At 44.3% G+C, this 59,462-nt stretch overlaps 3 protein-coding genes across 5 annotated transcripts; 1 reads left to right on the top strand and 2 right to left on the bottom strand.

Moving 5' to 3' along the window:
- Positions 1–8,716: 8,716 nt before the first annotated feature.
- Positions 8,717–16,362, top strand: LOC142814213 (uncharacterized). Its single transcript, XM_075892473.1, has 4 exons — positions 8,717–11,202; positions 13,036–13,137; positions 15,344–15,452; positions 15,949–16,362. The coding sequence occupies exons 1-4, from the start codon at positions 11,019–11,021 to the stop codon at positions 16,025–16,027; spliced, it is 474 nt and encodes a 157-aa protein (XP_075748588.1). The 5' UTR covers positions 8,717–11,018; the 3' UTR covers positions 16,028–16,362.
- Positions 16,363–17,054: 692 nt separating this feature from the next.
- Positions 17,055–26,882, bottom strand: trsn (translin). Its single transcript, XM_037422695.2, has 6 exons — positions 26,685–26,882; positions 24,280–24,373; positions 22,696–22,792; positions 22,167–22,282; positions 19,164–19,243; positions 17,055–17,423 (listed from the first exon to the last, which is right to left on the bottom strand). The coding sequence occupies exons 1-6, from the start codon at positions 26,754–26,756 to the stop codon at positions 17,184–17,186; spliced, it is 699 nt and encodes a 232-aa protein (XP_037278592.2). The 5' UTR covers positions 26,757–26,882; the 3' UTR covers positions 17,055–17,183.
- A 5,084-nt stretch (positions 26,883–31,966) lies between these two features.
- On the bottom strand, positions 31,967–54,344 carry LOC119171836 (normal mucosa of esophagus-specific gene 1 protein). Of its 3 annotated transcripts, none has more exons than XM_037422694.2 (5): positions 54,192–54,344; positions 38,794–38,875; positions 37,768–37,853; positions 35,199–35,259; positions 31,967–32,879 (listed from the first exon to the last, which is right to left on the bottom strand). In XM_037422694.2, exons 2-5 carry the CDS (start codon positions 38,863–38,865, stop codon positions 32,793–32,795), a joined length of 306 nt encoding a protein of 101 aa, XP_037278591.2. In that variant the 5' UTR covers positions 38,866–38,875; positions 54,192–54,344; the 3' UTR covers positions 31,967–32,792. The 3 variants fall into 3 exon arrangements, with proteins under 3 accessions (XP_037278591.2, XP_075748589.1, XP_075748590.1); XM_075892474.1 differs by lacking the exon at positions 54,192–54,344 and adding an exon at positions 44,158–44,313; XM_075892475.1 differs by lacking the exon at positions 54,192–54,344 and adding an exon at positions 39,647–40,108.
- Between the last annotated feature and the right edge of the window lie 5,118 nt (positions 54,345–59,462).

Genomic DNA, 59,462 nt, shown 5'->3' with positions numbered 1-59,462 from the left:
AGCAATGATAATTGTTCGAGCAACAAGGCATACGTGAATGTGCCCTTCAAGCAAATAATAAATTCAGCTAAAATGATACTATTTAGATAATACAGGGATCCAAAATATCACTTTTACTTAGCACAAATTCTTTGTAGATCAAGTTAGTAACAGCGAAGTTTTCATTTATCATAGCTTATAATGCTCATGCTTTCCAACTGTCTGAGGGGTGTTGCAGGTGAAGCTGCCATCGCTACGTCTAGTGTGGCTGCTGTGTGTGCTGGCTGCCTGCAGTGCTGAGCGCCAAGAGACTTTATACTCAACCCCTCAGTGCCCACCTGAACCTCCCTATAATTTCTGAAATACATCTATTTCACTCCCACTCCCTTCCTCATAGTTTCCACATTAATCTTGAGTAGATTGGCCATGGTCAAGTCAGCTTCATTTTAATGCAATAGCATTACAGGTACACTAAAAGCAAATATTAAGTCGACGTTGATTGTAGAAAATAGCGGTCCGGAAACCTCGTAGCGCTACCTTTGTGCGAAGGAAAGAAGTGCTTATTTTGAAGTAAAACCACGTTTTAGCGGCCCGAATTGCGTTAGTGCACTTCAAAGCACCCGCTTGAAAACGGTCTTTCGACGGCACCGTTTCCGTGCCCAACTTTGCCCGCCTTGTTTCACTGCGCCGCCGCCGACTGGCTAGTATAGTGAACTAGGAGAAATGCGGCATGACCAGTGGGGCGAGCCCGGTTTCGCGGCGTTTCCTTGCGCTTTTGACGGCCGCTAGGGTAGGTGCCGGCGCTGCTGCTCCTTTTTGTGCCGGGACGCGTTGCATTGGGGGGGGGGGGTCCTATTCGTTCGCCTTTGTAAACTCGCTGCCGGGAGCCTTCATGTGCGGGCCGCCTCAACGCGCACATACAAACGCCGACTAACAACTGAACTTTATTAAATGCGAAGCATCTCTTAGCGAACTTCGGTGATTTTGAGCGTATCTATCTATCTATCTATCTATCTATCTATCTATCTATCTATCTATCTATCTATCTATCTATCTATCTATCTATCTATCTGTCTGTCTATATATCTATCTATCTATCTATCTATCTATCTATCTATCTATCTATCTATCTATCTATCTATCTATCTATCTATCTATCTATCTATCTATCTATCTAGCCGCCTACGACCTTTAGCTCTCCTGGCCGCTTGGATAATGGTATCGATACCAAACTTGGCATGACATAACAAGACTATATGACGGGCATATTCGACTAGTCATAACATGAATATCGGGACATGTATGACATGAATGTCACGGCTTACAATTTGTGGTGTTGCTGCTCTTGCGGTGGTTTCGTTCGCATGACATGTTGCAAAATTGGTATGGTATGACATGATTGCCTGGTGAACGCAAGCGACAGACCCTAACATGAAAATCATGACAAGCGTGTCATGTAACAACATGACTACATGCCACGCTCATGATGCGCTCTTGGTCGTTTCGCTAGCGTCACATGTACCAAATTTGGTATTACGGTACGTGAATGGATGACCGAGGTATCTGACTGGTGCAAATAAGATAATCATGAGATGCGTGTCATGTAACAACATGACTACATGCCACGCTCATAATGCGCTGGCGGCCGTTTTGCTAGCTTCGCTTATACAGGATTTGGTATTACGGGACGTGAATGGGTGACAAAGGTGTGAGACCGGTGCAAATATGAAAAACATGATTCGTGTCATGTAACAATATGACTGCATGCCACACTCATGATGCGCTCGCGGCCGTTTCGCTAGCTTCACAAATGCCAAATTTGGTATTACGTGACATCAATGGATGACGAAGGTATGTAACTAGTGCAAACATGATAATGAAGAGGTGCTTGTCATGTGAAAACATGACCACATGCCGCAGTCAAGACACCAATACACTTCGACGAGACCTGGCGCGTGTGCGCGCCGGCGTTGCCATAGCCATGGCAGGCGCACGCTGCGTTCCTTTGACGCATGCGCGTTTCAGTGCGTTCGGCGTCTCCTGAGTCTCGAAAAGAGGTAGACGCAGTGCTGTCTGGGTAACGCATTGGTGCAAAATGCAGCATGTCGCATTTGGCGCCGGTTGCCGTCGGGCCACGATGACGGACGCTGGTGGCGCCGGTCGCGCTTGGCGTTAGACTATAGAATGCTCGTGTTTTGCTAACGTAGCGTCGCTGTGCCCAGCGTTCGCGTGCGTCAACGTTACGCTGGAGTATATTGGGCCCTTCATGATGCACTGGAGGCCGTTTCGCTAGATCCACATATACCGAATTTTGTGTTACGTGACATTGTTGGATGACGGAATATATGACTGGTGCAAACGTGATAATCATGAGACGCGTGTCATTCAACAACATGACAACATATCACGCTTATAGCGTGCTTGCGGCCGTTTTACTATCTCCACATATGCTAACTTTGGCATCACGTGACGTGAATAGATGACGGAAGTAAAAGACACATCCAAACATGATAATCATGACACAGAAGTCGTGTACGGCACAATTTACCTCCACCTCTTAACATTGTGCTGATTTAAAAGTGGTGCATCAACCTTCCTCATTAGTGCTTCGCATATCGTCGATTCCCACTGTACGTGGGATCTGCCAATTTTTTTTTATTTCGAAGAAACATGAAGGTATAAATAGCAGAATCAGGTATAAATAACAGAAATCACATATTTGCATCAGATATCGGACCGCTTTAAGAAAATTAGAGAGAAATCATAGGTGACGGTTCTTTTTCCGCTCCCACTAAACTGTCGAAGCTATGCAAGTGAACTCGTCTTGTGAATAAGGATGAAAGCTGCAATATTAAACACAATAACCCAATCACTAGAGCGTGTTAAACACGTGATCAGCGTGCATGTGGTATATGACGTACCCCTTTCCTGTGGAGCGACGTACGGGGAACAAACGGGAAGATGTCTGAACGTGCATCTGCTAAAGCATTGTCCAAAAGCGGTAAAAGGTAGAGATTTGTTTTTGTGCAACATTGTTGATTGATTGATATGTGGAGTTTAACGTCCCAAAACCACTATATGATTATGAGTGCAACATTGTTCCGAGTGTATCCACTGCACTCATATCTTTTGTGACGCTATACTGTAAACGCCAAAACGTCATGCTAGAAAAAAAAAAGTTGATTATTGAAGCTGCGGCAGTTGAAGAAAAACAAAAGGGGATTAGCAAACATTTTATTGCGCTATCCACGAAGGAGTTATCATTTTTGCGGCGAGCGAACTCCCTTGCACGCTTTTCTTAACTTTGAAAATGATTACGTGTTACCATGATCAAAGGACGCTTTCGACTGCATGCACTCGCGCATGGGCAATTCTGCATATTAATACACGTTCCTTCGAAATGAAATTCAGTTCTTCGCACATCTCTTTGTGTCCCTTTTTCGCCCGCGTCTCGTGCGCTGCGAGCTATTGCGGATTATTCTGCGCACATGAAGGCTCCCTATTTTCATAGTGTGTGTGCGGCCGTATGGGGAAGATGACTGTGCCCAACTTGTTCTCTGGCCCGACGCGCTACAGTAACGTTGGCTGGGGTAGCGTGTCGTCAGTGTTGGGAGCACCTGTACCGTTTTAGTGCCTTCTCGTGTGGATCGAGAGCGCCGCGGGCAACATGGCGAAGAGGCGGACAGTCTCACACCAGTGCTTCGCTCCGCGTTGCCGCACGGGCAACCCGAATGGGCCAAAAGCGTCCTTATTCGCCGCACCGAATGATGACGGCCTCCGAAAGAAGTGGGAGCGGAACCTTCACAGGAAAGATAAAGCTTTCAGCATTTCTTCGGCAGTATGCGAGCACCACTTTAAACCGCACTTCGTTCTGTGTGTAACAACGAAGTACGGATTCCGAGAGAAATCCGCACTTCGTCTCTTTGTCGTCGTTCTGCTCTCGCGCTATAACTATCGTCATGCGTACCAACTACCCCAAGCAGCCACACTTCTAAGTCCCATGAAGCGGGGAGTTTGTACGTTGTCCGCTTTCGCCGGAAAGATTGCGTTTAGGTTTAGCGCGCACAAAGGTCATCTCGCTGGCTGCAGATCACCGTTCGCGAAAGGAGCGCGCTGTTCAAACACAGTGTAGTAACAACTGTGACACTTGTTAGTTCGCGCTCGATATGTGGGGTTTAACGTACCCAAACCCCCCATATGATTATGAAAGACGCCGTAATGGAAGGCTCCGGAAATTTCGACTACTTGGGGTTTTTTAACGTGCACCGAAATCTCAGCACACGGGCCTACATAATTTTCGCCTCCATCAAAAATGCAACCCTGCCGTAGCCGGGATTCGATCCCGCGACCTGCGGGTACTTCGCTCTCGTCCTCTGTATGCCTGTGTGTGTGTTTCGTGCCCAGAGTGCGTTAAGTGACGAGCTGTGCACGTTGCTAGTTTGCTTTGATCTATGTGTGCTCTTTTCGTGCGTCATTTGTTCTTGAGCAGCGCGCTGCAGGTTTCGATCTGCTTGCCGTTCTTCGCGTGGCATTCCAAATTGTTGCTATCGCATCCATTGCGTCGTCCTTGAGGCGTAACTGCCACTTTTTGATTGCGATAGCAATGATATGGCAGTCTCGGCTGGTTTTTTGCCACACACACACACACACACACACACACACACACACACACGCACACACACACACATATATATATATATATATATATATATATATATATATATATATATATATATATATATATATATATATATATATATATATATATAATGGAAGGATGCGCTAGCCCCTTTTCTGCGGAGCGAACATCGCCTTTCCCGCCGTGGTCGTTTGCACGCGCGCTTATCTCGTGAGCGAACAAGGGGAAGGGGTGGCGCTTGTGGTCGTCGTGCTAACGCGGCAATGATCAGCGCGTGCCTTGTACCCCCACAGCAGGCGGGAGCTTCTCAACACGAAAAAAATGGTGCCAAGAGGAGGGGCTGTGTTCTCTTACCCCAGGGTTTTGTGGAGTTGCGCGAGATCAGATCTGAATGAGTTGACTGCCAGCCTCACTTCGTATAACATTGGCGCCAAGAGGAGGGGCTGTGTTCTCTTACCCCAGCGTTATGTGGATTAGAAGTGTGGCAGCTTGGGCTAGTTGGTATGGCATGACGATAGTTATAGCGCGAGACCAAAACGACGACACACAGTGTCCTTCTTGTCTCTGTGTCGTCGTTTTGGTCTCGCGCTATAACTATCGTCATGTTATGTAGAGTTGCGCGAGATCAGATATGAATGAATTGACTGCCAGCCTCACTTCGTATAACATTGCAATTTGTCGCTATCACATTCATTGCTTCACCTTTTCAGTGAAACTGATTTTGTGCAATCATCCCTGCCACAGTCGCCAACTGCACTTGACAAAATGCGCACGAGTATATATAGCCACCGAGAAAGCTTCTTGAGGCACAACTAGGTATCCAGTGGCTATGCACTTTTTGTGGGTTCTGTACCTGTGATTACGTTTCGTGCTTCATTTGGGTGTGAGAAACGCGGGGCACGTTTCGATCTGCTTGCCATTCTTCGTGTGACCTTCCAGTTCGTTGCTATCGCGTTCATTGCTTCGCCTTTACGGCAAAGCTGTGACTTTTTAAAGAACATATACGATATACACATATCTTCCACGTAGCATCACCCAGTAGACGTCATGCCAAAGCATGCTGTCGCATTGCATTGTGCCTGCTTACTCATGCACAAAAATCGGGCTGCTATGTCTTTAGCGAGTGGGTTGTATCTGCGTGTGCACGAATCGCGTGATCAGTTATTTACTAGTCTGGCTTGTATATACGATATGGTTACTTTTATTTAAGCAAGCGGGATGAAATGAAACATAAACGCTGCCTTTTGTTCAGCCCTCTATATTTGTTTTCTGTGCAGGAAAAGGATTTTTTTTTCTGTGCAGGAAAAGATTACTTTGCATGCAATCATGCGGGAAATTGACGACTACATATGCGAACGCCCCGCCGCGGTGGTCTAGTGGCTAAGGTACTCGGCTGCTGACCCGCAGGTTGCTGGATCGAATCCCGGCTGCGGCGGCGGCATGTCCGATGGAGGCGGAAATGTTGTAGGCCCGTTTGTTCGGATTTGGGCGCACGTTAATGAACCCCAGGTGGTCGAAATTTCCGGAGCCCTCCACTACGGCGTCTCTCATAATCATATGGTGGTTTTGGGGAGTTTAAACCCCACATATCATCAACTACATATGCGAAATTTTATGAAATTTCAGGCGGGTGCGAGGTAGGCTTGAGCCAAGCTGGACCAACTGCAGCTAATTAAAGGGGCACGCAAGATATATTTTTCTCACAGTTATAGTTACTCGACCACAACACTGCAATCTTCACAAGCTTACCGTGAGAAGACACTCGGTGAGTGACACCGTAAGCCAAAAAATAGAAAAAAAATGCGGTTGCCGACGCGAGATTGAAGTTATAGATTTTGACATAATCGCTAAATATGGCGTACATTGTCCTCTGAGGAGGCCATAGACCTAACATACAAAGTTTGAGGCAATTTCGTTGGGCTATTGTGCCAAAATTTTGAAGCACACTTTGAACTACTTCACGCCACGTGCGGAGATCTCGGTGCGAAATTTAACGGACACTGACTTTGATTTTCTTCTCTAATTTCAAAGCTATGGTTATGAAAATAATGACGCTAAGAGTTCTCAGAGTACAATTTATCAGTATAATTCGATTTATTGTTTCCACTCCCGTTCATAATTTCTATTTAAGTAGGACCTAAACTAAATTCTGTCATTGTGATTGAATTTTGTGGCTACATGCATATTCAGAACAAAGTGCAGCCGCATTAGAGCCGTGCAAGGTGAGGTGGTGATTCGGAGCCCCTTCCGTAACTGTCGCCCCCACTTCGCTTTTCAGGCAGAAAATGTGATAGCAGGCACAGGAGCGGGTGAAAAACGTCCGGCGCCTGAGTTCATCGCGATGGTCAACGCACGTAAACACGTGCACGTGTGCTGCGAATGCCATTTGAAACAAACGAAGACAAGACGCATCATACCCTTCGTACCGTCCAGGTGCAATGCAGCTGTTTCAAGGGGAAACGGTTCTCGAAAAACTCAACGGCAAATTTTTGCAATTGCTTATTTTTGTTTTTACTTTCAATCCACAGGTCTAGTTTCTCTACTTTTATGTAGAGAAGAAAATTGAAGTTGAAATCAACTCGAAGTAGGCTAAGATTGTTTAAAGAGCACAATATAAAAAACTAAAAAAAAAGCCCATTGCCTTAGAGTCCCCTGGATTTTGCCGCCAGGCTGCTTTCCGCTGCATTTCACATGAAGAGTTCACCAAAGCCACATGCTCAAGATAACCATCATTCCCAAGCTCGTATTATGAAAGAAATCGTTTTGAAAAAAAAAAAAGAGCATATTGCACATAGATTACCATCATTGCTACGTTGAAAATGTGTTTGATCTTTACGTTGAAAATATACATCTAACCACGTGTGTTGGGTGTATACACACCAGGAACTACCAAGACGTTTCTGCCACTCGAAAGTGCACATTATGATCTCATAAAAAGAGCAGTGGTTCTCCTATGTTGTCATTCGGCTGTGGAAAAATACTGAAGGTCGAAGAAAGCATACGATGAACGCTTGAGCAATGCCTGCCACAGATCGTATGGTTTTTTAAGTCCCTGTGAATGGCTACTTCAGAGCATGAATGGTAATGGTAAATGTAGCCAGAATGTGACGAAAAGAAGACCAGTGCGTGTAATACCATGCATCCATCGCGTATCACACAGTGAAAAAAATGTTGCCAAGCGTTACGGGGTTGAAACATATTTATCGGCTCCGTGCAAGTTGCCGAAAGTTTGTAAAATGGTGCACAAAAGTAGGCGCATGCCCTGTGGTAATCGGCACGTTGATAATGATATCTGGGGTTTACCGTCCCAAAACCACGATTAAGAGAGACGCCGTATAGGGAAGGGCTCCGTAAATTTCGGCCACCTGGTTTTTTTTTTCTTTTTTTTAACGCCCACCTAAATCTTAAGTACACGAACCACGGGCCTCAAACATTTTCGCCTCCATCGAAAATCCAGCCGCTGCCGCCGGGATTCGATCCAGCGGGTGAGCAGAGTGCCGTAATCACTAGACCGCCGCTGTGGGGCTAAGCGGCACGTTGATCCCTTCACAAAGTTCCCCTGTACTGTGGCCATTGCTAGATAAGACAGATGGCAAGCTGCTTTAATGAGAGGGCGCAGGAGCACGACCGCAAGTGTGGCCACCGGAATTTTTCACTGTAGGCGTTGCGGATGTACGCGGAACCCAAGGGAGACGTTAATCGTGTACACTATTAGTTACAAAACGGAAAGGGAAATGATAAAGACCTTGGTCATTGCTGAAGGTGACAAATGCTGAAGCATGCCTTCGCTAACTATGCGTCCTGTGCGAGCTGCAGTTTTTAGATGGTTTTGTGTGATCAAACCAAGCGGTCCCGTTGGACAATGCGCTTTTGCAGCGCGCGTGCGAGACAGCGTTGAATGCATCTATCCTTCTCTCATTCCTTCCTCCTTCTTCTTTCACTCCCACTTCGCCCGCATGGAGCCGTGAAGGTGCCTTCGTATTGAAAGACAGTAACAGCTCCGTGCTTTTTTTTTTCTTCATTTTTCCCTCTCAAGAACCTCTACGATTCCAGTTTGTAGTCTGTGCGTAAGCCCTTACCGATCGTTACTATATCGCGTATCACTGTCGTCAACAGTTTGTTGTTTGCACTGTAGTCTTTTGATAGAGTATCTTATTTTGTTGTTCTTTTTATGAGCACGATTGATTGATTTTATTTGTGGGGTTTAACGTCCCAAAACCACTATTTGATTATGAGAGACGCCGTAGTGGAGGGCTCCGAAAATTTTGACCATCTGGGGTTCTTTAACGTGCACCCAAATCTGAGTACACGGGCCTACAACATTTCCGCCTCCATCGGAAATGCAGCCGCCACAGCCGGGATTTGATCCCGCGACCTGCGAGTCAGCAGCCGAGTACCTTAGCCACTAGACCACCGTGGCGGGGCTTTTTATGAGCACGTGTTAGATAGTTGTTCATTTATACTGAGCTGCACTGGCCGTCCGTTTTAGTTCAAGTAAGCGCCCGTACTCTCCTTCGTTCTGCAATATGTGTTCATGATCAGCGACACGGCTATAGTGCAGGTGTTTTAACGAGTTTTCTGCGACGGGCGAAATGCGCGGCTCGTGAGCATTCCGAAAACTGCCCGAACAATTGAACGGGATTAGCTGCCCTACTTCCAAACTTTAATATCGAGCGCCGAACGTGCAGATTGCTCCGTCACGTCCGGAGAAATCCGTGTTGACAATTGCTTTTGCGACAGAACGCAAACTTATGGGGCGAAGTTGTGCTCTCTTTGATGCTTCATCTGACTCGGTAGAGCGAGAGCGTAGCGTGTGTTACAAAATAATGTAGTTATTATAGCATCAGAGTTGTAGATCATTAAAACTACCACTGGTGACCGACTGCACGTGCTCAGTTGAGCAAGAAGTCGTAAAGAAATACATAACACCATATCCATGGACGTCGGCCTACAAAAGCCTCACAAGCTCCACGCTCCCCGCTTCTTCACTCAAAGGCAAAAATCTATGACGTTTTGCTGTGATTTTTTCCCGATTCAAGACATTTCCTCTGGCATAACCTTCTATCATGCACTAACTTGAATAAACATGCAAAACACTTAAGTTGCGTGCAACAATTTCGGAGGATAACAGTGCTTTGCGACAGGTTGCTAAGCACTGTAAGTGGTAAAGGAATACGTGTGCTTAGGACATGTAGTAACCGCGGAGCCAAACCACAACACTGCAATAACTAGAACAATAAGAAAGGATTTGGTAGACATTTTCAAGTCATAAATGGTACACTATCGGGAGGAAGGTATACGTAACAGCTGCGTCTTACCGGTACTTAGCCATGGAGCAGAAACTTGGACGCCTACAAAGATGGTCCAAATTAAATGCAGTGAATAATAAAAAAGGAAAATGGTAGTATATAGGGCGTTGGCAAGACAGCCGCTCGTCGTTAGAGGTAACACACTAGATTTCTAAAGAAGGCAGAACGCGTGAGCGGAAGACAGAAAGTTGCGTGGGCAGATGAGATTAAGAAGCTTGAGGTTAAAACGGGGCAGCAGCAAGCACTATAGGCCCGGGTCGGTTGACTGTGCATGGGAGAGGACATTCCCTTGCAGCTGGCGCAGTCATGACGGCCTTGAATTGGCTGTGTTATCTCACTTTACAATATTCGGAATGAGAATGTTAATACCGGCGGCGGTGCATACAAGATCTATTCCGTCGTTAAAAACGTGAGCTTATTCGTAGACACTTTTTTTTTCTGATATCTAAATATGTTGGCTCTGCATGAAAATTTATCCTGAATGCTGGAAGAACGCAAGAACTGGGAGGCGGAACCTGGCGCAAGAAAAAAAAAAGCAAAACAAACGTGTATTCCCTTCTGCTTGTTAAGAAACCACATTAACTTAAGGTTACTCTTCTGAAAAGCAAACTGGATCTGTTCTTTATGGGTGATCGTTTTCTTTTGATGCAACGATGAAGTCGCTCCAGTACTTCTTTAGTGTAGACATAAATGCATCAATGGCCTATGGAACCACGTGCTTCAACCTGTCAGGTCTACACTATTCTTCCATTTCGATTTTGCGCGGGCCGTGGGTTGTTCTGTCAGCACATATTTGGTCAAAAGGCTTCTCAGGCATTGTTGCTGGCAAGTGCAAGTGAGTTCCCACAAAAGGCGGCGCACTGAGCGAGTGGCCCCTTGCGGCCGTTTTTCATTGATAGACGTTTCGTTGTCCCTCATTCTGTATTACTGGAACGTCTGCCCAATTGTCGATCGGCAATCACTCGTTCTTTTGGCGATTGCGTTACGCCCCCCATTTTTACGCACTTTCACGGCGGGCTGTCATTGGACCGCGGCAGCACGATGACGTACGAGCTGCGTTTAACCATTGGACGGCACGGCCCGGAAATTGCATGCGGGCTTCGAGGCTCTACTACTGTAGCTCTACAAAGAGTGCGAGCGAGTCCGAAACTACACACTCGGTCGCGATGGCGGTTCTCCTCCTGCTCGGTTTGAACCTGCTGGTGGGAGCGCTTGGGTTTCCGCGACAAGCCATCTCCAGGACGGAACGGCGGGACATGGACTTAGTTCGCGCAGGTAAGCTTCAGACAGAGTTACTTGTCAACCACTTCCTTACCGCTTTTATACACATTTGGCTAACCCGAAGACAAAGCTTAAGACGTGCATCTCTCCGGTTCGCTCTAAAATGAAAGTTGCTTCATTGATTTGGAACACACGTAATTACTAAACCATAGGTGTTGCTGCCCGATTTACTGCAATTAATTACGTCGTTCCAGCAGCGTGCACTAATATCGAATACTTTCCATCGCTAGAGATAAAGAACATTGGTGACACCGATATCTCACTTTCTCGAGCTTTACCATGACAATTGTAATTTGTGATATCGCATACATTCTGCCCATCACATTCTCTTGCCATGGTTTTGTGCCATCCATCATTGGAATAATTACACATTTTTGTGGGCTGCATGATGAACCAATACGCATTGCTAAAAATGCTGAATAGTTCGCACAACATCAATGAATAATTGCGTTTGAATCTGTACCGTCTTCAACATTGTTATGAGTTTTGTATACGCGAGTTCTAATCCATAGTCTACTTCATCGAATGTGCTCGTATAATGACCGTATACATGCTTTACTCTAGTGACTGTGCGCCTCTATCCCTCTATGTACTGCCTGTTGATATGCCAGATTAAAAGCTGGACGGTTAGCTCGGCGAGACGCGTCACATTGCCAGCTGGAGCGATTCGCGAAGTACCGACCAGGCGCTTGTGAACTGAAGCGGGACGCACAGAAGAGGGATACCTTGCCATGAACATCACGCGCAAAATATTTCGTGCGACGCTGTAACCCACTTTAGCTTCATGAACTAAAATCGCAATCTCTACTTCACGATGCTGAACCTGTTGGAGGCTGTCACAGAATGAGAGACCGATTTACCTGCCCGACCCGGGTTCGTTTAGTGCAAAAAATGAGCAGATTAGCATAAGGACATTGTTTCCTGTTCGAACCTCCCTTTAATTTTTTTTTGTTTAAAGTCTGAAGTTTTAGTATAAAGCATAATATACGATTTCACCCGCGGTAGAGAAACGGCGTGAAAGTAATTATGCATGTAGTAGCTGGCGTACACGATTATGTAATTAGAATGTTTTTCTTTAGGCCAAAAAGTCATTATGATATAATATTGTCCAGCTGATTTGCAATACCGCAAAAGTGATTCTGGAATTTTTTTATCGAAAGAAAAGCAATTATCCTGGTAGTAAAAATATGGAGCTGAACATTTTTCATATCCTGATAATGAGAAATTGACGTAAGCTTGCGTTATATATGGTATAATAAAGCTAGACGTTTGTGCGAAACTACCCGGAGGTAAGCCTTTGCATATTTCGATAGAAGTCTTAAACTGTGCTTAAATTTCTTAAAGCCGCACGTATAAAAAAAGTTAAACAAGCCTTTGCAAATTAAGTGCCTCTGTATACAGGAGGTTTGTATGTCAGAGTAAACTCGCCCCCGAAAAAGAAAAAAAAAAGGTGTCGGTGTCCCTTTAAAGGTTCGTTATTATTTGTAACGACCGGTACAAGACGAAGGTCAATCAACTAGCGAAATTTTTACACCGGAGCTCGGGACGACGAATAGAGAAAACAAAGCAACATATACCTGTGCGCACATCAGGGCGTCTTAAAAAGTACGCGCGTTTAATCACATCGTAGGAGTGCACATATGCCTTTTCCCACAATCGACATGGATCATAAAGAGTGGATATGTCAGATAATCTTCTTTTTTTGAATTCTGAACGACCATGACCAGGACTATAAGACATGTCCACATTGACATGTCACCTTGTTTCGCATTTTTGTAGATATACTTTATTTTTAATATTTTTTTTTACAAACCGCCTCCCACGCAGATACCTTTCGCCGTTTTAGGAGGGATGTGGAAGAGAAGAGCGGAAACTTGGACCGCGTAGTCTGCGTCTTGCTCGAGCTGGGCTCCCCCTGGTGCGAAAAGAGTCAGTGACAATTTTTCATGATTCACAATAGGCCGTCGCATTAAAGAGGTTAAAGAAGTAGTAACAATACAGCCTATAATGTGGCAGAAGTTGTCATGGTCTATTAGTTCTTTATTTTCTAGCTGTGTTCGTTCCCACACGCGCGCGCGCTCATAGTGGAGTCCATCCATTCTCCTAACAATGGGACCTGTCCGAAAAAAGGCCGGGTGATTACGCGAGAAAGGAAAAAGCAACAGGCGCTACCCATGTCCTGATCAGGAGTGGTGAGCCAAACCACATCTTCAGGGGAAGGGACATTCAGAGAAAAAGACGTCGAATAAAATGACGGTAGGTTTGAAGCAACGTGTGCGTCTGGACGTAAGCTGGCTGTTGCTGGGACCCTTTTTCGAGTTTGCGCACTCGATGGAGGAATAAAAAGAAAGGAGTAAGTCACGCTGCGATCCTCCGTGCGCTGCGAGCCTGCAGCCTAACCGTTTTGAAATGTCCGCCAAACACGTGACCTTTTGCGCAACATCACGCCGGCAACGAGACTTAACAATACTTGCCCGCTCCTTGGTATCTAGCCACCATATCCTTGGGCGCCCGCACACTGTAGTTGTCGGTAGCTTATAATCGAAACGCGAATTGTTCGGCGCAGATAAAGTGAGCTAGGCGCAGACCAGCCGGCTCACGCTGGAGGTTTTAAAAATGGACCTCCACCGAGTACTAAAACCTACCGCACACTCTGACGTTTCGGTCACGTTTTGGGCTGACACGGTGGGCTTCACTCGTGGGGCGTAATGCATGCTCCATTTCTTTTTCTTTCTCCGTGGCGGACGCTGTGGGCCATAGGCGTAGCCATAGGCGCAGCCAGATTGGGCGTGTTTCATTCCTCTCGAAAATTTTTCATTTGATATTTGTTTACGCACCCCTTCTCCCACTATCTTCGAATACCTCACAGGGCCCATTTCGCACCCACCCTAAACTACTGGAAGGCGAAAGGCACCATTCTCTTTCCTCTCAGAAGTCCAGCCTGTCATCCTATTTCACTATACTATGAACGCCTTCTGCGCCTGACGTGGTTTTTGCCCCTAGAATTGAAGGCACCTTACCCAGTTTTGCGATGCCTCGGTGATTCGACTGAGCTACGATTTCACGTTATGACGTCTCACAATGTGGCAATCTGTGGCGTCACAGTGACGTCGTACGGCGACGTGATCCCGTGATAAGTTTTTGCATCGCCGCCGATGGGAGCCGCTGGTCAACTTTCGTGCTTGGTCTAAGCCCTAAGAAATATGTCTACACCACTATTCATTCAGATCACTTTACTCGCGCAGGGCACAGCACCTTGACGTGCGTAGACCGCACCTCACGTTGGTTCGATACTCCAAACTCATCGCTGATTGAAACTGTAGGGGAATTAGCCAATTATTACCAGTCAAGTGTGAAAGCCACATGGCACGTAGCCAGATGTTGTGGGGAGCTCAATCTTCCTCCTCTGCGCCTTCCATATCTTCAATATCACATGTCTGGTAATTCGAACACGCACATATAAACTCACTAACGAATATCAATAAAGTATGACTGAACACCGCTCCCTGAAAAAAAAAAAAAAAAACTTTTTTGTTCCTGGTGAAAGCCATACTCATTCTTCATCGCCTGATCTAGAGTTACGGTACAGGCCTCCTTTAGGGATCTCTAAGGGGAGCTCACTCTTGCCTGACCCATTGAGCAACTCTATCTCTCTCTGCCGCTCTTGTCTACAGTCTAGGGGTCGTGATAGTGGTTATAGTGCTTAGCTGCCGACCTTAAGGATGCGTGCTCGATCCTGGATGTTGATGTCAATTTTGATGGCGGCGAACTGCTAGATGCTCATGTACTTAGATTTAGGTGCACGTACGTTAAATGGAACCTGCTATTATTCACTCTCTATATATATAGCTATTACGCGACGTTACAGGTATTTGCACTGTTGTGCTGGGTGTCCTAAGATGGCGGCAACCATGACTTGTGCTACGATTCCTAGAATGTGTACCACACTTGTGCCTCTCCACTTTTTGCTGTTCATGAGCTGCGCCAAGAGGGAACATAAAGAAACGTGAGGGGCACCGACACTTATCTGATGTCTCAGTCTGAGCTGTCACAGCATAACAGCCAGCTGGGTGCCCTAAGATGGCCGCCATAGTGTCATCAATGCAAACATTATATATAACTTGAATTATTCCAGGAATGAGGGGTACCAGTGCAGGTGCTGCTACCGAAGACGGAACCGATAGGACAGAGGACGACCCTCAGGATGCTGCAGCTGTGCCTTGCAGGAGTCCCACTTGCAAGCTGTGAGTGCACAGTGAAATGCCACAATCTGTTCACATGATGCGCTTTGCAATGCACAATAACGAGCCATGGACATCGTGGCTGGCTGTTTCTTGCATCGACGCATAGGTGCGACTGGCAAGCTTTCCGCCAACAGAAATATTGGAAGATTGTTTCTGTAAAAGTAGCTCCCACATGCCTGTAAATTTTGGAATAAGTAGGCATGAATAATGATGCCATAGGAATGAGTGCTCAGCCACATGGGCATCCACACAGGAGGCGGGGGCCCAAAGTCTGGCATTATAGGCGCTGCAACGAACCTCCCTGAAGGAGAACTCTACTCTTGCTTATGGTTAGCAGTGAAATATAAAACGTCCTTTCAGCGAAACGTAACGTGATGCACGAAATGCTCTGTAAAATCACAATGCCTTTCAGACGGCTCAGTTGCATCTAATTTATGGTGTAATGTCTAACGCCGTTATATGGCCGGCTCAAATGAGTTCTTGCCATGTTTTCCAGGTTTACCAAACGAAAGAAACAAGAGAAAAGGAGGCCACAAGATCAGAATCCCGACTCCCAGTTTTATAGCGGCTGGTGATCTCGGGAGCCTTGGTGCGTTGCCGTCTTCGATTTGGGCACGCGGCGCGCAATGAATCAATAGGAATTGTGCTTACTGTTCTGATAATGAGCACCAAACGGCTACCGCTGACAAAGCCAGCAAAGTGGCTTGTCATTTTCGCCTGTGATCTTTGAGTGTAAAAAAGTAAGAGAAAGTAAGAGGTATCATTCGAACTGTGGCATTTCTTTTTAATGACCTATAATTTCAGTGTAGTTCGACATGTTACTTTGCATATTTCACTGCAAAATGCCTATTTCGTTTATGGAGAGTGTACTATCAATGATGCATAAAAAATAAATAACATAAAAGAAGCATCATTGACATATGCGCTTGAATTTATTTCAAATGTTAATAAGTGCACGCATCTACCCTGCACTTATGTACTGTTGAGGGAAACATAGACATCTGCTGCTAATGATAATATATGCATGCTTGACATTGCAAAATACATTCAATTGTATAACGCACAGACTTCTACATTCACTTTTAAGTATGCACTGAAACTTGGCCGAAATGTGGTGCTGCGGTGCGATGGGTCTGGCACTATTTTCGATGTTTTCATTCAACAGACGACCCATGCCTGCCACAGCGTTTACGTGGTGGGTGTTGTATGGTGTTTCCTGGCTTTCACGTCCTCGTGTATTGTAATCACTATACTTTGGCATTGAAAGTTTCATTTACTACTCAGTGCAGCATGTACACTTGTAAAAGTGTCCAGGCAGCAGCACATTGTTGCACGTTGAGTTGAGTCAAATGAATTTCAATCAACTGTGCGGATTACAGCTGCTCCAACTGCACGAGAAACAACTCAATGACAGCGTTCAATAGGTATGGACACTGACATAAAGTGTTAATGCGGTCTTGTCGGTACGTACCGAACTTGTTATAAACAGCACTACACTGGGACAAAGAAGGCACAATATACTGACTACAGACAGTCTGTTCTATGCGTTATGTGGCCAGCCCAGACCCATTTCTTCAAGAAAAAGACAGGCAGAACATGGTGTACTTAACAAAACTGAACACCCTTTTATTCAATGGCTTCCACTGCCAAATGAATGAACAAGAATGTGATGACAAACAGAACAGAACAAGATGAAACAGTTAATGGCCAGGTCTAATGAGACACCCACACTTAGCCACTCTTGGGCATCAAGTCGGCATCACCTGAAGGCTTGAGTCCTCGGATCGACAGATCATAAACAACTTCCTCCACTTTCTTGAGATCGTACTTCAGTGCATCAAATTTCTTGCGAAGGCTATCATTTTTTAAATTCAGCAGTCGGAATCCCAAATTCATCTCTGTCACAAATTTTGATATTTTCATTGGCCAGCTATAATTTCCAGCAGTCACACTGTTCACAGCAAAACGGCTCTGTGAAAAAAAAGAAAAAGAGGAGGGTATTAGAGGCTTACAGTGCATAATCGCACGAAAAATCGTGCACAGCAGGAACGTTATCCTTGCTAGCTAAACTTGCTAGCTAATGCAAAATTTCAAAAAAAAAAAAAGTTGAACCAATGTTGCCAAAAATAAAGATTTTGAAATTTGTTATGTCATGTAGTCATTCAAGCCTACAGAAAAATTAATTTGACCTGCATTTACTCTCTTGTTAATACACCGATGATATTAACATGAGTATAGTTTTCATCAGTCTACATTGTTTCATGTAACCATTCTTTAGAGCGACTCTCACACTGTTTTGATGATTTTGTACAAACACATTGGGTCGATACTGCAAGTCCTAAGGATCATTTACAGACTGACCTAAACTTTCTGGCTAGACTACCTATTTTATCACAGTGCTTTTGACTTTGTACAATCACACTGGGCTGTACTGAAAGTCCTAAGGATCATTTGATATGTGGGGTTTAACGTCCCAAAATCCTAAGGATCATTTACAGGCTGATCTAAGCTCTCTGCATAAGCTGCACAATTTATTCCACTTTAAAGCTGTGAATCGCTGCTGATCACAGTGTCTCAGCCAAACGAGCTTTTTTTCGCCCAGTTCCAGCACACGACATTCAGAAGCACGACGTCAGGCAGGCGGCTGACCTGATTAGACGTACAATGCAAGTGACAGACAGCCAATGTTTTCAACATAAGCGTAAACAAATCTTTGTAATCTCTTAAACTCTAAATTTGTCTAGGTTAAAAATTAGTCACAAATAAAGCAAACACAATTGCAATTTACAACTAGACTTCAAGACCTCTGGTGCACAGCGAACATGTTCAGTATATCTGTGTGCACTCTTGGGTGCGATACGCCAGCACTATCTAGTAAAACAGCCTGGAAATAATCCTTTTGCACACAATGAATTGCATAAATAGCCATGGTATATTTTGTAAAAGTATTTAAATAAACACAACATCCACAGGTTCTTAATTGTGCAAATGCTTTTTTAGAATTGATATGACAAGCAATGCGAGCATTGTATGGCGCTAATTGTGGTGCATGTCTAAGGTTTGTGATAGCAACAATGGCAACGTTCCAAGATGTCAGCGTTTTTGCCGTTAGTGGTCCCGTGGCCCTGTTTGAAACTACGATACCAGCTGAGCTGGCGGCTTAAGCGCCTAACCCACCAGTAGATACTGCGCTGGCTTTGGCTTGCCAGAAGCAGACGACATGCCATCAAGCAAGCGTCCTCTTATGCCACATTGTAATGCAGAGCCTCTAGAAGACTGAGCTCAGCCCCGAGAGTTTGAAGGAAAACTGAGTGTGAAAGACTGAGTGGAGAAGGAAAGTAGCTATTAAAAGCTTCTTTAATGAAAGGTGTTTAGATTGAATCACGATACAAATGATTTGCTCCAACAATGGTCCTCCTAGCAAAAACGAAATGTAAAAAGAAAGAAAAAAAAAACATTTCAGTGACCCTTGAACTGATACACTGTGCTAACAGAAACATACTGCATTAAATAACTGAGCTCTTCAATGCTATCGCGTTAGAGGTGGTGCTCATAAAAAATGTTTGCAGCTGCATCCGGTAACATGAAATTTAGGAAAAAATTGTGCCGATTTACTGTAATGGTGCCTTGAAGAATCGGACACATTTACAATGTTGAATGTGTTTGCTTCGGCACAGCCTGTACAGTAGTCTGATCAATGAAGCAACAAACCAGCTCATCAGCCAGCATGAGCAGCCCACTCAAGTAGTCATCCAGGTCCAAGTGGAAGCCCTTGTCTTGCTCTATGCACACTGCAAAGGGAAAAGGCACAGCTCAAATACAACACGGTGAAGCCTGCAGTAGACACTGTACACACTACCCAAGAGAATTTGCACAAATCATTTATATTTCTACATGTCCAAACGATACAAGTACTTAAGCATCCTACTAATGCTTTATCATGCAATTAACATATGAATAACATTTACTTCTCTGCATACTGCAAACAATACTCTTTAAGGCATAACCTTGAACATTTCATTTCATTTCACTTTATTTTCAATTCCAACATGATAGATCAAAAAACTGTTTGGACCCATAGCCAAAGGCTAGAATAGGGTCCAATGATGCGATACAAGATGACACAGTATCCAAACGATAGCACAAGGCAACAATAGCACATGTAGTAAAACAATAGAACAAGGCATTGAACCAGGGTACAACATGCTAAACATTGCGGATACAGTAAAGAAAGTTAGGCATTGTACAGACATATATTGTCAGATACTCGAACTTGGGTTAGATAACAGAAACATGTAGTTTTTATACACAAACAAAAAAAAGGCAATGAGTAATACCAATTACGCAGTGAACTTTCACTGGACGTAGCGATACTTATATACAAGAATTGAACGATTTTATTACTATTAAGGGGATTACAGAGACACATTAAGGATTGCAAGGAAGTGTTTTTTTTTATTTTCAGAGGAAAGTTAACAGACGATTTTATATACTGGGGCAATCTATTCCAGATTTTGGTACCGACGAACTGCAGACGTCGTTCTCCATAGACGTTGTTCGTGGGAGGAAGGTTGAAATTACCGGCAGCAGTATTCCTCGTAGGGCGGGATGAGGAGCAAAGAATGGACGAATGAACAGGACGGTTATACCTTATGATATTATTAATGGCGATGGCTGTTCTCTGTTGACGCAAACTGTCCATTGGTAAAATTTGTAGTTTACTAAACAGGGGTGCGCAGGGATGATCGTGGCTTGAGTGCGTTATTATTCTTAGTGAGCGCTTCTGTAGTTTTCGTAAAGGCTCCAGGTATGTAGTGTAAGTCCAACCCCATGAATCAATGCAGTAGGACAGATGACAGTGGATGAGAGAAAAGTACAAGATCCGTAATATTGCAAGGTCGAAATAATTTCTCGCTTGCAACAATGCATGACAGGTCGAAGATAACCTCTAGCACACTGATTTTATATTGGGTTGCCAGTGGAGATGGTTGTCGATAACTACATCTAGGTATTTAAATGAATTGATGCGTTCAAGTGCATAATTATTTATCTTTATTTGAATGCTGTCTAGATTTATTGGCATTTGTCGGGAATGGATTATCATGTACGTTGTTTTTTTCGCCTTGACGGTAACTTTATTTGCCTTGAACCAATGTGATATATTTGCTAGTTCAGCATTTGTTTTTGTTTCAATTTCTTGCATACTTTCCCTCGTAATAAAACTAAAGCTGCATCATCCGTGTACAATAGTAGCTCTGCAGAATTAATAACCAGTGGTAGGTCATTTACATATAATATAAAGAACAAAGAGCCCAGGACAGATCCCTGCGGGACCCCTGTGCTTATCGGTTTTTGCGAAGAAGTGATGCCACCTAGAGAAGCAATTTGACTACGATGAGTGAAGTAGCAGGAAAAAAATTCAAAGCTTTCGTTTCTAAAGCCATAGTTATTTAATTTTTTTTAAAGGATGCTATGGTCGATAGTGTCGAATGCCTTCTGTAGGTCAAGAAATACAATAAAAACTAGTTTATGGCTATTTAAAGCTGTGTTGGCATTTTGTGTCAATGTTTGAACTGAAGTAAAAGTAGAATATCACGGACGGAAACCATGCTGTTGCGGACATAAAATTTGATATTTTTCCAGAAATTTGTTGATTCGAGAAGAAAGTAGCTTTTTAAAGATGTTATTTATTATACTGAGAACTGATATCGGCCGGTAACACAAAGGGTCAGAGCGATCACCGTCTTTAAATACGGGTAATACTTTGGCGATTTTTAGAGGATGAGGGTAGGACGAGGTTGCTAGGGAATGATTGAAAATGCGGCACAAGATGGGGCCTAATATGTCTATGTTATTTTTGATCAGATGGACTGTGATTCCATCCAGCCCTGGGGTTTTGTTATTACACAATTTTTTCACGGTAGATAACAGCTCTCCTAATTCGATGTCATGAGTAAAGAAGGTATTGGATATGGAGCTGGCTAAACACATGTAATTAGAGTCAGGATGACTAGATACCAAGGACGGACCAATACTAGTGAAGTATGAATTGAATCTTTCAGCAGTTAGTTCATAAATTGTTAAAGGGAGAATACGATGCGCACTAGAATTTCCTACGACTCCTTGTATAATTTTCCATGTTGTTTTTGTATCCCCATTCGCACGTTGAATCAAGCTGGAGTAGTAGTTCTTGCGTACGCGGATTATTGCCACAGATTCATTCCGTAACCTTCTATACTGCCCTAAGTAATAATGATTATGTTTATGCTGTTTCCATTTGTTGTACCAGAACTGTTTTTCTTCAAGATAGCAAGAATGTCTTGGGTAATCCAAGGGCAGAGGCAGATCGGGACGTTATAAGAGCGAGAAGATACGGTACTACTAGCATTACTGATTGCAGTCCTTACAGTTTCGATTAGATTTGCAACCTCAGTATTTACATCATCATGGTACAGACCCTCTAGTGCAAAATTACTTGCGATCGATTGAATAACTAGACCTAAACGTGAACATTCCAGCACAGCTTGGGATCTGCTACATCACAGTACCAACTGCTTTGAAAGGTTACAAAGGACATCTCTAACGTTTATTCAAAACTTTCTCCGCTTGACTTACTCTCTGAAATAGTGTCGGCAAATGACACAAAAAAAAAACCTTATGCTTACTATTTCTTTTCTTGCTTTGGATTTGTATTTGGATCAAGTTTGAACTCACCGCCTAGCAAGTCGGCCACTTGCTCACGCTGCACAAGGCGCTCCTCCTCCAAATAGATGGTGAGGGCCGCAAGGAAGCACAGCCTTTGAGTGACAAACCTCCAGTGGTCATGGAACCTGCGTGAAATACAAACAAGGGCTGAACAGACTTGCGGTGCTACGAGTGCTAGACTAAATAAAAAAAAAAAAACACAATCACAAGAGTAGAAAGGAGCACATTTTTAGCAGCACCGACATACTGCCACAATGGCTGTCCTACAGAGTCAATGTCAAAAAGACAGGCACACTTCTGCATAATACTTTGCAGCCAGTGGGGGTGAGGGGAGATATGTAACATAGCCTTGTCTATATATATATATATATTTATATATAGATTGCAAGCTGTGTGTTTTCTTGGTCTTCGCGGCTCTCACATAACCAAAAAAAAAAAAACAAAAACAAACAAAACATTTTACATTTTCTCACAAAATGTAAAAGGATGGTCATACAACCTGTTTGTATGACAGAACCAAATAAATCTTAAGACTAACCTGTAGTACTGCCCTTCAGGCACTTTGGACTTGAGTTGCTGGTACTGGTCCTTTATAGTGGCAAACTGTACCTTGCTTTTCTGGCACACCTCGGGAACTGTGGTACGTGAAGGGATGCATTCAACACACAGTGTTAGACACGCAAAATTAACAGTGGGATGGAAGTGCTTTTAGGTGCGACAGCCTTGTCTCGATAAAGTGTAGGTAGACTTTTTAACAAGAAATTTGCCTGCTAACAAGAATTGCAAGCTTTCCTTGGCCTCGTGAAAATACTGAGCTTTATGCAACCTTGCAGTTTGCTGTCCTGATTTAAACGTTAAGGAAGACAAAAAGTTGAATTCTGGTATTTTGCAAGTGACAGCTACTGATATTATCATGAGATGATTGTATTTAGGGACTACCCAATAAAATTTAATCACCTGAGGCTTTTAATCCATTCAGATGTGAGTTATGATGTGTAAATGTGTAAAATGTACAAAGCCTTGTTCCAAAGCACTCAATGTTATTTTGAAACAAGGAGAAGGCAATAATGAGGGAATTTGTGCATGTTTTTTGTAACTAATTATAGTTAGGATTCAATTGAACACCTATATGTTCTGACATCATGTTTTAATTTTGCCTATACAAAATCTTATTTCGAGCTCGAAGTTCATGTGCACGTACATACATGTGTCGCTGGTCATATATTCATTCTGAGGAAACAAAAATTATGAATAGAACATATGATTAGTCAAAAGTGATAGTGCCTTCAGCAATGTATTCAATGGCAGAAATGTGCAGCATCAAGTTAAATGAAGAGACAATGAATACGCAGGAGCTTCAGTTCAAGCAAAGTTACTTTAGGTCCATTCATTTCACCTTCACTTAATGAACTTGCTCACGGAGGCGCTGCACTTTGGCATTTGTTTCACGAGTTCAAAATGGCGCGGCGGCACCACGGTATTCATTTGGAAGTGCAGCTGTCGTGCAAGACAAGTACACAAATCTCTGCACCTCCTAGTGACGCAGTGCTGAGTCCGTGCAGCGCAAGACGGCTGCAGCTGCAGCAGGCGACACTGCCGATTGCATTCGTGTCTGTTTCAGTGGCGCTGAACAAGTGCGACAGTGAACGTTTTCCGTAGTTGTACATGTCAGGCAATGTAAGCGGCACCGTATTTTACTAATCACAGCCTCCACAAACAGGGAGACTGCTGACAAGTAGCAAAGGGCTTGCACGACATCTGCACTCTCGTATTCATTTCCATTTCTGTGCTGCACTTGCTGACACATCCCTTGCACGACTATGGCACCGCCATGAAGCAGTTCAGGAAGCGCAAGTGAATCGAATGGACCTTTTATCTGGCTCCCTGTCGGCCATTAGCTGATGGAACTGTCAAAAACTGTTTGCATTCACAAACGTGAACACAGCAACTACAAGGGTTAATGCACACTGACATTTAAGTACATGAGAGTGTGTAGTCTGTACACCACACAAAGGGCTTTATTCAGAAAGCTTTTATGCAGTAGATTTCCAAACAAATGTAGCTCGTATCGTTTTCATTTTAGCTGGCATTATGCTGAAGCATTCAGAAATGATGGACTCACTGGTGTTGATGCCAGTCTGCTGATGGATGGCTTGTAGCAGAGTGAGAATGCCACGAGCCGTCTGCTCTATCTCACGCACTGCCAAGCGAATTTCCTGTAAAGATGATTTTACCTTAACACAAACTGCTTCGAAGATGCATGACTGAGGTTAAAAGCCCAGACAAACACGTCATACTAGGATACAACCTAAGAAAAAGAGCGCATTTTCGCCGTCAGAAGACCTCCCTCCAGCTAATGGCGTCACTGCGTCATTGTGAACCCATTGCAGATTGCCTTCTCTCTGCGATTACGTGAGGAATCGCAAAGCAGTGTGTCGAGGAGTGTCACAAAGCAGCTGCGACACCATTGGCCGGAGGGCAGTCTTTCGATGGTGAAAAGCCACTTTTTTTTGTCAGGTTTGCTATATATGACACTACTAAAGCACTGAGAAGTAAGGAAAAAGGCAAGGTTATTGCCATTATAACTGCCATCTTGACAGGAATTAATGCAGAAGGGCAGAAGGAAAAAGAACTATATGACACGTAAGGCAAGCAGTTAAGGCCTGAATGTGAGTCTAGAGAATACAAAAGCAATTTAGGTTTATTGGCAAAAAATGCTACAATGAAATTATATTTAAGACACTGAAAGAACATTTTCAGGAAAAAGTTGCAAAAAACAAACGAAAAAAGCATGAACGAAGAGAGAAAGCAACAGCACAAACGCATTGTTCCTTCCTCTCTTCGACCACGTTTTTCGCGAATTTTTCCTGAAAATATTTGAACTCATCCAAAAGTTCATTCTTCTGGCAGAATACTTTAGTGAAGCAACTGTCTGTGCAACTGTGGTGGGCGGTTTCTGTAAATCATATCGGTCTGAAGAACTCAGTAAATATGAAAAATGTGCATATTCCCACAAGCGCTAGTGTATTCAGGCACACGTATGGCAAGTTAGAAAATATTTGCTAAAAGAAAAGTGGAAATTGACAAAGCAGATTAGCACCAACACCACAGTAATTACACCCCAACAGTTTATACATGCCCTACGTGGTTCAGGAGTGAATTTTTACACCGTGCTTGCACGCCTTCTGTTCTTGTATGATGAACAGTTGCCCCAACACAACTATTTCGCCCGGTTGGAATCAGCGCATGATGAACACTTGCCCACAAGCTCAGTTTTCTGTCGTTTTACGAATGCAAAAACATAAAAACGTGCAAAACCATTACGCTGAGTAAAATTTATACATATCTAGGCAGTGTGTCGATTTATAACTTGTACCCCGCCACGGTGGTCTAGTGGCTGAGGTACTCGGCTGCTGACCCGCAGTTCGCGGGATCGAATCCCAGCTGCATTTCTGATGGAGGCGGAAATGTTGTAGGCCCGTGTGCTCAGATTTGGGTGCACGTTAAAGAACTTCAGGTGGTCGTGATTTCCGGAGCCCTCCTCTAAGGCGTCTCATAATCATATGGTGGTTTTCAGACGTTACAACCCCACAATCAATCAATCAATCATTTATAGCTTTTTTTATTTTAATGCGGAGCATTTCTTAGTCGGACGATGTCACGTGTCGTGCGTCGGCGATGCCCACTCCACACCTCCACTGCGCATGCTCGCGCCTCGTGCCAACTGTTTGCCCCCCCCCCCCCCCCTCCTCCTCTCTCTCTCGCCTCGCAAGGCCGACGCAGGCAGCGTCTTCAAGCGATACCCACCTTACTTACTCTGCGACAGTTCCCCCCCGTGGGGAGGTGCGGGTGGTATTTTTTTTTTTTAGAACGACAGAAGCGTCGCAACAGCAATCGAACAATTTCACCACTTCAGAATTTGCGTGGCATAGCAGTAGTTGTAGGAATCACACTTGTTTAGAGCGGTGGAGCGCGTCGCTGCGGACGCTGTAGTAGTCCACAGCTACCTCACGTTAGCTACAAAGTACAAGCATCCGTTCATGCTTGAATTATTGCACCTAGCATGCAGTATGCGATGCCAGTCCTTGCAAGTATCTTTAGAAAGCGGCAGTTGAAGCGGCCGCCTGGGCGCTCTAGTCAAGCGCGATTCCGTCTTTACAATCTGACATTAAAACGCACACACAATCGCTGGCAAACTTATTCGCTTGTTGGCGCTCACCTAAGCTATGACCCGAGACCGGTGGATGCAGCGAGTTTCAGCCAATCGCCGCTGCTTCACTAAACGTTGGCTACATGCGACGACGACGACGATTCGAATGTTCAGGATCGCTATTGCCATGTTCGCGAAACCACACACGTAACTACACGACAAAGTACATTTAAACGCACTGCTCCTGCACTCTGGAGGACTGAGAAAATAAAACTCCTGTGTCTGAATTAACGACACTATTATCACATTAACAAGTGGCAGGAAGACGAAAACGCGAGGTGCGTTTTGACAAGGCCGGCTGAGAAAGAATTACTCGCCTCGCGAATGTCTTGCTCGCCGTCCAAGTGTTCTTGAAATGAGAGGAACACATCGCTGACGGAGTTGGACATCTTGAAGTAATACCCTACGGTAGTTAACCGGGAAGACAGAGGATCCCTCAGGCAGAAACGCTAGGCTGCAGAACGAAACAAAACGACAAAACCGGCACGCGCTACAGAATGGGCAGAATATAAAAAACGCGCACACGCGCAGGTTGGCGCAGTGTTGCCAGAGGCCACAAAGATAAAAAAAGTTTATTTGCGGTACCATTTTTAGTACGGTTTATTGTTATTGAATATGCGCTTTATGAAATGTATATCTAGTTTTTTAACACAAACAAGTAGTTTATTAGCTTTTAGATGCTAAGTGCTTTTAAATATTTTTGGTTCATCAATACCGAAACCAAAGTGGTGGCCTTAGAGAGAGCGCGTTGTTTGAATGACCTTGTCACGAAGCAAAGTGGGCGTGCAAACACGAGCACATGAAAAGGGAACAATACTTCTTAAACTCTAACTGCCAAAAGAAAAGGTTCAGAGAAGAAAGTAGCCACAAAACTTGTCTACGTATGCTCAGGTATGCATTTTAAACATTTTTTTTTCTTGTCGATGCAACATACTGAAATGTGCTGCGCACAGCGTCTCCTGCTTTAAATCTTAATGCGACTACATTGATTGCTAGCTTACACATGCACACACACTCCTATTACTATGCTAAGCATAGATGAGCCTCAGCAATTACACGGATTTCTGCGTTCCTGTGACGGTATGATACGGCGCACTAATCGAATTTCGGCGGGCACCTACAATACTGACAATGAGCGGAATTAGTATATGATGATTTTTCGATTAACGACGACAGTAACAAGATAATTAAACGGTAGTCCCCCAATCAAAAACCTTTTACGCTCCATTAACAGGTATTTTATTACTACAGTGACCTGTTTGTCATACGTATAAATGGTCGCAGCTGAAAATAACTATATAAACCAGATCACCATGGCTCCCCGTAAATGTGTTAGTGTGTTTTACGACGCTGAAGTCTATAGGAGCTCATCTCATTTCTTACTTGCTGGAGTAGATTGAGCATTTGATGAGTGACCGAGTCACACATTTGTCGATGGCCAACTAATTCTGAAAATAAACTACTGTCCGAACGAGAACAGCCACACTAGTGTGGCGCATTAATAGGTTCCAAGCTGAATCAGGCGAAGTTGCGTCATGAGATGTTTCAGGTCGAATGCACCGAGTCGACTGCCAGAGCACCACGTCAACCTCTCACCCACGCCTGTGAGCATCTGCTGGAGTGCTACCAACCGCTTGGCCCCAAGACAAAATTACTAGCCGAAACAGCTGAAAATTCGTAATTTCCCGGAAAGCCAGTAGACCCATTAAAAAGCACCTTGATGACAAACATTTAACTAACTGAACTGGTACGCTTAATGCACTCACTTTTATGCATTTTAGTATTTAATACGGAGCTATTTGTTTGGCGCTTTTGTGCACAGAAAATGAAAGGTCGACTACGAGCAATTCAAGCTGTGCACTGATAGCGGCGACAACTGCGTGACACGTCGCGTAATCTGTGGTAAACCAGGTCAACATTTATACCGGTGGCATCGAAGCTTCTTACGAAAGCTCTCGAACAAAGTTGACTTACCACGACCACTGCGCAATCTTGACACAGACGTCGCGAACAATCTCGAAGCTTACCAAACATTCAAGTGCGGTCTGGGGCCGACACTGATAACAGCTTATGTGGGTGGCACCCGAGTATACACCTCAGTCAGACAAACGCGTGGGGCAATGCTGACACGCTTCTTAATGACCAGCGTAATTGCGGTCTCTATACCGCAATCAGTGCATGTGGTTGGATTTATTTAAAAATGGGTCAGTATACACAAGACAAAAATAGCCAAAGTCGTCATTCCATGTTATATTATCATCAAATGTTTAGCAAAAAAGGAAAGCAATAGTACCATGAATTGATCACAATGTTTGCCCTCTTATTACTCAGTACTGAAGTCACAGGTAACTGTAAATAAATAAATAAATTTTAATGAATTCAGTGCGCTTGCTTATAGTTTGTGGAGCATATAGTTCTTGTCGGAGCCCCGCCTTGGTGGTCTAGGGGCTAAGGTACTCGGCTGCTGACCCGCAGGTCGCGGGATCGTCGAATCCCGGCTGAGGCGACTCCAATTTCGATGGAGGCGAAAATGCTGTAGGCCGGTGTGCTCAGATTTGGGTGCCCGTGAAAGAACCCCAGGTGGTCGACTTTTCCGGAGCCCTCCAGTACGGCGTCTCTCAATCATATGCTAGTTTTGGGACATTAAACCCCGCATATCAATCAATTAGTTCTTGTCGGATAAAGAATAATTTTGGAACACCCCGCCAGGATGTCAACGGAGACATTAAAAGTTGAAACAGTTTTTCATTGAAGCTGCAGACAGAATTAGATTTCTAGACAAACATACAGACACGGAACTTTATTAAGGTCCCGACAAGCCATCTAGTGCAGTCCTGCAAAGCACCCTTGGCTTACTGTCGGCTTATCCCATGTTGAAGCCGGGAGGCCATGCCTATCTGCTCTCTCACGAGCCCTCTCGACTGCCTTGGACTGGTCTTCCAGTTTGGAGTTCGCGATGGCCTTCTCCTCTGTGTGGTTGAAGTCCTGCAACACAGGGCATTGCCAGAGCACGTGGGCTAAAGTACAGAAATCTTCCCCGCAATCTGCACTGAATGAAATTGTACTGAATGGAAGTGAGATTATCGGAAGAAATGGAAATATGAACTTACGGTCGATGCAAGGCACCTGCTTGTGTTGGTGATCCTTCAATTAGCCTGTATAGCGAAGAGAAGGGGTTTCTAGCTGCGCACTTGTTATTCCCGTATCTCATTCTTGATTTATGCACGTGTAATCTTGGTATTACTTTTCCCTGTTGATCTAGTTCTTCGGTCACGAATAAGTTGTGTGAGAGTGTGCTTGTCCACGTAACCCTCCATGCACATAAGCGTATATTTTTTTGCGCAACAATTTCATATCAAGTATACGTTCTAATACACTATAGGCCAAGAACGATGTCTGCTACATGATTGTCCCGTAGATGCGATAAGTATAGCGTAGCTAGCCATTCGCAATCATGAAGAAATATTCGTGACAACATTCTGCCATTACTTACTTGCCGTTTCTGCACCCAGCGCTTCAGCAATGTGCGGATCGAAAAGTAATTGTAAGCCACACATTTGAGGGCCCTGAAGTTGATAATCCCGCTCTTGATGGTCTGTCGTCGTATACACCGTCCGTCCCCGATGTGGGTACGTACTGGCAAATACTTTCTTGGCGAACGGTGGGAACCAGTCGCTTTAAAAGTGCGCATTATCCATCATGCCGGCTTAGTGACTATGGCGTAACGAGGCTTACGAGGGCACCGGTTCAATTTCATGCCAATACGGTGGCATTTGTTGTTGTTTTCCTCTGCACATGGCTCGTACCCAGAGGAGGGGATTGGCCGATTATAAGGTGAATTCGCCCGATACTTTCTGCATTGCTTATGCAAATATTTATGCGCGAAGAAGACGAAGATAAGGGACACTGTACGAGTGCTACAGTATTCTTCGTCTTCGCGCCTTGATATGGGTGCATAAGAGTGCATGGCCAGCTAGAGCTCAAACTAAATCTTCGGCGGCGTTAGATACAGGCTACAAAAAAAAAAGTGACGAAGCTGGCCCTGAGCCGCGCAAGCCTTGAAACAGTGAAGCTGGACGGTTCTTAAGACTAACGTGGCTGCTTCTATATGTCGTTGCTACAGGCTTTAGCTGAGTGATGCTGGGTTGTTTTTACGCCGATTCTCAGCACGGAGAGGTTAAACGACGGGCAGTCACGGACACGAGACAGGCACGTCGTTGTCGGCGCAGGTCTCCCATCGCTTCGGTGTCTCTCTTGCAGCCGCCGTCGCATTTTCCGTCTCTGGCTCACGCGCGCTCACTTCGTTGCCATTGGTTGGAATAAGTGCTGCCTTCTTTCATTTTAGTGGAAGTTGAGAGCAATGAGATTTACTCGATTTTTGTGGCACCTATCCGTTCGGGACGATGTTTTTCAGATAGGTCGCACAGTGGCACATACCAGTTTGTTGGACGAACTGCTGTTTTCTTTTTTCAGTAAAAGAGTGCTCAGTAGTAGTAGTTACTCAATGTGTGTACGGGGTGTAAAAAAAGCAATTTCCTAAATAATCGGCTCCTAAAAGAAAAGCAAGACATGGCTATTATTGTGTGCATACATGCGCAAAAAAAAGAAAAAAAAAACTGAGCTGGAATTATCCGCAGTCGCCCATTCCGGGTGTCTACAAATCCCGGAAATAGTTTTTTTTTATTATCCGTAGAAGCCATCTGTGACAGATTGAGAGTTTATCTTGGGAAAATGAATGAAGTTCATCTACATCGAAGCCTCCGGTTAAAATCGCTGACATCCTCTCACCAAATTGAAAAACGACAATCTTACTTCGTTTATTTGTAATACCTTACTTGTGAAACAGCGTTACGTTGGCACTCAGCCTGTCGTTTGGTCGGTGTAGCAAGGCTTCAAATATTACACGCGTTTCCTCATTTTTGAGCAACTCACCGAATCTTTAGTGTACATCCACACTGTCGACAATGCGAAGAATTATTAGATGACTTGTGTGATATGTGGGGTTCAACGTCTCAAAACCACCATATGATTATGAGAGAAGTCATAGTGGAGGGCTCCGGAAATTTTGATCACCGGGGGTTCTTTAACGTGCACCTAAATCTGAGCACACGGGCCTACAACATTTGCGCCTCCATAGGAAATGTAGCCGCCGCAGCCGGAATTTGATTCCGCGACCTGCGGGTCAGCAGCCAAGTACCTTAGCCACTAGACCACCGCGGTGGGGCGAATTATTAGGTGATGCACCTCATGTTGATAGCCGGCGTTCGTGTTTGAGGGCCTTACCTTCCTTTAAGGTGAAGTCTTACCGAACAGGTGAGCTTTTTGTCACTTTAGAATATCAGCTTTGTGGTCTAAACTGCTATTTTCTGGTCTCAGCTTTATGTGCCTGACATGTTTCGTTTGTGGCTCACTGCACAAACCACCAGTAATCACGGGACAACGGCCGTACAGCAGAGCATGAAAGTGGGCTTAGGTATCTGCCATGACTGCTAGTCATACTCGAAGTATTTTAGCACTGGTCAAGAAGTTGGCACTTGGCGGAACTCGTACACGAGGTAAGCATGCCATTGCAATGAAAACACTGCTGAGACATTGGGACTTGGTCCGTGAAATGACATCTTTAATATAACTCGCTTACGCGTAACATTCACAATAAACAGTGCATCACTGTCATAACCACAGCACCACATTGATGATTAAAGTACACGTGCAATATACTCCGTTAACATCGACAATAACTTATCATATTGACCCTCTGGTTCAAGTCACGTGATTCGGGGACGGAATTTTGGGGACGGAATTAAGTGCGCCTCAATGACGTTCTTTTAATTAATGTAACCATAAACTACCTTCTCATGTAGTTTGTATGCGACACATTTGTATGCGACACAATTACTAAACAACTCGATGTGCCATTGGTATTTTTTGAGGAATCGGAGATTCGTGTAAATCTCTTATCATGAAATGAGAGATGCAGGGCGTAGTAGACGCCCCTCGAAATCTGTGACGCCACAACAAGTTGGTGCAGGAATTTCAAGATTCCTTTTCCGCGTTTTCTCGTTTATCAAGATTATTTTCACGGCAAGGCTTGTGGTTTCATAATTTCGAAATTAAGAACACGGCAAAAATTTTTATACGGTGAAGCTGTATATGATTCCTTGCTGAGATTGCTTCGTGTCCGGACATGGAAACTTTCGAAAATAAATAGGCCAAAGTATGTTTCCTGGCTGGACTTGACTTAATTGAACAATTTTTAAATAGTGGTTAATGCGTTCGCCAGGGAACTGAAACTATAGGCTTCGGTTCCCTGAAATTCTCTGTTCACCCGACCACAGACTGGCTAAGTGCCTGAATTCACAGCCTACGCTACACATGAACGTTCCGATGGTGCCGGACTCGCGCTAAGCTGAGCGCCTGACAAAGGCTCAGTGCGTAGATCCGATCTCCTTGCGTAGTTTCTCCACCTCGATGGTCCGTTCGTCGAGCTTCCAGTTTTCGTTCGTTGTGTAAAGCTGCGAGAGAAGTAATGAGATAATTTTAAAAAATCACCAGCAGTCCTAACATGTGATGGCTAAAGCCTGCCTGCACATTTGGTGCCACATTAAAACCGAGGACCAGACATGTTTCAAGACATAACAAGTTTCACTGTTAGGAACCGACAACTGCCCAGAACGTGTGGCACAGTGATTGAACGTGTTTGTGAAAATGAAATGAACATGACATACAAGGACAGATTCAAGCATCCTTTTGATGATCCGAGTAGGACTTGTATATCTGCATCGCGTTTCACACACACACACACACACACACACACACACACACACACACACACACACACACACACACACACACACACACACACACACACACACACACACACACACACACACACACACACACACACACACACACACACACACACACACACACGCACACACGCACACACGCACACACGCACGCACGCACGCACGCACACACGCACGCACACACGCACGCACGCACACACACACACACACACACACGCACACACACACGCACGCACACACGAACGCACGCACACACGCACGCACGCACACACGCACACGCACACACGCACACACGCACACGCACGCGCACGCGCACGCACACGCGCACACGCACACGCGCACGCGCACACGCACACGCACACACACAGACACGCGCACACGCACACGCACACGCACACGCACACGCACACGCACACACACACACACACACACACACACACACACGCACGCACACACACACACACACACACACACAAGGCAAGTCGTGAAGCCTAGCGGGAGGACTTAAAATCTCGATTATGTCATTATGGGGTCGTTGACATCGCAAACTTTGCTGTACATAGCCTGACGGTTACATGCACACCACCGTTTGTGCTCCAAGTTAGAGCACGCATACTAGTATTTATCTCTGCTTTATTCTCTGCTACTTACGACTAAAAGTTGCTCGCTCGGAAGCGGCGCTGCTTCGCAGCAACTCGTTCAGTCGCGGCGCATGAGTGCGGAGTGCTCCGCTAAAAATAACAGGTGCCATCAAAATTGATTGTCGGTCCCTTTGAATTACTTCGGTGTTATGAGTCGATTGCATTACCAAAGAGGAAAAAAAAAAGCTTTTTACATCTCGTGTTGCGTTGCACTTGCGTCGGTATGTCGGCCCACCGATTATAAAGCGACGATGTCACCTTCTGCAGATTTCAGCACGTGACGTCATCTCAAGACGTCATTGCTTCTACATACCATTCTCATTCGGAGAAGGTCACGAAGGTTTTGGTGCCACTTCATTGACATGCCGTGTTTCCCTCAAGGCCATATCACGCAACGAAACACTTACGGCTTTCGCCTTAGAAGTATAACCTGCTCATTTGCAGCCAAATCTCGACGAGTAATGGACAGCCCGAATGACTCTGTAGCTATATATGCCATTTTGAGCACGAAGTCGTAATTTTTTGAATCCTATACGTTCCTGCCTTGATGAAGTGTTGATCTAAAGCCTCTACGACAGTTTGGTGCGGTGCAGTGCAGTGCAGTACAGTGCAGTACAGTACAGTAACGTTGGAGTGACGTTCCTTGTTTATCGATTTCCCGAACGATCCACTTGGCTCATCGCAGAGCAAAAGCAGCTCGCGTTTTATGAGTAAAGCATTGGTTGGGACAGCACGGCGAGAACACCATTTACAATCACGAAGCGCAGACACAACCTTTAAAAAAAAAAAAAAACTTCGTCCGTCTCGCATATAGATATGGAACACTAACAATATATAGTCGCATTCGTTTCGCATGCAAAACGCCTAAATATTTTCTCTTTCCTTCTTTTCTTTTCCTGAGAATTTGGTTCGAACATTGGAAAATGTTCCCACTTTTCGCAATAGTCAACTAAATGGTTGTCATATCCATTCTTCACATTATTGAAGTGTTGAAGAACATGATAACTGAAACGTAGTTTTGTTCTAGCATGGTCTTCTTGCGGTGAAATTTGTCCCCCCCCCCCCTCTTTTATAAGCGAACCCTGCGTGCATAAGGAAACTACGGGTATACAAGTATTGGGCAAGAAAACCACAGCTAAGGCATAGCTAAGGTTCGCAGAATCATCTTTTGTGTTTTTCAGGAGCCTTAGCAATTTCTGAAACTTCGGCACGGAAGAAACCAAGCGATTTGAGGGGATGGTGCCAGCGTAATACCAATGAACGAAAATTGAATCATTACTGCACGTGCACTATACACGCTTTCAACTTAATGACTCGGCTCTGAAATGTGTCGGTTATAGAAAAGTTCGAGTGAGAGGTGTTCTGTGTTACACCGTGTGTGTACCTTCTGCGTCTTGTCGGGGCTGTACCGCATCCATGACGGGATCTTGTCTTTCCTGCTGAACCTGAAAGGATTAAAAAAAAAGTAAAGATTTAGGCACTGCTTGAAAGGGTGACGCTGTCGTATTTCAAAGAAAACGCTCGGTGTTCCTCTAATAAATCTTCGCATTCAGTGCAGATTATCGCCATGCAATAGCGATCGCCTATTTGATACGCATTTCTTCCGCTCTGCGCTCGTTACATTCCCTTTCAAGATCACCGTGTCCCACAGATGAGGGCCCGCATGCCCTTCAGGAGCTGAGCATTGAAGCCCGAAGGACACCTAATAAGGTAAGCTTGAGGGTGTGAGTTTGATTCGCAGACAACAACAACAACAACAACAACAACAACAACAACAACAACAACAACAACAACAACAACAACAACAACAACAACAACAACAACAACAACAACAACAACAACAACAACAACAACAACAACAACAACAACAACAACAACAACAACAACAACAACAACAACAACAACAACAACAACAACAACAACAACAACAACAACAACAACAACAACAACAACAACAACAACAACAACAACAACAACAACAACAACAACAACAACAACAACAACAACAACAACAACAACAACAACAACAACAACAACAACAACAACAACAACAACAACAACAACAACAACAACAACAACAACAACAACAACAACCACAACAACCACAACAACAACAACAACCACCACAACAACCACCACAACAACAACAACAACAACAACCACCACAACAACAACCACAACAACAACCACAACAACAACCACAACAACCACCACAACAACCACCACAACAACCACCACAACAACAACCACAACAACCACCACAACAACCACCACAACAACCACCACAACAACAACCACCACAACAACAACAACCACCACAACAACAACGACGACGACGACGACGACGACGACGACGAGGAATAGGAGGAGGACGACGACGGTGACGATGATGATGATGATGATGATGATTATGATGATTATGATGATGATGAATAAGAATAACAGTGGTTGAACGCCCCCAAACCATCTATGATTATGAAGGACGCCGTAGTAAAGGGCTCCCGAAATTTCGACCACCTGAGGTTCTTTAATCGTGCACCTAAATCTAAGCACGCGAGCCTCGAGTGCTTTCGCCTCCATCGAGAATGCGGCCGTCGCGGACGGGACTCGATCCCGTCTATTTTTACCTGGCCCACGGGCTGCGATACTATGGGACGTGGCAGCCATGGTTACCCATGGTTACTACGGCTATACATGTTGCTACTTTACTGAAAAGAAGATTAGCTGCGAGCGACGCCTTTTTCTCTCTTGAATTCTTCCTTGATGAAACGCGTATTTTTTGTATTTCACTAAGTCTGTACTAACTAGCCCAAGAACAAATTTAGCTAATAGTATGTCACTGAAACGTAGCCATACTGAAACGGGATTTTCACCAAGAATGTGTCTGTGAAAGAGAGGCGCGTATACAATACATATGCATCAGGATTCACATTGAAAATAACGATTATTTAATGGTAACCTAAGCAAACGTAGTAGTTGATGCGTAGACTATATCTAAAGTTGGTTTGTTACAGTAGTGTTCACACATGCCTGTCTAAGCAAAAAAAAAAAAACTGTAATTATTATTGTGCACTGATAAAAGCTACGGAATTATCTTGCGCGTCTTGCCCTTGCTGCATATGACATGATTTTGCTTAATTTACACACTTAGTAACGTCATTAGAGAGCTTCCGTATAAGGGCCCCGCAAGCTTGGGACCCCAAAGACCTTTGCGTACGCTATAGCATTGGGTCAAGCAGGAAATTAAAGTTTTCGAACAGGGTTTCGCTCTTACCGATTGCGTCTTGCGTTTCTAGCGCCACTACAACGTCAAAGAGAAGCTACGATAAAAATAAAAGTTAGACATACCCTTTAATAATAATAAAGTAACGTGAAGCTGCATTCATTACATTTTTAAATGCAAAAAAAGTTTTTCTGTATCAAAAAGCAGCCTTTTTTTTTCTTAAAGTAATCACGCACGCTTTTATCAGCCAAAAGTATACGCTAAAAACGTCACTTTAGGGCATGTCGCCTTGGGTTTGACGCAAAGATTTTCGGGGCACTAAGTGGAAACGGCGCAAGAACTGGACGAGAATTGCATAACACACTACACGAGAGCTCGTGTAGTGTGTGTTATAGTCTCGGTCCTGTGCATTTTCCTTTTAGCATCGTGTACCAATTATCCCTTCAAGACACCCTTTTTGGGACTGACTTTGGGGATCCCGCTATATTTTAAAAATAGCATCCCCAACGCGAAACCAAAACGCTGTTAGGGTGTCGCGAATGCACACTTAACATGCATGTTCTCAACGGTTCTTTTTGAAGGACCCTATTCTAAAACTACTTGTTAGACTCACGTAACCTAACTCGAGCACACGTAGAAGAGCTCTCTGGTTTAGTTCCGCGTCCACCACAATGACCAGGAGGATCATACGTTTGCGACAGCTGCTAATACTTCCATGTTTCAAACTCACTGGACATCCGGCTTGGTCATCGTGTACATGCTGAAGCCGATGCAACCGATGGTGGCCACCGAGATGATCGCGACAAGAGGGATCACCTGCACGACCAAAATGAATGTCATGCAATTAGCGCATGTCGATTTCCTTATGGGATCTTTTCAATGAGAAAATACATGTTACTTTGTACGGGAAGGCATTTGAACAGACACGAACAGCAGTAAAAAGACGAGGACGCCACTTTCTCCACTGCCGTCTTGGTCGTTATGCTTGAAGTACGATGCATGACCGAGTACGAAATCAATCACCCAACCTTGATTAGCTGGAAGATTAAAGAAAAGCACGCTTGCTAGACACGTTTATTCAGTAACAGCGATCTTGCATGACCGAGGGATTATCAGAGTACTGAAAGCATTTGAAGGATGATAATGATATTTAACAGTTCTGAACAATCATGGTGACAACTCGTTAAGAAAACCACGAGGCTCTCTTTCTTTTCTTTCTCAACCCATTAATAATCATACATAAAATATATATTCAAACTTTTCTTTACGTTGGCATATCATCCTTCATCATAGTGGGAAAAAACACAAGACAATAAAAAAATTGTATGATCGCTAGCGTATTTCAATTCGTAGTCGATTCCTTCCCAAGAATTCGATGAGCGTATCTTTAAGCCTGCTATTCCTTAAGTTGTTGCGTTAGTCGCCAATTCGCCTGTGCTCCCAGCCTGAATTTTCGCCACTTTCGCACTGTAGTCGTGCACGCCTTTACCATATTGAGTTTGTGCCTTTAACATTGCTAATTTAACATACTCATAATAGTTTTGCTCATCACAACTGCACTTTGAAACATAGGCATGTACTACTTTTTAGCCCGTCGTCTGTTTAGTTTAATTAAGGTGGCTTTAGTTTTTTTAATAATGCAGTTGAACTTATCAACAGTGTTGCCCGCTATGCCCTTATCCATGAACGCATTGCATGAGTCATTACCAAGTGTGGCAAACATTAAGGGCGAGAACTGAACGCAGTCATTCCTTACCTCCTTGTGCCTTCTGAAGGCGTAAAGTCCGAAAACCTTCATTTTTTCGGGGTCCTTGATTTTCTGCATCATTTCGGCTGTCCTGTGGCACAAGAAAAAAAATCTGTTTTATTAGGCAAGAACAACGACAAAAATGCTCGTTTGCATAATACCGACGTTACATCGGGTACTGATAAGCCCGATGGGAACCGAATTTCTTTATCGGTGATCGGCTGCATTCGGCATATTTCACAAAAGAGCCAATCACGATCAAGAAATTTAATCTGCATCTGACCCGATCGGGATCAGAATCGGCCACGTGACACGGGTAAAACGATTAATGGTGCATTACATTAATTGGTTGATATGTCGGGTTCAACGTCCCAAAAAGACCATATGATTATGAGAGACGCCATAGCGGAGGGCTTCAGAAATTTCTACCACCTGGGGTTTTTTAACGTGCACCTAAATCTGAGCACACGGGCCTACAACATTTCAGCCTCCATTGGTAATGCAGCCGCCGTAGCCGGGATTCGATCCCGCGACCTGCGGGTCAGCAGCCGAGTACCTTAGCCACTAGACCACCGCGGCGGGGCAATGGCGCATAACAAAGTTCCGTTTAAGATTAATGAGGAGTTATTTGGAACCACGCCTCTTCTCACAGCTTGAGTGTTGCTTTGGACCACTGAGCTTAACTTAATGTAAGCAAAGCGCCTACTTGAAGAGTGATCACACTTTTGCGGAAAACAACAGCAAATGCACTACTTGCATTATAAAGCACAGTTATAGCTTAATGACAACATAATAGATATCGCCTAATACATAATATGAAACAAAGAAACAAGAAAAAAAACTCGATAAAAATATTAAATACCTCGCAAGCTTTGCGACCGGCCACGAAATCGGGAACTTCCAGAGCTTTGCGGCTGGCTCGTTTGCGAAAGAAAGCCGTGCTCGTCAAAGACAGATCTCAAAGCGCACGTCAAAGGGCAAGAAGAGAGCGTCAAAAGGAGAGTGAGGAGGAACAAGGCACCGAAATAGATTTTCTCGCTTGTATAAACGCCGTTGCCGAGCCCACACGGGCTTTCGCCATAACGTCATAGCCGGGAGAGGTCGGAGTGACGAGCGCATGTGGTTCGAAAAGCTATACCGGTCGCCCTTCTTCCGACAGCGCTGTCAACGCTCCAAAGTCAAGTTCAATGCTGTCGACGCCTCGACCTTTCTGCCCCGGTGCTCGACTTCCCCCAGCCACGCCCTTTTGAAAGACTTGGCTGTCAGCACGTAGTGTCCTGCCAGGAAGCATCCATCACCCTTGTGTGGGCCTACGTGACTGCAACAGAACAGCTTGACACTTTCCTTTCCTTCATGCCTACATGCCTCATCAAACTCGAAGGTTTACCATCGAAAGCGTCCACGTCGACGCGAGAGATACAAAGCAAGTCATGACGTCACCTTATGACAACGTCATCACGTCACAGATTGCCAAAATGAGTCCATGACTATGTAACGCTTGCGTGGGGAACGAAATTCCGGCTGCAGGTTTGCTTGGTATGACGATGGTGGGCGTGCCACGTGCATATGCTTCTGTGGATAAACGTCCAATATTCTTTGAAGATCAAGTTGAGAAACACGAGTGCTCGAACATTTGTCGGCACCGGTAGGATGTATTATGACCAGCAATGACACCGTACGTAACAGGCCTACTCTTTCAGTTTTTGAAATATTGTACAAATAAATTCTTCTAAATTAATATTCTTGCCCAGCATGACAGGCTTAAGCTGGGGAATGAACCTTCGTTGTAACTTAGTAAACAAATGAGAATGGTAACCAAGTTCCGTAAGTATGTATTGCGTGCTTGTAAACGTGGTGCATCGCTCCGTGTGTTTTCACAACATGATGACGAAGTGTTGTTAAGCCACCGCAGGCTGTTTGACATAATCAATTTATTAAAACTGTAGCTGTTTTACGTCTCAAAACCACGTCATGATAAAAAGGAACACCGTGTATTGGAAAGCTCCGGAAATTTTGACTACCTGGGGGTGCTTTAATTAGCATTCACTTAAATCTAAGCAAACAGCCCTTTAAAATATTAGCTCCATCGAATGGCGATGGGTACTAGTTAATTCCTGCGTTTTTTATTCTCGCAACGGGGCACCAATAGGCCTGTGAACTCTCGTTAACTTGGTTTAATTGAAGTCACGCTATCTTTCATAGGTGCTATAAGGTAAAAATAAAAAAGAAAACAAGCTCTTTAGTTTTGTTGTAGGTTTTAACTGAGGGTCCCGTTTTCAGTATTCATACTCTGGGACCCTCATCTGTACAGAAGTGTAATGTAATTGATGCTTATGTAACTAATAAACTAAAACTGAAGCTGAAATGCTGTCGCGTTAAAAAAAGCAAGCATTGAAGCGGCAGTGATTGTTATTCAGCATGGATAACTGATGCACACATAGCTGATATTACTCACCGCACAGATAAGCTGGGAAAGATGCAAACAACGCTGATTGAGAAAAAACAAACAAACAAAAACTGCTGAGACCGGAGAATCGAAGCGACGTAAATACAGACCTCACGAAACGCAAGCCGAGGCTGGTTTCAGCCACGCCGTAACGATTGGTTGATTGGTTGGTTCCTCAACACCTTGGCGCAACCAACCTAAGGGGATAGGCCATGAATGGGACGGTGCCTTGCTTTTTAAATTATTTCACTTCTTGAAAGGGAGGGTTGAATTAATTAGGTAATATAGGTAATAATATAAAGGTGTTATATTTTTAAACAAACAAAAAACCTTTAAAATGAAAACATAATAATCAGACAAAAAAGAAAAAAAAGTTATACATAAAACAACTGAAGTCATTTATTTTGTTTGTTTGTAGCCTAAAAACCTTGGCACATACCCACTTTGGGGGATGTGCCAATATAATATATAATATATAATTTATAATATATAATTTATAATATATAATTTATAATATATAATATATAATATATAATATATAATAGAGGCTGCGGAGAATTCCTAAGCACGTATATGAGAACACGAAAGCATTTCTTGTGACTATAGATAGATAAGTGTTACGGGAGTGCGGGAGGGGTTTCAACGAAATGGCGAGGCCGTGTTGTGCAAAAGAAAAAAAAAATAGGGGAGGGGATACTTCAGCTTCGTCTTTAAAGGTTGAACTTGATAGCGATATCTTGTACCTGTACTTAAACAACATAGGGGTACTTTTATTTTTTTTATGTTACTAGAGAGGTTTAAATTGCGCGTTACTAAAATGTAATCGACAAAGTTGAAAGTGGCTTGTGTCACTGAAGCTTTCGCAAATGTCTCCATTCTGCGTAATAGACGGCATGCTTTAAACCGCGAGCAAGTGCAATGCTTTCGAACTTGCCATGCACGAAGTTTGAAAGCATTTTTCGAACTTGCCATGCACCGCCCCGCCGCGGTGGTCTAGTGGTTAAGGTACTCGGCTGCTGACCCGCAGGTCGCGGGTTCAAATCCCGGCTGCGGCGGCTGCATTTCCAATGGAGGCGGAAATGTTGTAGGCCCGTGTGCTCAGATTTGGGTGCACGTTAAAGAACCCCAGGTAGTCGAAATTTCCGGAGCCCTCCGCTACGGCGTCTCTCATAATCATGTGGTGGCTTTGGGACGTTAAACCCCACATATCAATTAATCAACTTGCTATGCATCTTCTACGTGATCTTGAGGGAATACGTGCAGTTATCGAGTGGGCCTTTTGTAATGGGGTACAGTCTCTAAACTACTTGGTCTTTACGATATTATTTCCTGCAGCCCGATGACAATGTTTGCTTGTACCACGCAATATTACACAATGTATTGCGAAGCCTGTATAAAAGACTCAAGTGTCTGCAAAATGACGTGCTTTTCACGGCATTTTCAAGCAGAGGAGGAGGTGGAGGTGGAGGAGGTGCATTGGTGTTTGGTAAAACACCATCTTGCTACGCAAATGACCTGGGTTCAATGCTAACTCGAACCCGAAATTTTAAAGGCTTTTTGATTTGCATCTTTCTCAATTTCTTGCTTCACGCACAAGATAATTTATCGCACACAACCAACGACGTCCACGCCGACACCGGCATATCTGTGAAACATGTCATTTAACGCTGATTTATATGTGGGCTTGAACGTCCCAAAACCAGCCCGCATGGAGTTTTGTCAAAAATACTCAGCGTTGAGGTTGATGTTGTTTGTGATACTGCTGCTGCTGTACTGAATGGTTGTAGCATATAAACACTCTAGGAGATTGGTGATTAAAGGGATGTATACGACAAACGGTAAATAGGTGCGGTACTTGCACACGCGGAATGGCAAAAAAAAAAAACAGATAAATTTTTAGCGCCCGTTAGAAGTAGACAATTTTTACAACACTCACAATTGATGATTTGGCCCCCTTAACCTCGGCGTCACATTTTGCCCGTCCCGATAATTTACAGGACGTTACAATAAAGTTATGTATATTCATGTATGTATACCACTGCGCACGACGCGTTGGTTCGCGCGTTATCGTCAGGGGTAAATACTCGTTAAGGAATCGAAAATAAACGCATTTCACAACAGCATGTGAATACAAAAATATATATATGAAAGAAAAAAAATGCAATAGTTTCATTTGGCACTGACCACTACACGCTCGTTGTTATTTACGTACTGAATATCGCGCAAGGTGATACCGTTAACTAAGAGCAATTTTATTTTCCAATAAAGAATAATACAAAAAGTTTGCCGTTGTCATTTGTGCATGACGCCCCACCGCGGTGGTCTAGTGGCTAAGGTACTCGGCTGCTGACCCGCAGGTCGCGGGATCGAATCCCGGCGGCGGCGGCTGCATTTCCGATGGAGGCGGAAATGTTGTATGCCCGTGTGCTCAGATTTGGGCGCACGTTAAAAAACCCCAGGTGGTCGAAATTTCCGGAGCCCTCCACTACGGTGTCTCTCATAATCATATGGTGGTTTTGGGACGTTAAACCCCACATATCAATCAATCAATCCTTTGCGCATGACAATGGCAAACTTTATTTAATTATTTCTTGCAGCTACTTCAGTAAGTAACATAGGCTTACAATCACTGGAAAGCGTGCATATCGTCAGGCGAAGAAAGTAAGAATAAATAAATAAAATTGCTATTTTTGATGGTCGACACACAAATATATAACTAGCGAGAGCACACACTGAATTAGTGACGTGATGCAACGAAGCTTGTACTTGAAATATTTAGAAACTGCCTGCTTCAATGAGAGAATGTGGCACTGCCGAATCACGCGAATGGGCTCCTGCTTCGCGTGCAACAAATACTGATTATACGACGCATTTACGTCAATGTGGGTTATAATCAAGCGTTCATTTACTCTAATAAATCAACATACCAATGGTAGAGTTGATGGAGGTGACCGAGTTGGTGCGTATACTCGATGCGATGGACGTCGCAAACGACAAATGTATCTTGCCGGCTCGTATACCGGGGCGAGAAAACGCGAGCCGATAGGTGAAAGCACGGGTTGCTGAGTGAACGGGTAACCGCTTCCGTGGGCCTCACCTCCGCGTGACGTGGTAAGAGGAAGTGTCGAGCGCAGAGTTGTGTGCAATCCGCCGTCAAAGGGATCGTGGCTCGTTGCAATGCGTTCAGTTCCGTCCACGTGTTCAAGGTAAAAAACACAAACGAAGCATTTGTTGTTATCAAGGTACCGGTGCAGGGAGCGGCTCGCAATTGGGCTGAAATTAGCAGTCCGGCAACTGATTGGTATCTCCGTAGTGATAACGCCTAAGGTAATCGACATATCCCAAACAAGTCGGGTTTGCGAAATTTAGAAACGCGCTGAGAGAGGAACCATTGTATTGAGCTTCGGCGGCAATTCGTAAACCATTTTAGACAAAGGTGTTTTTCATAATTGCTTTGAAGTGGGGCTTCGCGGATAACGAATAGCAGAGTGAGAATATTTGACGTTGTTTCTACACGATATACACTGCAGCGTTTACAGAAATGCCAGTTCGATTCAATGATTACGATTTACAATTCGTTAATTGACGAACGTAACACATTCTACGTTACGTGTCCTGTAACCTGCTTTCAAATGACATGCGCTGATTAACATTGTAAAATACTGAGTGGATGCGATGATAACGCTCACACATCTTGCTTCTGTGTGTCTAGCCCCCGTCGGGGTGTCGCAGGAGTTTGGTCTATGAAAAGAAAACTCTGGTATAGAGACTTATGATACAGAATGAACTTTTGTACCGATGAATTATACTTCTGTTTTTCTTTCAGGTGTGTAGCAGCAATCTTCGTATACGAGGATTCGATCATTGTACTCTAATATAACAATGTCACAAGTCGAATGCTCAATAAAATGAAACTGAACTCAAACTGAAACTGAGTAGGTTTAGGAGAGATTCGTATATTATCATGGCTCGAAAGTATGAGTCATAAAACTGAAAGCCCCTTCAAATCGGTAATCTCCACTAGAGAACTACCCTGGTCGGCGGAGCGGAAATTCCCAAGAGCTGTGTCTGTGGAGATGCGCACGTGCACAGTGTTATTAATCTAAAGTAATGTTAACGTGATAATCCATTTGAGTTTCCCATAACGAGAAGAAAACTTCAGTGAGGAAATGTGCTGAGATGCATGGCGGCAATGCGCGTTAGGAACGCAATGATTTTGCCGCTTGTCAGGTCAGGGTGTGCGGTTATGTTTGCAAAGGAACGGGCTAGACCCAACAAAAACGACAGACATGTGGCTTTACCGCTTTTAAGAAACACGAGTTATTCTAGCTCTCGATGAACTATAAAAGGTCGGGAGACACGGGGATCGTTTCGTTTGCAGTTAAACTCGTGCTTCAAGTACGAACAAATTGTTTTCAAGGGGACGCTGACGAAAGTTGTAAATTGGCGTCCTACGTGTAATATTTAAGCGGTATCTTGCGATTCAGATTCGTGAAAATATACAGATGGAGGGGTGAAGGTAAATTCTATTCTATTATAATGCACCGGATTCGGTGAGAGGTGAATATTTTGTGGATACGCAGATGGGAGAAAATGGAATGTGCGTTAATATAGGTGTTACGACCTGCATACATTTGACGGACTTGACGTCGTTTCAAGATGAAGTACACAATTCCGCGTCTATAAGCCAGTACGCAATACACCTATTTCACAAGCAATAAAGTCGACCTTGCATAGAGGTGTCGCCACGCTTCATTCTTCAAATGACCAGCAATGCTACCCGTAAGAAACTCAGTTTAAACAGTCACCGCTATCAAGACGAAAGCTGGCTATTATACATCCGAAAGGACTTTTTTCAATCCAGCACTTAACAGGCTCCCGCGATGTCATCGTTTTCCGAAATAAAACATCGTCGCGTGTTAGCTGGTTGGTTTTTCGATTATTTGAACAGTAGCCGCGTAACGATCTATGTCCGGAGTAACTGGGCCGGCCTGTCGCTAGAATATCGTATCCCGTGCGTGCATTTCCGATGAGCCGTAAGTGGTGCACGCGAGCACGCGTCCCACTATCGACTCTTCGTTTTTCGTTCTGCCCAGGATCGGCTGCATGCTCCGAGCAAGGGCGCATTGATCGAAGCTCGAATTGGCCTTGCGGTGCGTGCCGCAGCTCTATTCAGGCCAGTCTGTACTTTGCTATATTTGATTTCCTTCTGTTTACTCACGGTGAGAAAATTACACACAAAGGATATAGCGATGCTAAACGTTCCTGACGTGGTCGTGACAGATGTGTGACATCCTTGCCGTCACGGTGACCTTTCCCTCTCGGCTATGTTCGCATTCGTGTGAAGAAGATCGATCACTTCATTGCCTTGCTTCTGCCTCGTTTTGCTCTCTTCGCGCTGTATCAACTAAACAAGCATTTTTAACTCAAAGAATGTATTCTTATCGAGTTTCAAAAAAAAAAAAAACTCATGTCTTCAAGCGTGTATAGGGTGTTTCATAATATGTTGGTCATGAAACTAGGAACATGTATTTTGTGGCTTCACATTGGTTCAGTCAAACTTGTCATAAAAAGAAGGTAATATATTGCAGTGAACGAAAAATGTTACTCCCTCCAACAACAACAAAAATAACCTCTGGAATATTGTAGGGAAACGTCCTGCAGACACTGCGTTTAAATATTTGCGTAAATGACGTGGCTGGCGAGCATATAGCCTGACTCTTTAGCGGTTGCTGTAGCATCGACCGGTAGCTGGCATCATCACAAAATAAAAAGAAAGTTGCGCGTTGCTATCTTCGCGTGAACATGATAGGTGAATTAAGTTTACTGTTTGGCAGTTTCATCATTTATGACTAGTGGTCTAGTGGCTACGGAACTCGACTGCTGACCCGAACGTCCCGGGAACGAATCCCGGCCGCATTTTAATTGATTGATTGATATGTGGGTTTTAACATCCCAAAACCACCATATGATTATGAGAGACGTCGTAGTGAAGGGCTCCAGAAATTTCGACCACCGGGGGTTCTTTAACGTGCACCCAAATCTGAGCACACGGGCCTACAACATTTCCGCCTCCATCGGAAATGCAGCCGCCGCAGCCGGGATTCGAACCCACGACCTGCGGGTCAGCAGCCGAGTACCTTAGCCACTAGAACACCACGGCGGGGCTCGCGGCTGCATTTTTGATGGAGTTGAAAAGCTGGAGGCCCATATGCTACAATTTAGGTGCTTGTTAAACTACGTAAGATGATCGATATTTTTGGAGTCCTATACTTTCGGTTTCGGGACATATAACATCATTTGTTGTACGTAATACTTGTGAGCCATGAACTGCCTCTTTTTGCTGCACAAGCTTGTAGAAGAGGAGAAGAAAAAAATCGCAGCATATCCACGGAATGATGATGAGTGGGGCGAAGCGTCCGCCAGGCCGTCCGTGCTAATTCTGTGCGTCCGTTCGTTCTTGCTTCCATCTGTCTGCATGGCCATCCGTACGTCCGTGCGCCCATCTAGTGAACACTCCAAGTAGCGCCATCTCCCATCCCGCATCCCCTGTGGCACGTACTCGCTCTAGAGCGGTAATGTGCCACCGGTGTCTACGTACGGTGGATACGTGTGACAGCGAAACCTAACCAAGTAAAAGTAAGATGACGGCGTTGCATGTTCAGACAATTTGAAACTATTTACTGTTATAGTGCTTCAGCCATGCACGTTTACTCAGCATAAATTTCGATCTTCAGAATACAGCTTTCGTATAGGCTTGTTTGCTGGAATTTGCATCCGGAGCAACGCGCCTTGCATTGAGATGGAGTTGTAACTCCGCTAATCCCCGCGGTATACTCACGGTATGACCACAACTGTCGATCATATTAACGCAACGAACGTAGAACCCCAACGCAGAAATTGAATCGCTTGGTAAGAAAATTAAATACATCAACGTGCGTGCATGATATCTAGCAGTTTTGGATCCCTTGCTGGTATATCACAGCTTTACTAGGTTCACTAAACTAAACATGAATGCACTTAACACACAGTCATGTGCTGTTCATATGGAAATTAATATAATAAATATCCGCAAGTGATTTCGCAAATGAAATGATCGTCTGATGAGCAAGCGATTTTAATCTCTCGTGTGCGAAACAGCTAGCCGTTGTTGCTTTATACTTCTCAGTCCCAAGAATACACCAATGAAAGAAAGCTCTTTGCTGAACTATATTATTTGACTTCCTGCTTTTAAAAGCAAACGCACAAGCATTATGAATTAAAAGAAAAACTGAGCAGTTGTCTCAAGATGTGACGGCACCCATTTGCGCACTCCTGATCTTTGGAAGTCTCTAAAATTGAGTGCAACAAAAATATCAATCTTAAATGACTTTCAATATGATCTACAAGGTGTCCACAATCAGAAAAATGTGCTATAGACGATGGCGTTCACGCTACAATTACGAAAAAATGCTTTCACTTATCACGAGGACGCATACGAGCGCTCGTGCAGTACCCAGCGATTTTCGTTCGCTCATTTTGCGAATATGACTGGACACATGACGCCACTTCTCAGGGCTTCATGAAAGCAACTCATCCTTATTGTGTCAAGACAAATTTTGACACGCGAATACTGAACTGTGATTAGCGTTTACAACAAATCTACCTGATTGAGTACCCATGGACCGGGGAGGCTATGCCATGGGCGGCTCTTCTCACAGTTTTCATTTCGTTGTATCTTCTGCCGAGCCGTTACCAGAGCATCGCATAAACACCGCTTGCACTCGAGTCACTAATGGCGAAAACACCAGCATTTGTCAGCGAGCACCACAATCTGCTCACTATGTCTGCTCGTATATATACACGAGCCTGGAATTGGGTCAGCGCGGAAGGCGCTGAATCGATCCGACTTGGACCAACAGAGTGGCCTTTTTCCAGTCTCGCCGCTTGTGGGACCGGATATTTATGTCCGTTCTCTTAGAGGCAACGTAGCGCTTAACACGCTAAGCCAGAAGATTCCTTCGTAAGCGGGGCTTTCATGTATGGTGACAGTGACTTGTCGTTGGCGCATTGACCCCCGCTGCAGCAATCCGGGCGACTGATTACACTATTGGATCGAAAAGAATATTGCTGTGTTGGGCTACAGTATGCTATGATGAAGCGTCCAGGCCAGTGAAACGTCCGAAGCATTCTCGTTTCCTTGAAATGCTGCCTGAGAGATTACACTGCCGTAATATGACGAGGCGGAAGTTTTGTCCACCCATATAGTTGTAAATGAAAGCAGCAGTTGTTTCAGTGCTCATTATCTTCTCGGTTTCCCGATAATAACAAAGGTTTTGCGTGCCAAGGTTACAATATGCTGACGAGGGCAGCCGTATAGTGGAGGGCCTCGGAAATTTCGATCACCTGGTGTTCTTTGACACATGCGCCTAAATCCAAGTACACGTGTCTCCAGCTTCCCGCCTTGACCGGAATACGGTCGCCGCAGTCGGGATTCGACCCCGCGACCTTCGGGGCGGCAGCCTACCACTGCATCTACTAGACCACCTCGACGAGTGCGCAGCAATAGGTGTAAGAATTTAAAAAAGATCCACTAGAGCTAGAGTCACACGAGAAGTTGACCCCATTCATTTTGCTATAAAGGCGTCCGCATGCGAAGAACGCGCTAATATTCCTGGCGTTCTTCCAACAAGGGAAACGAGATAGTACGGTCGCCGACTTCATGCTCGGCGACACAGCGGAAGAAGCCAGCGCCGTCGGCGGCCGCAGTCAATGAAATATTCAATATCTGTGTGTTTGTGCAGGTGAAGCCGACTGTGCATCAGCGCAGATAAGTTAATGAATATTTGAGCGTAAACACCTGAGCAGTGAGTTGTCAGAGGGCGGTCGTTTAACGAAATCGCAATGCACGCTGCTTACAACTGCGCGGATGAATATCGTAATTTGCAAACGAGGCGAAGTGACTTACAAGTGGCGGACGTTATTTAACTCACGCACCGCATTCGAATATATACGTTCGATTCCACGAAAGATCGAAAAATGTGGTATAATTTGATCTCTCCGATTTTTCTCGTAATTTTGTATAATATGCACGTATAATCGTATAACGCTAAACAACATTTTCTTTTCGAATAAAAAATTTTGAACCAAAAAAAAAAATCAAGAAGCATCGCTGGGGGACGACGGCCATTTTACGAAGAGTGCGTTTTCTGACATTCGCGATCACGCTTATAACAGCGACGCAAGCTATATATGCACATATTTCTGCATAGCACGAACAGAAGCTATGCATAAATAGCTCAATTTATGTTTTCTGATTCTGGGTGACCTAAGTATTTTGAAAAATTCTCAAAAAATACCGTGTGTTTGAAACTCCCTCGTTTTTGTGGCGCGAGAGTCATCACAACCTCTACCAGTTACTAGATCTCTGCATAACATTTCTTTTTCCCATTTCATGCTTCTAGCCCCGCCGCGGTATTCTACTAGCTAAGGTTCTCCGCTGCTGACCCGCAGGTCGCGGGATCGAATCCTGGCTGCGGCGGCTGCACTTTCGATGGAAGCGAAAATGCTGTAGGCCCGTTTGCTCAGATTTCGGTGCACGTTAAAGAACCTCAGGTGATCGAAATTTCCGGAGCCCTTCACTACAGCCTCTCTCATAATCATACGTTGGTTTTGGGACGTTAACACCACATATAAATCAATCAACCAATCAATCAATTCATGCCTCGAATCAGTTCTTAACAACTTATCGCCCTGCGAGAAACTCTAGGCCGACTGGGCAATTTCTGTGGAGCCTCAGGGACTCCCAAAGGGTATATAAGGCGCCTACGAAAGGAAGAACGGGAACGGTGGCTTAGCGACGATTCTCGCTATGGCCGTCCCCTTGGCAACGGCGAATGACACCGGTTGCTTTTCTGGTGCTCGGGGGCCGTGAAGCCTACCCGGTGCGAGAGCCGGTCGGGCGCCCTTTACGTTGGCCGACGCCTCGAACTCGGGTCGAGTGTAGGCGTACGTGAATGGCATCACGTAGGCACAGTCGGAACACACACATGCGCAGACTTCCAACACATTTGGGTAGAAGCTGCAAGTGGGGGGGTGGAGAGAGAAAGTAAAAAAAAGAAAAAAAACTGATCTCGTGCATCGACGGAAGATAAGCCACTCGCGTTGCTGTTTCGTGTTGCAACACCGGTCGTAAAGCGTCCCCCAGCGATGACGTAAACAAATTTTCCCCGCTACACGGTCCGCGACGACAGATAGCGCAAGGGTGTGCTCGTTACGCGACTGGAGTTGCTTCCTTGCATTGTTCGATGCGTATCAGTACCGAGACCCCCTTTCACTGTGCCGCTGCAATTTTATTGATCCTGTTCTCGACGGCGATGTAGCGTGAAATGTTATTAGGCAGAAGGAGAAGGTAGTTCCATTCACTTTATGTGTGTTCGTGCGAGCTCGTGCGAGAATGTGTGCACATAAAGATGCATGTGTCTGAGAAAAGGAGAGGGGGAATTGGACCGCCAGACCACTACGCTGGCTACGACATAGGTTCAGAGTTAAATTTGGGTGTGGTTTGCTTTCTCACCAGGTTTAGCAGGGAGTTGGATAAGATTAAATCACGTATATAGTGTTTAATTAAGACCGTAAATCGCTACTAATCACCGACAAGCCATTTCATATTGCCGGAAAACTTACGTTTTTGTTACGATATTAACAAACACACCCTAGGTAAAGAAGCTAGGTCGGAATGAACGGAATGATTTTTTGAAGGGCACCTTCAGAAAGTTCCGAACACGTTGATTTAGGCGTTGTCACCGATCACCAGCAACTAGTTCCTTCGGCACCTCCGGATTATTCGGGGTGTTAGGGAAGCAAATGATCATTATTACATTTTTTTTTGCTGCACGATCAAGGCCTCAGTTCAAAATGAGCAAGATAGGAGCATTCAAGTTCGTCTCGTCAAAGAGACAGCTCACGTCTAAGTTTTATAAAGCGAAAAATAACATACGTTGGAGTGGTAATTAATGCACCATTGAAATTGTAAATATCAAAACCAGCAGTGCAATATAAACTTAGGCATGGAGGCTATGTCGTGTTATGATAATTCAGTGTAAAATAACATACATTCCAAGTAGTGGGCCTGATTTATTCGATCTTTTATCTTTTTTACGCACACACTTAATTAGAGGCGCTCACAAATAAAAATAAATAAATATATGTATTAAAAATGCTGTAAGGTGCAGCATATGCAAAGTATTCGCTGCTGCATTCGGTCAAACAGGGCCAAAAATAGTAATAATAATCATTTGTATTTACGTCCCAAAACCAGGATATGATTTCGAGGGACACCACAGTGGAAGGGCTAAAAAAGATAGCGACCCGCCAGTAACATTGAACTGAAGTGAAGAGCATTTTTTTTTGTGGAGTGCCGTTTAATTAATGTCCTAACTGACAATAAAAAAAAAACCGTCCGAGTGCATAGCGTGTACTGCTCTAAACAAAAACTGCACAAGATAAGAGCGATTTCAAGCTGGGCCACGCGATATAACTGCGTCAAAAATCTGTGGGATTTCTCAACAGCGAAATAACGAAGTCAATACCCTTTGTCGCACACGTTTTCCGTCGTATTTCTGTAATTTGATGCCTGTCTTAAAGTGCTTTTATCCGCCGTCGTGAAACGCCAAGGAAACGTAAAAATAAAAACATATAGGAAAACGTAATGAAGCATCTATGTGCGTTTTCACGATATTACCGGATGAATTAAAACAAAAAAACGCTCTTGTTTTTGTGTTAACGTCGCAGTAGGCTTTACTGTGTGTGAATGCAGAAACAGAGGCTGCCTGTACACCTTAAAAATATAAAGAGTAAACGTTGCTGAAGCACCTAATGCATCAATTATCGCAGCAAGCCCGCAATACAGGCTATAGACACTCAGCCAGACAGGACAACGCTGCTTAACATGTAGAGTTTTTGCTAGAAAGAACAATAAATGAGTCAAGTCAGTATGAACTGGCTCAGCTAAACGTATTGACAAGTAATTTGTTCAGCCAGGTCTAAACTTGACTATGCCCTTTAATGTCTGTTTCGTAGACGGTGTAATGGGTTGACGTGTTGGGCTAGTGTGCGGCATAACTATATAAACAGGCGTGACCGTGCGAAATGACAGCAGTCGAGACTGGTTAGCATAAAGCCATTAAGATGCAACACTATAATTTACAAAACTGAATTTAGCAGGTTGAACATGAGAGGCCGGCGCAGGAAGTGTACGAAATGGTATGAACGTATTTTATCTTGCTCGGGACAAGCACGCGATGCAAATTTTTAGAAAACACTTGCCCTTTCGTATTCGCATCACGATCTCTCAATAGACGGCAAGTCTCGGGCCTTCTTAGTACAATCGTTGGCCACGTTTGAACGTCTCCTAGTCACACACATTCCACAGCACAACAAAATTTTCTTATACATGACCATATTCTCAAATGACATAGTTCAAGTTCTCGTTTTAATCCCGAAGTGAAGACGTTCTGAGATGGTTTCACAAGATTAGAATCACGTGAACTCCCCGGTGCAGCGTTAACACATTCATGCCATTCTAAACGGGCCTAAATCATAACAATCCCAGCTTTGTTTATCGGTCACATTTTCGACGGAGGCGATAATACTTGAGTCACGTGTACCAAGGTTTAGGTGCATGTTAAACAACCCCAGGCGGCCGAAATTTCCGCAAAGGCCAGTGGAGCCCTGGATTGAGGACCCCGCCCACTTGCCCGGAAACCTTTTAGGGAATAAAAAGAAAGTTTTTCATCCCTCCACTGCAGTGTCTCTCATAACCATGTCGTGGTTCTGGAACATTAAACCCAAACTACTATCATTACAGTTTTTGTACTCATAATTTTAATCATCGGAAGAGCAGGAAAATGCATGTTAATCGCTCACTTTTCAAAGTGATAGCGCGTTTGCTCAACCAAAATGCCACTGTAGGACGGCTTACCGTGTCCCAATTTTTCGTTGGCAACAAGGTGGTACTTTCTGTCCCTTTCCTTCAAGTAGATTCCGTTGCCTACCGAGGCGAGAAGAGGAGAGACGCTTGGAAGCGCGCAAGCGGACCGACTAACGAACCACGTGCCAGTATCGTCTAGTGCGAGTCTGTCAACGGATTCTCGGATGGGACAGCCCAGCGACTGTAAGCGGGGCTCATCGATCTGTTCTAACTCCGGTCCGACTGCGGGCGCCATCTGTTGCTTCTCGCAAGCACAATGGCCGAAGGACAATGAGCACCAGCTTGCGGCGCCCGTCGCTAATAACACATACATGTAGCATTCAACTATAATTGCTGCAATATAACGCCCCAAAACCATGATATGCTTATGATTTATTTATTTATTCAATACTGCAGACTCGAGGTCCAAGCAGGGTGGTAATACACATACAAATAAAATAATTGTGAAACGAAACAATAAAGGGCGAAGAAGGTTGTTTGGTAGGCTAGTTCATTCACCACATGTATTAGTAAGACCGTTCGATTCACATATGGTTCTTGGAAAGTACGAATACTTCAGTAGGTCTGTGCGAGCGAAATATGGGATCAAGGCCTTTGGGTGGTGGTGTCGGGTAGGCCGGCTACTAAGGGGTGTCAAATACGGGGATGGGTCTACAGCTATTTTTTTTTTTTGTTCAAAAGTTGATCAAGAAATTCTAATCTAGCTTTTTGTCTTCGCATCTGCAGTAAGGAAATGTTGTTGGCTAGCATTAAATCTGAGGGTGAGTCTAACTTGGAGTACTTGTTGAATATAAATCTAACAGCTTTGCTTTGAATACGCTCAAGAGTGTATATATTACGTTTTGTATAAGGATCCCATACTATGCTCGCGTACTCTAGTTTGGCTGCACAAGGGCTGTGTAACAAAGTAGTTTAACATTCGTGGGAGCACTTCGAAGTTTATGTTTAAGAAGACATAGTGCACGAAAGGCAGATGAACAAACATTATCAATATGGAGATTCCAAGATAAGTTGGAAGTGAGTGTCACACCAAGGTATTTGTAGGAGTTTACTTGTTGCAGTGGTGAAGACCCTAATATGAATGTATACGATTGTGGACTCTTTTGGCGAGTCACTGGAAGGCACATACATTTGTTCGCGTTGAGACACATTCCCCATTTGTTGCACCATTCATATATATTGCAAAGACTAGTGCTCAGATCGTTGAAATTGTTAGTGGAACGTATTTCTTTGAACGAAACACAATCATCTGCAAACAATCTTATTTCCACACTAGGGTGAATAACATCAACAATATCATTAATATACAATAGAAAAAGCGAAGGGCCTAACACACTGCCCTGTGGTACGCCCGATGTGACCAGAAGACAGTCCGAATGTTGGCCCCCTACATCAACGTACTGTTCGCAATTATTTAAATACGCAGAAATACAACAAACGAATATTTCGGGTATACCTATTGTTCTAAGTTTGGAAATGAGTTTACCATGGGGAACTTTATCGAAGGCTTTGCAGAATCTAAGAGGAGCATATCTGTCCTACCGTGTCTATCGATGTTTAATGCAAGAGAGTGAAACAGTGTGACGAGTTGAGTTACGGTGGATAATCATTTCCGAAGAACATGTTGATACGTGGTTAATATATAGCGTTCTTCAATACACTTGTTTATACTAGTAGCTATGATGTGTTCAATAATTTTACAACACTGTGAAGTTAGTGAGATTGGACGGTAATTTCCTAGTGCTAAGCTGTCCCCCTTTTTAAAGATGGGTACAACGCGGGCTGTCCTCCAGTCACTGGGTAGCTGGGAAGACAACAAAGAACAGCGAAAAATAATAACCAAGAACTTTGCTAGAGATAAAGCATATCGTCGTAGAAATACGTTTGGTATGTTATCAGGACCACAGAATGCCTTAGTTTTTAAATTTAGCAACATAGACACCACGCCTGGATAAGAAATAAACGGTGCTTCAGCATAAGGAAAGGCTGTAGCATTAGATATACAGTTGAAATCAAAAGTGTTCAACACACTCTGGAAATATTGATTAAAATTCCGGGCAATGTCTCTGATCGGTGACGTTGGTTCCATCAATTGATATTTGGGATACAGGACTTTTCTTTCCACTGATAAAACTCCAGAATTTACTGGGGTCATTTTCAATAAAGTTAGGTAATGAGGTTTTAAAGTAATACTCCCTAGAGCTGCGGACAGTTTGAGCGAGACTGTTGTGCGCATCATGTATCGAATCAGCCGTTGCCCGCCTTTTTTTAAGTCGCTTAACTTTGCGCTTCATATGAATGATGTTGCGATTTATCCATGGTGTTTGTTTGTTAACTTTTTTGTGCTTGGAAGGCACAAAATTATCTAAACAAAAATGACACATTTGTTTGAATTGTGTCCAAAGCACGCTAACATTTACGTCATCAAAATTTGTAAGACATGTTTCTAGGTGTTCAATTATGTCTCCATCATTAGCCCAGGAAAAGTCTTTAAAGCAGCGAAATACCGGGTTTTCATGGCCAGTTAGTGGAACAAGAGGAAAGGAAGTGAAGACATAGCTATGATCAGAAAGACCTTGTCCTACCTCTACTGTATATTCGGAGAAATTGCGGTTCAGAAACACAAGATCTAATATTGAGGTGGAATCCCTCTGTACGCGCGTAGGTACCTGAACTATCTGCAATAGGTCATGTATAAGCATGATGTCAAACACTATGTTAACATGTTTTGAAGTGTTAATGCCGGCGTCAAGGCGCTCCCAGTCTACTCCAGGTAGGTTCAGGTCACCAATCAGTAAGACCTTTTTACTCTCAAATTTGGCCATATAATTTTTCAGTGTGCTAAGGTATTCTGGAGTAACATCTGGGGGTCTGTACAACCCAATTACAACGAGGCAATGACCCCAGCATGTAGCCGGTATGAACGTATTTTGAGAGTAGATATACTTCAGGGCTCCGGAAATATCAACCCCCTGCAGTGGCGGAGGACACATCATGCAATGGAGGTCATACTGTTCTTTTAATACACGTTCTATTTCCAATACATAAAAATTGAAATCGCACTTCGAAATCAAGTTACAAAAATGACCATTACTTTTGATGTACTTGATCATAGTCGACCAATCGTATTTATACTTCATTCTCAGCGGCTTGTGCCCAATCATCGGCATTATTAAACGTAGATGATCCAGAATTATTTTAGTTTGCATCTCAAAGCCAAACGTAATACGAAATTTCCGGACCATCCACTGGTAGCATTTCAGAAAATCCGTGCTCTGAAAAGACTCCTGAAACAAAAAGTAGCCTTCACTTTCGTACTCCGTGTCTCATCATTAGACGGGACTACAAAACTCAGAGTAACAGCACGTGTGCTATACTCAACTTTCAAGCAAATTAGATGGGATGCTTGAAAGATAAGTCTCAAGGGGTGTCTTACCCAGCCTGAAAAAAAAAAGGTGGAGGGTAAGTCGGGACTTTTTTGAGCCCTTCATGATTTAGGCCAGTGACCTATAGGGTTCTTAAGAGAAACACTAAAAAGAAAAAAAAAATGACTCAGTTTAGAGCCACAAGTTCCGAAGACTCTATTGTCGTTGCCCCACCACGGTGGTCTAGTGGCTAAGGTACTCGGCTGCTGACCCGCAGGTCGCGGGATTGAATCCCGGCTGTGGCGGCTGCATTTGCGATAGAGGCAGAAATGTTGTAGGCCCGTGTGCTCAGATTTGGGTGCACGTTAAAGAACCTCAGGTGGTCGAAATTTCCGGAACCCTCCACTACGGCGTCTCTCATAATCATATGGCGGTTTTGGGACGTTAAACTCCACATATCAATCAAATATATTGTCGCGAATTTCGTCGTCATTAACAGAACGAAAAATTAATCAAGCAGTTTCAAGTTTAAACTTCGCACCGAAATTTACACATGTGGTGTCGCGGATTTCTAAGTGCCTCATTCATATTTCGGCCACCATGTCTTGGTGAAATTTCCTGAAACTTGGTATGCGCAGTCTCTGGCGGGCAATGTATTTCATATGTACCGATTAATAACTCCGATCGCCCTCGCAGACACCGCCAAAATCTATCGCGTCTTGGTGATTGGAGCGGAAAGTGGAAGGTTCAAGGTGACGCCACCATTTTTTTGCGGGTTTTCTCGCTCACCAAGTGTACCTGGCTTTCCAAACGTTTTCTCGCTTACAAAGTAAATCCTCCTGGTAAGCGTGGTGATATTCGCACTGTGACAGTACAACGTCTTTTGACACATAGAAAATCGTTTTGCTTTTCAGCATGCTTTTAGCGGGCACCTAAACGCCGGTTGCCTTTCTGCCACCATGTGTGAGTGAAACAACTTTATTGACGATCCGCCCCCAAGCACTTACATTAAGGCTTTTGCAAACGCGGATGTACCCTACTTTGAAAATGTTACACATCATGTACCCTGACCTATACCCAAGTAATCTTTGTCCACATTGTGGGGAAATAGCTTCATTAGAACACATGCTCTGGCAGTGCACCAAATTCGCTCATTTATCGCACATCACCTCTGCCAGATGGGAGGCGGCAATCCGCAGCTCATCCTTGGCAGATCAGCTCTGGGCTGTCCACCAAGCCCGCGAGGCGGCTGAGGAGCTTGGCATCTCAGTCCCCACGTGGGAGCTGCCCGCAACACAGTGATCTGTGTTTTGGAGGACCAAATAAAAGTTTATCCAATCCAATCCGCCATGAAGGGGACGGGGTAAGGGAATAAAAGCGAGACACTACCCAGCTCGGACGTCCTGGAGCAGCAACCTACGCGCGTCGAACCCGTGGAGACGCCGCTTTCGGCCGCTGGCGTTCCACGATGCATGCTCAGCACGTGCTGGACCACGTCTGTTTGGTTGCCTGGCTCTCGGCTATAATGATCTTGCTGCTTACGGCAGTTGGCATGGTTTCTTCTCGCTTACCCGGCGGTGGCGCACAGTCCCAGAGAAGGTGTTTCTGTGTGGCTTGCACCTTCTTGTAATGTTGGCATATATTCGTGGTGTATACCTCCAAGCAGACGCCCCTTGTCCAGACGGGAGTCCCTATGGCTTCTACTTGCAACGACCGTAGCGGGGCTGCTTCGCTGCGTTGTAGACCTTAGTGAGGTGGTGGGTAGAGGCGTCCGCTCGTTCTGTACCACTGCAGAACGTTGATCTTTCGTCTTCGGCATCGGTTGTTGCGGCTCCGAGGTATGTGTTAACGGAGACCCACAGCTAGTTAGCGCAGAAAATGCGATTGCCGAGGCCGG

Source organism: Rhipicephalus microplus, chromosome 4 (assembly GCF_043290135.1).
Source record: "Rhipicephalus microplus isolate Deutch F79 chromosome 4, USDA_Rmic, whole genome shotgun sequence".
Lineage (NCBI taxonomy): Eukaryota > Metazoa > Arthropoda > Arachnida > Ixodida > Ixodidae > Rhipicephalus > Rhipicephalus microplus.
This window is presented reverse-complemented; position numbering and strand designations above follow the sequence as displayed.

Bases quoted from the DNA above. Each gene is read 5' to 3' on its own strand.
- LOC142814213 (XM_075892473.1), top strand. From the start codon at position 11,019: ATGCGGGCTTCGAGGCTCTACTACTGTAGCTCTACAAAGAGTGCGAGC. The intron at 11,203-13,035 runs GTAAGCTTCAGA...CCTCCCACGCAG, and splicing joins CATGGACTTAGTTCGCGCAG to ATACCTTTCGCCGTTTTAGG. The intron at 15,453-15,948 runs GTGAGTGCACAG...CATGTTTTCCAG, and splicing joins AGGAGTCCCACTTGCAAGCT to GTTTACCAAACGAAAGAAAC.
- trsn (XM_037422695.2), bottom strand. From the start codon at position 26,756: ATGTCCAACTCCGTCAGCGATGTGTTCCTCTCATTTCAAGAACACTTG. The intron at 22,793-24,279 runs GTGAGTCCATCA...CACGTACCACAG, and splicing joins GCAGACTGGCATCAACACCA to TTCCCGAGGTGTGCCAGAAA. The intron at 17,424-19,163 runs GTTTGTTGCTTC...TTTTTTTCACAG, and splicing joins TCATGCTGGCTGATGAGCTG to AGCCGTTTTGCTGTGAACAG.
- LOC119171836 (XM_037422694.2), bottom strand. From the start codon at position 38,865: ATGATGCAGAAAATCAAGGACCCCGAAAAAATGAAGGTTTTCGGACTT. The intron at 37,854-38,793 runs GTAAGGAATGAC...TTGGTCGTGCAG, and splicing joins CCTTCAGAAGGCACAAGGAG to GTGATCCCTCTTGTCGCGAT. The intron at 35,260-37,767 runs GTGAGTTTGAAA...TAATCCTTTCAG, and splicing joins ATGACCAAGCCGGATGTCCA to GTTCAGCAGGAAAGACAAGA.